This window comes from Microtus pennsylvanicus, chromosome 10 (assembly GCF_037038515.1).
Source record: "Microtus pennsylvanicus isolate mMicPen1 chromosome 10, mMicPen1.hap1, whole genome shotgun sequence".
NCBI lineage: Eukaryota > Metazoa > Chordata > Mammalia > Rodentia > Cricetidae > Microtus > Microtus pennsylvanicus.
The window spans coordinates 113245258-113314513 of NC_134588.1; the positions used below are offsets into that span (position 1 = coordinate 113245258).

The following is a 69256-nucleotide window of genomic DNA, read 5'->3' on the forward strand; positions in this document are numbered from 1 at the left end:
ACTGGCCTCCAACTCACAGAGATCTGCCTGCCTCTGCCTCCTTAATGCTGGGATTAAAGGCATGTGCCACCACCACCTGTAAGAATTAGTTTTCCTTTCTTTTCTTTTTTCCAAGATAGGGTTTCTCTGTACCTTTGGAGCCTGTCCTGGTAATAGCTCTTGTAGACTAGGCTGGCCTCGAACTCACAGAGTAGTTTTCTTAAATAAGCTTATTATTGCAGTGTCATTTCCATTTCTATATCCACAGCCTGGCTTCAGTCCAATCACTAATAAAATTCCATAGAGTAGGCCTCACTGCAGGATGGTTGTGAACCATCTTTAACATCAAACAAGCATTCTCTGTTTTGTTTAAGAATAAATTGCATATATAAAAAGTTACAATTTATTATATTAGTTCACTGATGCTACAACCACTCAGAGATTTACTGATACTCAAATGCTTTCTTTCTTATCAATGTTTAATGCAATTTTAAGCCACAAGACACAGAAGCATAATTTCTATGTAGATAACAATGTGAATAATATAACTCAAGTTTAAATAACATGACTAGAGCATCAACATTCTCTCTATTTGACAACTAAAACCATTAATGAATTATTATATTAGGAAGCACTTTAAGTAATATAATCTGGAACACAACTATATTTTATGCTGATAAATACAAATAAAATAAAAATCAATGTGTATACAACAAATATATAAAAGCTTTTGTTTGGGTACCTTGTTTTGAGTTTGGGATCTCTCTGATACAATGTTCCCTTTCTCCTACTTGCCTTTGCTAAGACTCACCAGGAGCAAGTAATAGTTTCATCTTCAAATGCTACAATAACTTCTCTGTACTTTGCCTATGACATTTATTCTTATTCTATGATATATATGTCTTTTGTCCTAATAAGGTAAGTCCAAGAGGACAGATGGTAAGGTGTCTGTCAAATATACGGGAATCAGTTTAAAGTCACAACTGGCCCTAAATTCTTTTTTAAAAGAATTTGTGCATATGTGTGTGCCTGAGTGTCTATATGTGCACCACATATGTGCAAAAGCTCACAGAAGCATCAGATCTTCTGAAACTGGACTTGCAAATGGTTCTGAGCTACCATGTAAATTCTGGGTATTAAACTTGGGCCCTCTGCAAGAGCAATAAATGCTTTTAACCTCTGAATAATTCATTTTTCCAGACCCTGATTCTAAATTCTTTGGCCAAGAGAATATTTTAGCTTTAGTTTTTTCATGGGGACTATTACTTCAGCTTGGTATCATCTTTCTTTTTTATTTATACAAAAAGTCTTATCAATTACATTAACAAATTAATTGCTAATCCAGTGGTTCATTTTCATTTCTTGTCATTTTTGAGCTATTAATCTTTCAAAATGATTGTGAGGTCTGAGTGAGATATGGTATCAAATACTCAGCAAAACATACCTTCTAATGTCACCAGTTTTTCTGTGACCTTTGGTAGATTATAAATAGTGCTTGTTCTACTTCCAGCTCACTTCAATATTTTATCCTTTCTCTTAATTTCTAACATCTTCAGTCTTATTCTCTTCGAGCCAGTTCACTTCCTAGTCACTGCAAACCATCACACTAAAGGAGAGTGGATGTGCATTTGCCATCACATTGTATGGGAGCATCTTCTTCATCATATTGTATGGGAGCATCTTCTTTGTTTCTGTTGTTATAGTTTCCGTTTTATTTTATTAGTAAGCCTTTATTTCTGAAAAACTTCTCCACTAAAATTCTGGCTCAGAAACCCTTTTTTTTCTGCCTTGCTTTCATTTCTTTTTCTATTAGGTCATCTTGATCATCTTATAGGAACTGTGGGATAGATACATATATTAATTATTGAAAAGTCTTTTTTATATAGCTATTTTTCTATGATTATCTGATCCATTACAGAAGCACTCCTAGATATAGCAATCTACCTATAGTTTATACTTCAATTTCTGTTTTTTTTTTGTTTTCTCTTAAGATTAATCCAACTTCTTTCTCCTTTATATTTACTAAAACTATTTTTGGCAGGTTCACCAACAAATTTTGTGCTGTTAAATCCAATGGTCAATTTTCATTGCTTGTCATTTTTAAGCTGTCAACAGCAACTTCCCTCTTCCCTAAGCTCCCTGTACCTCTGCACACCACACTTGGGGGTGGGTCTCTCTTTTGCAGCCTCTTTTCCTTATTTTACAGCTCCTCACATTAGAAGCCATAAGGTTCGGTTCTTGGACTTTTTCTCTTATGTGGTCTCTTTAAACTCCATGATGATCTGACTCAGTCTCTTTATTTATGTGTGCATTTGTATGTTCACTATTATCTGTGATGCTTGAGATGTGAATTTTTCAACTGCCTTCTTGATACTTATGTTTGATTATTTATGAGATATCTCACATTTAACACCCCCAAAGCAGAACTTTTTTCTCTTCAGTCTGCTCATCACATTCTGAATCATCTTAATAGCAACTTTATCACTCCAGTGGCTTAGGCCCCAAAATCCTGGCATCATGATCAATACCTTTCTTTATCCTTTAAATCCAGACACAAAACATTGTTTAAGTTCCCTTCCTATTATCTTAAAAATGCATGCAGTATATGGCCTCTTCTTGCCAGATTGTTGTTCCTTGCCTGGATTCTTGTATCCGCCTTTTTGTTGATTTCCTTCTTCTACCCTTAACTTTCTATAGCGTCTTCTTAACCCAGTGATTAAGGTGATTATGTAGTTATTATGCTTAAAACTCGGGTGTGCTTCCCATCTCAAAATAAAAACTTATGACAATGACCTAGCCCACCCTATCTAATCATCCAGCTCCTTCAACAGTACCTCTCTGAGTATGTATTTCCTATTTGATTAATTCACTTTTGGCCACACAAACCACCTTGTTATGCCAACACAGCAAGACCTCTTAGTCTTTGAACTTGCTCCTGTTTGTATATTCTTTGCATCCTCTTCTTCTATGTGCTTACTTGGCCGACTCACTGTGTTCTCCAGTCTTTGAACAAACGCCATTTTCTTAGTGAATACTTTCTATGTAATCACTTTCATTTATCTGTCTTCTTTCCCTGTTTAATTCTCTTTAATGATACTTACTTTATTTTTATCCCCCCTTTTGAGACAGCACCTCATCCAGCCAACCCTACCCTCAAATTCACAATGTGACTGAGACCAGGCTTAAATTCCTGATCTTTCTTCTATTTCTCAAGTGCTAGAATCATAAGCATGCACTACCATATCTGACTTTATTTCATTTTTAAGCATTTTAAATTATTCTTAATAATTTTATTAATCACATTTGTTACATATTTACTAAATAGACAGTTTTTAAACTAAGACCTTCAGTTAGCAATATGAAGTAGGTAAGTAAATAATATTGTACATAGCTATTAAAGACTGATACAAATAATAGTTACTTAAGACCATGTTTAAGAAAGACTTGAGAAAATATTAAAACAATCTTGAAATATATATGTACATATACATATGTATATATACATATTAGTAATGTATTTCAGTTTTATTATATACCAACTTGTCATGTTATCAGCTTGCTGGGTTGTATGGATCAACAGAATATACTTCTCGTGTTTCTAAATGAAAAGTTCCTTCTTTAGGCCTTGTCTTTGTAGAATAATTGCTAAAAGAGAAACATAAGAAAAAGCTGTCAAATCTACTAATTAACTGTGATTATGGTGAGGGTTCACTAGCTGTCTGCTTTCTATCATCCAGAAAATTGTATTTTCATGTGTGATTTCATCTCATTTTCTTAAATATTAAAAACCATAGGCCCCAATTTTAAGGGCACATAAAAATAAATAATTTACTAGTTTGGTAATTGTCCAAGTTAGAACCTACAATGTTATCACTAGAGTGAAATGATTTGTGGTATAGAGGGAAGACTTCTCTATAGGAACTTAAAAGATACCCAGTACACATCTTAATTTGCAAAAATCAAATTAAAAAGTCTATAAAATAGCACATAAAAGTTAAATAAACAAACATCCAGTGATAACACTTGAAGATATTTTGAAATATTCTGTTTAATGGTTTACTTGTATTCTTTCCTTTGTTTTGTAAACTATCATATAACCTTTTGTCTAACTTCCTTTAGTTTATATAAAGCTTTTTAATAATTATTGTATTTCTAAAATATAAAAGTAAGTATATTGGTTCTAAAATTAAATGATTTATGTAGGAAATACAGCATTTATTCTTCTATGCTACCATTGATGTCTTTAAAGCCCAATTATTAAAGAATGTCAGTGATTTTCTGAGAATATATCATGTGTTGCTATGTCTAGCATTCATATACATGATTTTATAAAAAGTTTGAGAGTGATGCTAGAGAAATAGGAGGCATATGGAAAGATAATGATCATGTCTGTTCATTTGTAGTATAGTAACTATTGATTGCCTCCTTATATTAGCACCATGGTATACTACCAGGACATAGACTTTGACGTTAAGGAGGTCATAGTCTGGTAAAAGAGGACAAACTTGCAACTCAAGAAGTACCATGATGTTACCATAGTTAATTATATTTGGTGAGGACACAAAGCAGTGATTAATGTCTAATAGTTTTATTTGAATTGTTAAAAAAAAACCAGAGGTAAAAACAAAGAGAGGTGATGGAGGAAGGTCATTGGTTAAATAAAAAGAAACTGCTTGGCCCTCATTGGTTAGAAGATAGGTGGGAGGAGTAAACAGAACAGAATGCTGGGAGGTAGAGGAAGTGAGCTCATACTCCACAGCTCTCCTCTCGGGAGCAGACGCCTCAGAGAGACGCCATGCTCCCAGCTCCCAGGCAGACGCACGCGATGAAGCTCCGACCAAAGATGGACATAGGCTAGAATCTTCCCAGTAAGCGCACCGAGGAGCGCTACACAGATGATTAGAAATGGGCTAAATTAATATGTGAGAATTAGCCTAGAAGAGGCTAGATAGAAATGGGCCAAGCAGTGATTAAATGAATACAGTTTGTGTGTTGTTATTTTGGGCATAAGCTAGCCAGGCAGCCAGGGTGCTGGGGACGCAGCCCCGCCGCCCTTATTACTACAGAGAGGAATATGTTCTAGGTAGAATGAAGTGTCTGCCAATGGACTAGAGCCTTGGCTTTCCACTACGGACTTTGAGAACATCCATATAATTGGGTATGACTGGAAACACTGTATGTGACAGTAACGATGGCATAGGTTTAGATACAGATATGACATAAAAGCCCTCTGACCCTTGAATCTTGTGGAAACTACAGAATATTGGTATATGTAAAGGATATCTTTTATAAAGCATGTACATCAGGTATCTACCTGGGTATGTTTTGTGTATGTAAGTTTTGTGCACCCTAGTATCAGGAAAGATACTCAGAGAAAGATTTGCCAAGTATCAGGTAACTTAGAGCTGGGGAAGCTTAAGTCATGCTAGCCCAAACATTACAACACACACACACATACACACACACCAGTTCATATAAGTTGTGTTTTTAAAATTGGCGAGAAGAACCCAAAAGCTGTAGTAGTTATTGGTCAAACATTCATTTGGACTTACCGTTCTTTATGTCTTAACATCATACAGAAGATGACACCAACCAAAATAATAACTACTGAGCCTGCAGAAACACCTGAAGGGAGAAAATAAACATTTAATGCCAGAAAAAAAATGTCTTATATTGCTAGGAGCTGATTGTAGGGCTTACTCCTAGTGGTACAGAAGTTGTTAATATGATATTTTAGTACATTTTTCTTAACCATAAACTCTAAATTACTGAATAATCATGATTGAGCTTTAAGTTTTTCTAGTTGTATCTAGTCGATGTTTTGTCTGCAGCACATGGACCACAGGACTCCAGTCAACTCTCCATCATGTTTTCTCTATTCTTTTTTAGTTTCATTGGTAAACAATCTTGTCCTTAGAGTGTAATTAGGAACACAGGATAGAATACCAGAGTCCCATGATTTTGCATAGCAACATTTGACTCTTCATTGTGAAGTATACTTTAATGTAGCAGAATAAGATTACTTATTTCAATTGTACCAAATATCAAGAGCAAATGAAAAGAGACTTTCAACTTAAAAACTTTGAAAACACTTTCAACTCTAACTTAAGTGGACATTTTATAATGTATCAAGAATATTAAAATACCTTTAAAACATGAAAGAACATTAGACCCAATGAATTAAAATTAAACATATTAATGTGTAGAATGTAGAACATCTAATTATATATTTATAAAAAATCTTCTCCAAATATTTAAGAGAACTCACCACAAATAAGAGGCATTGTTGACCCTAAAGAGAAATAAAAAAATTATGAAACATCAGTATAGCAGAACAAGTCAATGTCATCTAGGTACCATGACACCTGGCAATGTCCCAGAAGTCGATACTCAGATCCCATTTTGTCTACTTAGGATATAGATATATTTTCACAAGTTATTATTACTCTTCTATTATGTTAAAATTAAATGGATATCATCCGCTTTAATTAGATAAGTTGTGCGAGTTCATCAGTACAGTCAGCTTTATAGTCAGTGATTTTTGAGATCAAATGAAAATAGGAACTGTTATAACAGGCTAGCTGACATGTTTTTGGAAGTCTTCTCAAGTTGGTAAGCACTTAAAAATCAGCAAAGAGAGAAGTCTCACAGAAGTTTCTTTCAAATAGAAGGCTGTGAGTTTGACATGTTTGTTTTTTTTAGAGTATTGATATGATATACCCCATCCTCATCTATACTATTTTTTATATTGACTATTGCCTTTCAGTCAATCTGTTGTCGCATCACTGTTCATTATGTCAAAGCCCTGTGAATTTCCTACACTGATAGATACTCCATTCCCCTCCTTCACAGGCCACATATAAATAGTGGTGAGACACTTGCACTTACGATACTTGCAGATAGCCAGGGGAGGATTCCACTGGTGGTCATCCTGGCACTGGCTCTGAGGACTTCCCTCCAAGGTATATCCATCTTCACATTCCAAAGTCACAGTAGCTCCATACCGATACATTTTCCCAAGCTGGAGTCCCTTCTGGATTCCATTTGTATCCTCAGGAAAGCTACAGTTTACCTCTGCAATTAAAAAAAAAATCTTACTAATACATAGTCATGATTTGTCCTTTACCAAGAAAGTAGAAACTGTCCTTACTAGAAATCAGCTTACTTCATTATCAGTAAGCAAAGTTTCAGTGGATAGCATAAGCCAATACTCTGGGCAGTTATTGCTAAGCATTTTTCAACAGCTACCGAGCAATTTAAGCTATGCTGTTTTTTGTTTGTGTGTCTATGTTAACAGTGTTTAAATAATTCTAATATTTTCTTAAAGAAATACTAAGGGTCTCTTAAAGAATTGGAGGAAAAGACAACCAAAAATTTGGAGGAAACTAATACATCTCTTAAAGAATATCAGGAAATCAGTGTGGCGGTTTCTCAGGAAATTGGAATCAACCTACCTCAAGATTCAGCAATACCACTCTTGGGAATACACCCAAGAGATGCCCAATCATACTACAAAAGCATTTGTTCAACTATGTTCATAGCAGCATTATTTGTAATAGCCAGAACCTGGAAACAACCTAGATGCCTCTCAATGGAAGAATGGATAAAGAAAGTGCGGAACATATACACATTAGAGTACTACTCAGTGGTTAAAAAAACAATGACATCTTGAATTTTGCATGCAGATGGATGGAAATAGAAAACACTATCCTGAGTGAGATAACCCAGACCCCAAAAGATGAATATGGTATGTACTCACTCATTAGTGGACTCTAGCCATAAACAAAGGACATTGAGCCTATAGTTCACAAGCCCAGAGAATCCAAATAATAAGGTGAACCCAAAGAAAAACATATATAGATCCTCTTGGAAATTGGAAGCAGACAAGATTGCCAGGCAAAAGTTGGGAGCATAGGAGTAGGGGTTGTAACGGCGTAAACGAATGCAGACAGATTATATTTATATCTTTAATGGAGAAATAGACTTACAGAACCACCGTTCCTGCGGAGACCAGGAAAGCAGAAGCAGCAGCTGGGAGCACGCTGGCCAAATTTATAGGCAAACATTAGCCCGAGGAGAACAAGCCCCCTTAGGGGCGGGACTTATCCCTACAAGGGGTGAAGTGGGGAAAAGGGGAGATGGGGAGAGAGAAGGAAGAAGGGAAGGATTGGGGAGAGCTTGGGGGAGTTGGAGGGTTGAAATGGAGGAAGGGCAGATATAGGAGCAGGGAAGAATATATCTATATTAAGGGAGCCATTTTAGGGGTGGCAAGAGACTTGGCTCTAGAGGGTATACCAGGTGTCTATGGAAGGGGATGTCCCCAGCTAGGTCCTTGGGAATCAGTGGAGAGGGCGCCTGAACTGGCCTTGTCCTATAGACACTGATGAATATCTCGAATATCACCATAGAACCTTCATCCGGCGATGGATGGAGATAGAGACAGAGACTCACATCAGAGCAATGGACTGAGCTCCTAAGGTCCAGTTGAAGAGTAGAAGGAGGGAGAAGATGAGCAAGGAAGTCAGGACCTCGAGCGGTTGGTCCACCCACTGAGATAGTGCGCCTGATCTAATGGGAGCTCACCAAATTCAGCTGGACTGGGACTGAATGAGCATGTGATCAAACCAGATGCTCTGATTGTGGCTGACAATGGGGCTGACTGAGAAGCCGTTGATAATGGCACTGGGAATTGTTTCTACTGCATGTACTGGCTTTTTGGGACCCTAGTCTGTTTGGATGCACACCTTCCTAGGCCTGGATGGAGAGGGGAGGGCCTTGGACTTCCCACAAGGCAGTGTACCCTGCCCTCTCCTAAGACTGGAGGCGGGAAGAGGAGGGTGAGTGGGGGAGCGGGAGGGAAATGGGAGGAGGAGAAGAAGTAGAAATTTTTAAATGGAAAAATAAATAAAATTAAAAAAAAAGAATGTCAGGAAAACCAAGAAGAAAAACCAAACAGTTGATGGAAACAAATATAACTGTTAAAGACCTTAAAATGAAAATAGAAGCAATAGAGAAAATATAAACTGAGGGAATGCTGGAAAAGAGTAAGTGATGTAAGCAGCACCAAGAGAATACAAGAGATGGAAGAGAAAATCTCAGGCATTGAAGATCTGATCGAGGAGATAGGTTCATTAGTCAAAGAAAATGTTAAATCTAAAAAATGCCTAACACAAAATTTCTAGGAAATCTGTGATACTATGAAAAGACAAAACCTAAGAATAATAGGGATAGAAGAAAGAGAAGAAATTCTGAACAAAGACCCAGAAAATATATTCAACAAAATTATAGAAGAAAAATCTCCCAACCTAAAGAAAGATATACCTATAGAGGTACAAAAAATTTATATAACACCAAATAGACTGGACCTGACAAAACATCCCTTCACAATATGATAATCAAACCACTAAACATACAGAATAAAGAAAGAATATTAAAAGCGGTAAAGGAAAAAGGTCAAGTAACATATACAGGCAAACCTGTCAGAATTATGCCCAACTTCTCAATAGAGACTCTAAAAGCCAAAAGAACATGGATAGAGTTCCTGTAAACTTTAAAAGACATTGGATTCTAGCCCAGACTACTAAACCCAACAAAACTTTCAAAACCATCCACGGAGAAAACAAGATACTTCATTACAAAAGTTAAATTTAATCAATATCTATCCACAAATCTAGTTCTACAGAAGTACTAGAAGGAAAAGTCCAACCCAAAGAAGTTAGCTACACCCACAAATACACAGGCAATAGATAATTCCACATCAACAAAACCCAAAGAAGGGAAACACACCACCACCACCACCACCACCACTACCAAATAAGAGGAACTAGCAAACACTAGTCATTAATTGATGTGGAAAGTCCTTCTGTATATGTGTTGCTTTTATTGGTTAATGAATAAAGAAACTGCTTGGGCCTATGACAGGCAAAATAGAGCTAGGCAGGAAAACTAAACTGAATACTGGGAGAAAGAAGGCAGAGTCAGAGAGATGTCATGTAGCTGCTGAAGGAGAAATATGTAAGATACCAGCCAAAACATTGCCAGTAGGCCACGAGCCTCATGGTAAAACACAAAATAATAGAAATAGTTTAATTTGAGATGTAAAAGTTAATTAATGAAAAGCCTAAGCTAATAGGCCAAGCAGCATCGTAATTAGTATATTTTCTGTGTGATTATTTTTTGTGCCTGGGCATCTGGGAATGAATAAGTAGCCTCTGCCTATTATTAATATCAATGAACTCAATTTGCCAATATAAACACACAGGCTAACAGAATGGATAAAAAAACATCTTCCTGCTGCATACAAGAAACATACCTCAACTTCAAAGACAAACATTACCTTAGAGTAAAGGGTTGGAAAAAGATTTTTCAATTATGCTGACCTAAGAAGCAAGCTGGTGTGGCAATCCTTAAACATTTTTCAACAACTACCTCGCAACTTAAGCTGCATTGGTTTTTGTTTATGTGTCTATGTTAACAGTGTTTAAATAATTCTAACACCTTCTTTAAAAATATTAAGGGGTGAATATTAATTGTTCCAAATCACTGTTCCTTCTTGGTTACTAGCCTAATTCTTCATACATCCATGCACATTCTCATTTCTTCTTTGATATTTTGAGCACATGAGCTATCAGTAGTGTTCAACTTGCAATCGCAGGTGGCCACATTCAGCTGAATAACTATGAATGTGACCTAACACAAAATCTTAAACATATTTAGAATGTTATGATTTTGTGACAATTTTGATAACATTTTTAAAGATTTCTCTGTGTGTGTCTTTGTGTTTATGTGAGTGCATGAGTGTGTAAGAACAGCATATGTGTGCAGGTGCTTTAGAGACCAGAAAATCCTCTTTTTCTGCATTGGATTCTCTGGATCTGGAGTTATAGGTGGCTGTGAGTCACCCTATGTAAGGGGTAGGTATAGAACTTGCGTTCTGTGGAAGAACAGCTTGACTCTTAACCACATCTTTCCCTTGAGCTATCTTTTCCCCCAATTGCATGGTTCTTGAACATGAATTTTGTATATGATTTTATCATTTTACAATATGAAAATTAGAAACATGACTGGTATAAGATCTTTTGCTTGAATCCTCACTGCTAGTTGTATGACTTTGTGTAAGTCACAGATCTCTCTGAGACATTGAAACCTTATCTAGAAAGCAGGAATAACAATGGTACCACTCTTATGGGTTTCATGAACATTAAATGAGATAATAATGGAAGCAATGCACAGCATCTGGCATAAAGTATAATCATCGGCAATATTATATACTGACTTATTATCCCTATTTAATATACATTGCTGATAATATTTTATATGTAAAATTGTTTAAAAAATTGTCTGTATTGTGGGAGAGCTGGCCCCACCTCTCACCTGCCAGTGCAATGGTGGCGGGTACAGGAGAGCTGTCCCAGCACCTTCGGCTGTAGAGTGGGCATTGGAAAACTGGCCCCTCCCTTCTCTGCACAACACACTGCTCTCCTCAGTTGGTGGCTTCTGGTGCAGATGCAGGTGGAGAAAGAGTTATCCTCACTGGGGGGGCTGGTCACTAGGAATTTGGCCATACTCCAGTGAGTATACAAACAACACAAAACTGACTTGTATTTTTCTTTTCTTTGTGGAGGGAGTGGTCACAGTGGAGGGGTGCAGACATAAGGAGATTGGGAGGTGAATGCAATCGGAGTGAATGATGTGAGATTCCCAAATAATCAATAGAAAAACTTAACCATAATCTCACTACCAAATAGGGAAATATAATCAAAAGGAAATTGTGATTTTTATTGATTTTATGTCAAATGCCTTCTTACAAAAACTTTAACAATAGTGTGATTATAATCTTTGCTTAGTTACTTAAATTATAAAAATCACTTCAACTTTCCATATATAAATAATTATTATTTTTCTAAATATTAATTAATTTTTATTAACTAAATAATTAGTCATATAGTTATGCCATTTTCATTTTAAGGTCTGAGATTAATATATTAATTTATTAAATGTACTCAATTAAATCATAGTATTAATCTCTAACAATTTTAAGATAAAATGCTTAACTGAACATATATGTTTGGGACAAATTACTTTGCTAGAAACAACAACAAAGCAGACAAAATACCTTTGCAATAAGGGGCAGGTTGGCTCCAGGTACCCTCATGAGTACAGACAAGCAATGCTTCTCCAGCCAGAAGGTAACCATGGTGACAGCTGTACATGACTGGCATTCCAGGAGAAAATAGAGCTATGTTCTCACCAGTATGATTTCCATTGGCAATTGTGGATGGAGAAGGACAACCTAAGAAAGCTTGGAGATCAACAAGGAAAGACTTAATAGGGCAAAGAATAACACTTAAACAGCACAATCCCTGAGTAATAGCAACACAGAAAAGCAATGTGAAACCTGCAAATTAGTTAATTCTCAAGTTTAGATGAATGTGTGCTTTTCCTCTCTATACCATATACGAGTAGGAGAAAAGTGTAGAACACATGATGCTATGGTGCTATATCTGTAACTGTGGTCTACAAATATAATTTATTACTTTATGCTATTCTATTATATTCCCTCAATTGAGCAAGAGTAATGGTTTTTACAGCTAATTGATCTATTATTTTTCCCTCTATGTTATAAACAGGCTAATTATCTAAGCACCAAACATCCCAATATCAACAAACAGATGCCCAGGAACAGTGAAATCACACTGTTGGGGGCTGTAGACCCCCAGATCCTGAATTTCCTGTTAACAGCTTGTTTCTCCTATGCTTGCAGCTGCTCTGAACAAACAACTTATTTTCCTGTGCTTGCAGCTGCTCTGAGCACGAGACAGGGGAGTGGTTTCTGGGGGCTTTGCAGCTCAAAATCCTGAGAGCTAGGACATGGCCATTGGTCAGGGAAGGCACTATATAAGCTGCCCTGGAACACAATAAAGTTGGCATTCTTGGGGAATTCAAGGATGACCCATGTCTCTGTCTCTTTCCTCCCTCGTTCCCTCCCTCCCTTCCTCCCTCTCTTTCTCCCTCCCTTCCTCTCTCCCTTTCTTCCCCCTCTTCATCTCTCTCTCCCTCCTCCCTCCCCGCCCCTGTGTGTGTGTGTGTGTGTGTTTCAATCTCTAGCCCCTTGCCCAGCTCGCGAACTGTACTGTAATACGTAGTACGAAGAGCAGAGTGTGCGTCACACCACACCTTTGTGGAGCTTAATTTAATGAGGCTGCACCTGACAATCTCTAATGAGGACAGGCACTAGCAGGAACAAGCTGTCAAATAACAGCTAAAATTATGTGACCATATAGTGGGTTTGAAGGTCAGGTTCATTCTTCAGAACTTTTCCTTTTTCCTCGGTGGCACAATAGCCTTAAATATCAAAATTTCAAAATATTTTTCTCAAGTATTTGTCCAAAGTTGTGCACACTTTTCCAACTAAATTCATAAGAATGAATAAATTAGAGATTGATTAATATATAAATTAATCATTATAATGTACAAAGGAAAGAGAAAAGGGAGTCAAGTGAAGAGATAGGAAAAGGCAAATCATCTCATAAAACACTAACTGCTATAGTTTTTAGATGCTTTAGGTAGAATGCATACTCAAAAGCCTTTTTTTATTTTGTAAAATATTTCACTTTTAACCAATAAAAATGGCTTACCTTTTTTGATACAAGTTGGTATACCTGGTATCCATGTGTTATTGGTATGACACCTTATCAAGTTACTGCCATTCATGATGAAGCCATGATTGCAGTCAACATGTAATATGTCATTATGGGAATATGCAGAATGAGTTTTGTTGAGTTTGTATCCATGTTTGACTTCTGGATCAGGACAATGAGTTGGAGGAGAAGATTTTAGGCATTTTGGTGGAGGCCCACTCCAAGATCCATGTCCTTTAGGATCATTTCTGCATTGCAAACTTTTCTCTCCCTGAAGATCAAACCCTTGATCACATTCATAAAAGACTTCATTTCCATATAGGAAGTGCTCTATCATCATTCCTGTATGCTTTCCATTTGCAATTTTTGGTGGAGGTTGACAGAGAATAACTGCAGAAGAGATTTGGAGAATTTGAGTCTCCATCGTAATATAAACACTATACAAGTGCCTTATAATTTATATGAATAGAAAATTATTTAAATTTTGGAAATTAGAACATGAAATTTATGTGCAAATTGATCCCCAAAATTTCAGAAAATAAAATGAAATATAAAGGAAGAAATATAGCTGTGTTCCTATATTCTAGAAATATCCCACATATTTTTCTATTTAGTAAAATTAGAATATATATATATACACACATTCATATTCATACACATATGGTAAATACTCACTCCAACTTGGCAAATTGCTTCTTAATGCCAGCATTGATCAAGACTAAAAGACTTTCCATATCTTATACAAAGAAAAGAGAAGTATAAACTATTAAAGAAGTTGTAAACTTCCTCTCCACTAATTGATTATCCCTTTCTAACTCCCTAATCCATAGTTGGCTTCCCCGTGTCCATATTTTACCTTTACAAACTGCAATCTTTTGGAACCAAGTCCCATTCTCAGCATTTTGACACTTTTCATAAGTATGTTCAGTCAACTGGTACCTAGAAAAAGTTGTTATACTACATTTACTTTCAATATTTTACTTCTGCAACATAGACTGTACAACTACAGAGGTACTTCTAAATGTCAGCTTTAGCACAAAGAAACTTAAACTCTTGGTCCTCCAAAAGAGAAAGCTGTTTACATATAAGAAACTCTTAGCAAAGCTCTCTCCATGTCAAAAAAGCAGGCAGGACCTGTTGCTAGTGCGACCATTGTGGGTCGAAGCATGAGGAATCCCCAAAGGGTTTTACCAAGACACAATTCTTTCTTAGAGAGACAACTTCATACTCACCCATGTTGACAGGCTCTATTCACTAGTTTTATGCGTGAATCATCTGGAAGGTCACGAAGTTCTAGCACAGGCTCACATCCTTCTGAAGAGACAAAGTTGAGATTGCTTTTAGGTTCCTCATAGCATAAAGAAAAATGACTCAGGAACCAAAATTGCCTTTATCTTATGGGCAAGACTCTATAGTCCTGAAGGCAGCAGGTGAATTTGTTTCCCATAACTTGTGGTAAGGGTCACAAGTGTATTGTTCATATTATTCTAGATACAGAGGAGCATATTTCTACATGCATATCAACAATGGTGGTGCCCAAGAGGGTGGTGGCCTGGAGAGTGAACTTGCCATATAAACACCAACAACAGCACTTTATTCCAGAACTGTAAGAACACAACATCTGGTGCCAATCTGAAACTTTGAAGGCATGATTCAGTAAGTGATGGATGGAGATAGAGACAGAGACCCACACTGGGGCAATGAACTGAGATCCCAAGGTCCCAATGAGGAACAGAAGGAGGGAGAACATGAGCAAAGAAGTCAGGACCACGAGGGGTGCACCCACCCACTGAGACAGTGGAGCTGATCTACTGGGAGCTCACCAAGGCCAGCTGGACTGTTACCGAAATAGCATGGGATAAAACTGGACTCTCTGAACATGGCGAACAATGAGGGCTGATGAGACGCCAGGGACAATGGCACGGGGTTTTGATCCTACTTAATGTGCTGGCTTGGTGGGAGCCTAGCCAGTTTGGATGTTCACCTTCCTTGATATGGACAGAGGGGGGAGGACCTAGGACTTACCACTGGGCAGGGAGCCCTGACTGCTCTTTGGACTGGAGAGGGAGGGGGAGAGGAGTGGGGGAGGGGGAGAAGGGTGGGAGGAGGGGGAGAAGAGTGGAGGAGGGGGAGGGAAATGGGAGGCTCGGAGGAGGTGGAATTTTTTTTATTCTCCTTTTATCAATAAAAAATAAAATAAAATAAAAAGTTCTTCTCATTTTATACCCTGTAGTGGGAGCTGTGGGCTGTGTTCCTGCCACCTGGCTCCTGGCCGCCTGGCTAGCTTATGCCCCGAAATAACAACACACAAACTGTATTTATATAAACACTGCTTGGCCCAGTTCTATTAATGTGTGTAGCACCACGAGGTGGTGACTTATTTTGCCTAACCCATATTTAGTAATCTGTGTAGCACCAGTCTTACCGGGAAAGATTCAGCATGTCTGACCTGGTGGCTTGCTTCATCACATCTGCCCCGGAGAGGAGGAGCATGGTGTTTGAGCTCACTTCCTCTTCCTCCCAGCATTCTGTTCTGTTTACTCCACTCACCTATGTTCTAACCTATCAGGCCAAGCAGTTTCTTTATTAATTATCCAATGACCTTCCTTCATCAATACCCTGAACATGTTCCAAATCCAAGGGTACTCTCATGCAAAGACCACAATACAACACATGTATAGCTTTCTATGTAATGGAGGAAATATGAAGGAAATCTATATCCCTTTTGCTTTTTTAAAAAAGACTCTTGTTTTGAGTAGAAAATATTAAATTAAACTATAGTGGCTGGAAATGTAGTTTATACTTGCCTAGTTTGTGTAAGGCCCTATGTTTGATCTCCAGTTCTTCAATTAAAAAAAAAAGAAGCTGGCTGTGGTGGTGGCATATGCCTTTAATCCCAGCATTCAGGAGGCAGAGGCTGGTGGATCTCTGTGACTTCGAGGCCAGCCTGGTCTATAAAGTGTGTTCCAGTACAGCTAGGGCTGTTACACAGAGAAACTCTGTCTTGAGGAAAAAAAATAAAAAAACATAAAAGAAAAATATAAATAAGTATAATGCCATTGAAAATTCCCATTGGGTTTGACTTTTTACCTTTTTCACAAAGTGGTATTTCAGGATCCCAGGTATTATTGGCTTTACAACGAATCTGACTACTTCCATTCAAAATGTATCCATTGTTACACTTGAACGTCACACTATCATTGTAGAAATATGGGGCTTCTTTGCCAGGCAGCTTATATCCATTTGCCACATGGACATCTGAGCACTGAACAGCAGGGAGGGAAAGTTTACAGAGAGGAGCAGGGCCACTCCAGGAACCTCTTCCTCTGCTTCCACTTGTACAGTAGATGGTGCGCTCCCCAATGAGGTTGAATTGCACTCCTTCCTCTGGCCCAGGATAACACGTGTAGGTGACCACAGTTCCATATGGGACATCTTCCGAGGAACTCCCTGTATGTGTCCCATTGTGGATAATAGGAGGTGGTGGACAGGTAATTTCTGGGGACATAAAAAGATACTGTAGACATCTGAACCAGGGTTAGAAGTACAAAGTTATGACCGTGTTTCTATGAAGGGTGTGGATGAATGCTCATGCTATGAGCTATATTAAACATTATTATATATCTAATATTTGATTTTTATGAAAATAAGATTGGTATTGAAAAAGGAACATGCGGTAGTAAGACCCAATATTCACTAATTAAATTAGTAATTATTTTATCACAGTCAATATGAGAATCAAAGGTACAAGTGACAGAATCACACTTTTGGAGGATATTTTGTTACAATAGCTATATGTTTGACTAAGGATAATTATTGCTGGTTGAGCACCTGCTTTACAATAGGAATTTTCATCATCCAGAAAGTAGGTACAGTACCATTTTATTCTAATAACCCAAACCTGTGGTTTAGTGGAACTTTTACTGATGAGACTAGAGTTTCTACAATTCATATATGTTGCCAAAGGTCATACAGGTATTAGACAGTAGGAACAGATCTGAGTTCATATTGGATATCAATCTCCTAATCTCTTCACTAAACCTTGATGTAACCCAAAGTAAGGTAGTGACTCAGATAGTTATCACTCTCTATATTCTGATAATCCTAAACCACAACATAAACTTGGTAACTAAGTACATGGAATTTGACTGATTAAAGTAGAAATCGGTGAGAGAAGAAAGATGGCAAAATAAATAGCCATAAAACTTGACAAAATAGTGTGCTAATTCCAGTAACATAGTCTAAAAATCTTATATCACTTTAAGTCCTCTGCCAATTTTTTACTCACCTTTACAAAGACGAATCTCTAAAAACCAAGGAATTGTACCTTGGCACAGCTGATAAGCACTCTCACTTAACTGGGACCTGGAGACAAAGAGTCGTATCATTTGGCCATGTCGTTACCAATAAGCTAAGCAAGCACTATGGGCTCCAGAGGCAGACACAACAGAAAAAAACAATATAGCCTACTTCAGCACCATCTATCCATTGTGTAATTCCCATGCATGGAAAAGTATTGTGATAAATACCCATGAGCACATGACAAAGGAAGACCTTTAAGGCGAACTCTTACACACAGTTTTCAGTGGGTACTGATAAGACAGACCTCATTCAAGATGAGACATTCTTCACTCACCCCTCCTCACAAGAAGAATTTACAGCTGCCCTAATAAATTGACTCTGAGGCCTCTTAAAGAGATATGGTCCTACTGGTTTACATTCTGCAACTAAGAAAAAAGATAAAAATGAGTAACAACACAAGACAATCTTAGGCTAAATATCTGTAGTTGTAGTGTAATACCTTTGCACTGGGGGGCAATGGGTGTCCACTTTCCCTCAGGAGTACAGTGTATAGTATCCTCTCCCACCAGTAAATAGCCAGGGTCACAGCTATATCTTATGGATGTTCCAGGATCAAAGTTGAGGACGTGCCTATCTTCTTTTTGCCCATTGATGATTTTAGGAGGAGCTGGACATTCTAAAGGAAAAGCAGATACAATGAAACAATTTTAGAGTAAAAACTAGAAACCGAGCCAAAGAAGTCAAAATTAATAGAACCCCATTCTCGTGGCAGCTGTCTGGAACAGAGGGTATTTTTGCTGTCCTTGGGTAATTTGAGGTTATCATTTCTCAATTATATTTTCTTTTCTGTACTCAGGCTGCCACTGATCTGTTTGGCTCCTGCTTGCTATAACGCATTTCCTGTGCCCCAGTCAATCCACTCTTTTTTTCATCCTTTCATTTTTCTTTAAAAAGATAGGATTTTACTATATGCCCCAAGTTGATTTCAAATTCCAACCTTTTTGTATTAGTCTGCCCAGTTGCAGCATTTTTGACATGTGCCATTACACCAGCTTTTCCCTTCTGAAGGAATTATCTTAGAAGACTTTATGGAAGATTTTAATATACCTGCAGGTGAAAGCTTTGGTAACTTCCCTTTTAAAAAATTACTGTTAAAGCCGGGCAGTGGTGGTGCATGCCTTTAATCCCAGCACTCAGGAGGCAGAGGCAGGTTGATTTTTGTGAGTTCGAGGCTAGCCCGGTCTACAAGAACTAGTTCCAGGACAGGCTCCAAAGCTACAAAGAAACCCTGTCTCTAAAAACCAGGGAAAAAAATACTGTTAAGACAAACAAGTATTTTTGCTCCTATATTTCTAAAAGAAATGAACAACTTAGTAAACTTTAGTATATTTCCATAGAGGCGAGGGAGGGCTAAGAAAGACTTCTTTCTTATTTACATTCACTATTGTGCGACTGAATGTATAGGACTACAGAGGGCCCTGTGTAAAGTCCATAGGCCCTTCCTCTAAATTTTTGAAATGATTCATCTTCTGATAGCACTCACCTTTTTCACATACTGGTACTGATGGTTCCCATGTGCTCTGGGCATTGCATCGAATTCTCTTGCTGCCCTTTAAGTTAAAGCCAGATTCACAAGACAATGTCACAGTGTCGTTATAGGAATATTTATCTTTCAAAATAGATAAAATTTGACCTCTATCTATCTGGGGTTTTAGACATTGAACTGCAGAAGTCGAAAGTTCACAACGTGGAGCAGGGCCACTCCAGATCCCACTCTTCTTGCTGTCGCTGGTACAATAGATAGTCTTCTCTCCAATAAGAATGAAGTTCACTCCTTTCTCTGGGCTTGGGTCACAGGTGTAGGTAACTGTGCTTCCATATGATACATTTGCTGAAAAGCTGCCTGTATGTCTTCCATTAAGAACAGGTGGAGGTGGGGGGCAGAGAATTTCTAGAGAAGGTAAAGGACAGTGATTTCTGAATCTGCAATGAGTCATTCAGTCAACTAATGCAATATAATTAAAATGTGATTTTAAAACTTTATTTTTGAGTACGTCTCCTTTGCTAATTTCTTCATTCTAGTTACCAAATACACAATCTTCTTTATGTGCATGGCTCAAATTTCCTCACTAAGAACATGGGTCTTTGAGAGAAAGAAAAGTTGCTTGCTTCATTTGACTTAAGGAAACAGAATAAAAAGTTTATTGAAGGGCATTGTGGTGCAGATCAGACCTTTAAGATTTCTAGTTTTGTTTTGTTTCTCTCTCTCTCTCTCTCTCTCTCTCTCTCTCTCTCTCTCTCTCTCTCTCTCTCTCTCTCATTCTCTCTCTCTCTCTGTTTCCCTCCCTCCCTTTCCTTCCCTCCATCCCTCCCTCCCTTCCTTCCGTCCTTTCTTTCTCTCTTTCACACACACACCCCACACACGCTTATAGCAAAGCCAAGGATGCATTGTGTGTGAACCCCTGTATTTCCTTACCAAACTACCACTGTCTTACCTACCTTTACATACCGGCTTCTTGGTCCAAATGGCTTTCTGTTCAACAATTACACACTGACTAGAAGGTTGTCCTTGTAATTTGTATCTGGAGACAGGTTGAAATTTAGTACTATTAGGCAGTTTGTGTTGAAAAACTAGTAAGCTTGACTTTAAATCTATCGAAGGTCCGTTTAATCTGTATAGTTACCCATTTATTATTCTCTTGCACTACCTTATTCCAGATTATTCCTGAATAACATCTAGGCTCATTAACATTCCTTCTCCTGACTTTATAGTGCTGTGGGACAATTCTGTATTCTGTCAATTATGTTTTAAATAAATGCTGATTGGCCAGTAGCCAGGCAGGAAGTATAGGTGGGACAATCAGACAGGAAGTAGAGGCAGGGCAATAGGAACAGGAGAATTCTGAGAAGAGGAAAGCCTATTTCTCTGGAGTCCTTCTGAGACACAGAAGAAAGAAGTTGTGACTGCATCACTGAAAAAGGTACTGAGCCATGTGGCTAACACAGGTAAGAATAATTGGTTAATATGAGTTATAAGAGTTAATAAGAAGCCTGAGCTAATGGGCCAATCAGTAGATTAATGTAGACCTCTGTGTGATTTTCTTGGCGGGACTTAACGATTACAGGAACTGGACAGCCAAATATACACAGAAACCTCAGACATTATAGTTCACAGCAGGCACATATAATCCAAGGGCATTAAAATTTACAGAGATACTCACCCTTCATTACAGGAAAAGTGCACAGTTTTGCCAACCTGAAGACCTATAGGTTCTTTTATCTGTCCATTGGGAAACTGTCCTGGATGTTCACATTTGGCCTCTAGGAAAGAATGGCAATAATAAGAAGTAAGTCTTGGCAAATATTGTTGAAATAAGGGCGGCAGGGCTGCGTTCCCAGCACCCCAGCCGCCTGCTCGTCTAGCTTATGCCCCGAAATAATTACACGGACACTGTATTCTTTTAATCACTGCTTGCCCCATTTCTATCTAGCCTCTTCTAGGCTAACTCTCGTACCTGGACTAGCCCATTTCTAATATTCTATGTAGCACAGCTAGGTGCGCTTACCGGGAAGATTTTAGCCTACATCCATCCTGGTTCGGAGCTTCATCGCGTGTGTATGCCCAGGAGCCGGGAGCATGGCCTCTCTCTCTGAGGCGTCTGCTCCCGAGAGGAGAGCTGTGGAGTCTGAGCTCACTTCCTCTTCCTCCCAGCGTTCTGTTCTGTTTACTCCTCCCACCTATCTTCTAACCAATGAGGGCCAAGCAGTTTCTTTTTATTTAACCAATGACCTTCCTCCATCAAAATATCAGGTGAGTCCCCAGTAGATAGTAAATTTAAGATACCTTTGCATGTGGGGAAGACACCATCCCAGTCTCCCGAAGATAAGCACTTAATTGTCTTTTGTCCATCAAGCAAATAACCAGAATCACAACTGAATGTCACAGACAACCCTGGAACAAACTTGGCAACATGCTGCTCTGTACGGTATCCATTACGGATCATGGGAAGTGATGGGCACTCTCGGGGGAAATCTTTACACATACACAAAGGAGAAAAGGCCATCAGATAATATATACTTATGAATCTAAATGCCAGCTTAGGACACAGATCTAAATAAATGACATGCAATCTTTGGTGACCAGTCACCACTAGTTTTCAACTCAATCCCAACTGAATATGGCTTGTTTCCTTTTATGCAAAAATAATTGCAATTTTTGGAGGATATGGTCTCACTAAGCAACCCTGGCTGTCCTGGAACTCTCTATGTAAATCAGGCTAACTTTGAACTCACAAAGATCCACCTCCCTCTGCCTCCCAACTGTGGAGATTAAAAGTATGTACCACTACACCCAGCTTTATTGTTCTATTTTCATCTTTAGTTATATTTTTGCCTTGAGAAAAATTTCAGTTGCTAGAAGGCTCATTTTTATTCATCTTTAAGCCTATCATTCAGAGGATTACTCTAATAAACATTACTAATAAAATTTATCATTATCTTATATATAACAAGTATATAAATATGTGCATTATTTATAAAACATACTATTCTAATTTCTTTTTATTACATGATAAAAATATTAGATTTTTTATTTGAATATGTATAGGTTCACTTAAATCTTTAAGGTTTGTTTCATAGACAATCCATTTTGAGGTTACTAGTAATCAACCTATTGATATATAAGTAAGATAAATATAATTTGTGGATTTGGGATTGAACTAGGGAAGCACTCTTCCATTGAGTTACACCCACAATCCCTTTAGTTATGTTTTATTTTGAGACAAAATCTGGTTAAATTGCCCAGGCTGACTTTAAAAACACAGTGTGAGTCAGGTGGTGGTGGTGCACACCTTTAAACCCAGCCCTTGAGAGACAGAGCAGGCTGATCTCTGTGAGTTCGAGGCCAGCCTGGTCTACAAGAGCTAGTTCCAGGACAGGCTACTAAGATACAGAGAAACCCTGTCTCAAAAACAAAAATAAAATTACAGTGTGGCCCAGGCAGGCCATGGACTTGTAATCTCTTACTTCATCCTCCTGTGAAGCTGAGATTGCAGCTGTGCTCCCAAGTCAGAGTGGATCAGATTTATAATAGTGCCTCCTTAGTTCTATAATCTATTTAGAATTTATCAATATTGTTCTTTATTAAAATATTTTGATAGTATAATTTTGTCAAATACTGACAGTTTCTATGCCCACAAATTAAACTTAAGTATTAGATTCATTAACAATATAAACTAGATGAAACAAGAGTAAAACATTCACAGCAATCTCTATTTTTAAAGTTAGTTGACTCGAAATGCTAGAGCCCAGGAGATGGTGTGAGTAGAGAGTAGATCTCTTGTGAACATGTTTGCAGAGGCACCCCAGCATTGGGGATGGGCTCCCACAAGCCAGATCAAGCTCTAGGGACAAGATCTATACAATTCAGCCTTTGGAAGCATGCAACAAAATGATCTGCCCATAAGTGGAAGATCCTTCTCTTCAGTGAGGTTCCACTTCCATACTCAACACTCTCACAGGTTGGCAGGTCTCAGGCCTTGATGAAGCTTCATTTCCACCCTCAACGCTCACAACTGGTAAACCCCAGGCCCTTGACTATGTTTTATTTCTATACTTACCGCTCTCACAGACTGGCAGTGGTGATGGTCCCCACATATTATTTGCTTGGCACCAGACTGTTTTGTTTCCTTTCATGGTGAAGTTGGCTTTACAGGTAAATGTCACCGAATCACCATGTTTGAATGGTGGTGATTTAGATTGTTTACTTTTGAATCCCCCTAGTATGCTGGGCTCTGAACAAGCAGAATACTTATTCCATTTTTCACATACAGGAGGAGCTTTATCCCAAGCGGCCTTCACTTGATCTTTACTTTTACAAAGCATAGTCTTTTCTCCAATGAGGCGGTAGTTAAGTAAACAAGTGTACCGCACAACAGTGTCAAGGGGTATGGGAAGAGAATAGAAGAGTTTCCGAGCATTTTTGACTTCAGGAGGAGGGTCACAAAAAATCTCTGAAAAGTAGAAGAGACCAGATGAGTATATTAATCATTAAAAAAATAAGTAAAAGCTCCAAGTATAGGTCAAATCACTCTTCAAGAAATATTCTTAGAAATTCAATGCTTGGTTATGACTTTACTTATAGTGTTTTCATTTCCAAATGCTTATGTTCTTACTTCTTTCTTGATCTTTGTCAAAGAAATCAGTATGAATCACTCTAACCAGACAACAAAGAAATAGAGAAAATAGAAAAAATCTATCTAATCTGTACTTTCAGGGATTTCTCTATAATATTTTTTACTCTAAATATTTTTAATAAACAAAAGGGCAAACTTAAAATATGTTAATGACATGTTAATTGCTTGTAGGGAGTCAGTGTGGGCTGATTTGGGCTTAATAGCCCTGATTTCAAATCCTCACTGTCATTCAATAGCTGTATGACCTTAGGCAAGTCGTACCCTCCCCTAGCCTCAGTTTCCCAGTCTATAGTTCAGGCTACATAAGGTATGATAAGAATGTAGAGAGACAAAAGCATGTGAAATGGGCAGATACAGTACCCAAAGTACACTAGTTATTCAGTGCCTATTTGAAATACACAGACAGCTTGCGGGCGGCATAGTCACATCAGACACTGTTACTGAAGACACTGCAGCCTCATTACAAGTCATTTGCAATACCTTAATCCTGGATACCTTTGAGAAAACCATTTGAGTGTTGAGCTCATATTCTTTACACATCCTTAAGGGTATTAGTTGTTAACAGCTACTATGACATATATACATCACAGTTGTATATGAATTGTTGCAGAATGAATTTCCACTAATGTCCACTTGACCCTAGATGGAGCTCTTGAGTACAAGAAATGACATATGGAGGCACAACCAGAGTTTTAGTACACTAGAAAGGCCTATGCTTAGTTTTGTTACAGGCAACTTTTCAAAGCCATTGTTACTTTGTTTACAGAATCACAATTTAATATGTTAACATGGGAACAAATTTAATACTTTTTCCCTGCATTTTTAAAAAAGAAAAGTGGCAAATATCTATTTAAAGTACATAGTTGGGTGAGGTGTTTTATTTGATAACTGCATGGGAATATACAATCAAAGACAAGATCCACATTTGATTTGCTTACTCACGTTCACAGACAGGAAACTTATTGTTCCAGACTACTGTCTCTCCTTCTGGGACACACTGACTAGAAGATTTGCCATTTAACTGGAACCTTAAACAATAAGGAGCAGCAAATCATCACTAGAACAACCCACCTTTCAACTGTACAGACTGAATCACTTCTTTCAAGTATTTGTAGGATGGTATGCATTTTAAAATATTATGACTTAAGAAAAAGCACAGTTACTTTTGAATCTGCTCCACCAAACAATAAATCAATAATGGATTAAAACATACTAAAAATGCATCTTTTCTTTAGAATTCTCCCTCTCCTCTTTAGCGTCCACATGTCAAGATTATCTAGATCATTTTGAGGAAAACAGTCTCAATTCCTATAGAGAAAATAGCAAAGACCTTGTTACCCAAGCTAATTTCAATGAGTATCACTAAGTCCAAGGTTTTCATTCATTCTCCATAACAGAAGTCTTAATTTGTGAACCAAAACTTTGAATTTCCAGTTGATGAAATGACATTTTTTACTTTTGCTGGTCAAGCACAAAATATACACACTTGAAGAAAAGAAAAGAAAAAGAAATTGGTTAATGACAGAGTTCTTAGTCAGAAAAGGTCAAGAAAAGGAAGAAATGTAAGACAGTGAAAGCTTAACTAACGTTAGAATTCATATTTTGAACCGTTATGGGAAACCATCAGGGCAGGACCTATCAGTTCACACTCACCCTTTATCACAAACAAAGGAAACCTCTGCCCCAAGTTGGAGGTTAGAAGGAAGAATCACACGGCCATTGAGAAGTTGGCTTGGAAGGGCACCACATGATTTCACTAGGAGAAAAAGAGAGAGCTTGCACATGAAGAGTCAGGAAACTGCTGAGTTTCCTTTGAATAGAGCAGAGTGGCTAGGCACCTTCACATGTTGGGGCTGCATGGCTCCAGGTTCCAAAGGATGTACACTGGACCAGGTTAGTTCCAACGAGATTATAGCCAGGTTCACAGGTATATGACACTTCCTGGCCAACAGAAAAGAATTCCTTATCTTTATCGTTATAATCACCGTGGTGGATATTTTCAGGTGGTAGACATCCTGAGGAAAGAATGGGATCAGAAAGTCCTTATATTTCTGCAATAAGAACTTTATTCTTTATAACTTACAGCTAGCTGTCTTGTGCTTAGTTGGGTGGGATAAAGGTGTTCATAGCAACTCTCCCATACTAAGGCAGAGAAGTAGGGTCATAGAGTGGGCTTAATGTGCCTTTTTCTGCCCAGATGTGAAAAGCCATATGTCTATCTGCTCTCTCTTTCTTGATCCATGCCAGTGAATATTACTGTTACTCATTTTCACTTTATTCTATTAAACCATCTGAGATAGCCTTCCATCAACAGGCTGGAAAAGGAATCAAACTTTTATAACACAAATTTTCCCCACCCAAATCTGCCACATTCCTTTAATTTCAAAAACAAGGCTTTTGAGGCTTCTGAATTTTGTTGCCAGGCTTTGAGAAAGGCAGACAGTTTATATTAGGAGTAGAAGGTGAGAATGGGGACCACAGGCTCAAGATATCTACCAGCTTTCTTCCACAAAACTTATTTTCATTATCAAGATTGATATCTACAATATTTTGAATCAAATTCTTATCTTAGTCAATTCCATCTTTCAATATGGACAATATAATTGAGAATTTATCCTCAATTAAATAAAATATAACTACCTAAAACTCTAATCATGAACTTTTGTACTGGGTTTTAAAATTACTTTTATTCTTCAAAAGATGTAATTGTACATATTTTTGAGAAACCACGTGATGCTCAGATAAGTATATTGTTTAATATGAAAATAAGGGTAAACATCTGTCTTCTAAAACTTATTTCTTTGCAAGTGAAAACTTTCAAAAATCCTTCATTCTAGATTTTAAAATATATATGAAAAGATATAATAAACAGTGGGAATTCTACTGTTTATAGGGACACTGGAACTTATTTTCCCTATCTAATCTGACTTTTGTCTCTATTCTTAACAGCATTTGATATATTGTGCAATGGAGAAGTCTTTATATGCGTAGAAATTGATTCAGGCCCTCAGGCTTGTGTGTGTGTATGTGTATGTATGTGGGAGTATACACTGATACATATGCATATAGAGGAGATTATCTTATTTTATGAGACAAGGGAACTGGCTCACCAGCTAAGCTAGACTGGCTGCTTGTCAGCAAGCCCTAGGGATCTGTCTGTCTCTGCCTCTCAGATTCTGGGACTATAAGCATGTGATACTACACAAGGCTTTTTTAATATATAGATTTTGTTTATTAAGCTCAAGCCTTCACATTTGTACATCAAGCACTTTATACACTGAGCCAACTCTCCAGTCATTATAAAGTGAAGTCATATACAATTGTGGTTTGAATTACGTTTCCTTGATGATTAGTAACGTTAAACATTTTGCAAATATTTGTTGTCCAGATACTCAAAGTTTCAGCCCAACTTACCCCTGAAGCATGTTGGCAGTGGAGGGCTCCATTTGCTGTTTGGCTGGCACCACACTATACTGCTGCCTTTCATAGTAAAGCCAGACTTGCACTTAAACATTACTGTGTCATTTAAGAAGAAGGAATGTTTAAATCCAGACTCCACTTCTCCATTTTCAATTTGTGGCAGTGGGCACTTGACTATAGGAATACACTGAGGGGGCGGACTGTTCCAGATGCCAACTTGATTGTCTTTGCTGGTGCAATGTATTGACTCCTTACCCACCAGGTCAAACAGTTTTTCCCCATTTTTTCCAACATGGCAATGATACTTTACTACCATTCCATAGAAAAAGGTGTCTATACTGCTTCTGTAAAAGTCCCCATTGGCAATGGCTGGAGGTGACTCACAAGGAATAGCTTTAGAAGGGAAGTAGTTAAGAAAAGAGAGAAGGCATTGAAATGTTATATTTTTTTGAAAATTTAGTCTTCATATTCATAAACAAAACTTAAACTTTTCCTATAACTTATTTTTTAATAATGAAATTCTGTATTCTGATCAAATAAAAATAACTCAGAAAGAAAAATACATGGAAATGGCTGATTAAAAGGTCAAAAAGCTATGAGGCCAGACAGAGTACAGACTCTGTAATAGAGACTTCTTGGGGTGATCTAATTTTACTTGGTTGCATTTGTCATGTGTAAACTCATGCATATTTTAGATGTAAGAACCTATTCACCAATAAATAACATCATATAAGAACATTAATGGAATAGCGTGATAGAATTAGAGATCATGGAAGACTATCAGCCAGAGCTGTGTCCATAACAACCCAAACCGAGTGAAATGTCTCAGGCACTCATTTTTATGCACAGATGCCCAGTTTCCCTTTAGAAAGGGATAAGAAAAATTTGGTAGGATGCTGTAAAGAAATCGTTTTACTCACATTCACAAGTAGGCCTGTCAGTATCCCAAATTAGACTATTGTCTGAGACAATACATGTAGCAGATGAGTCACCAATGAGTCGATATCTGGAGGCAAAGAGGTGCTTGATCACATCCAGGTCACACTTAACACTTTAGAAAAGCCTAATTCTTTCCACGTATAGAATGAGAAAAGGGTAGAATAACATGCATGATACGGTGAAATAATGATAAAGTAGTGCTTCTTTACTAGGTTCAACATTATCGCCAAATAAAGTCTGACTTCCTTGTCAATAGCACCTGAGACTTAAAATTGAAGCAAGGTAGCTCCATCTTCTTTCTTTCTAAGGATCCCCTAAACTGAGCAACACTGAAATGTCATTTCTAAAGCAGGCCAAGGAGACCGTGCTTTTGTTTTTAATTCATATTAAAGGGTTTCTGGTTAGAAATATTATTTCTGTATTCATATACCCTGAAGAGGCATCCTGCCTACTCACCCTGTATTACAAGAATATGTAATTGTTGACCCAAACTTGATACCCATACTTATATTCACAGAGCCATGGAGGAGGTCTCCAGGAGTTGTACATGATCTACCTACAAGGGAAACAAAACAGGATTTGGGGCTGGGATAGAGAAGACTTTATGCATTTTCTATTAAATTCCCTGACTGGACTTGCTGATGGGTCTGCGAATGTTTTCTCAAAGCAATTTTTGAAATTTGTAAAATGTGCGCTTTCTCAAAAAGCAGTCAGTTTTGGAACACTGTTCAAACCCTATTGTCTATATTTCTGTGTATGAAAGAAAACTTTATTTGTGGTCAATTCTATATTAAAAACTCAGTTCTCATTATTAAAATCTCAACTAATGGCATCATTTTCCATGTCTCCTGTATTAAAAGCCTACAGACATCATTTCTTCTCTACAACTCATTCTCTAATCCTTCAGTTCAAGTAGTTACAAAATTTGAGGGCCTGGATTCCAGAATATCTCCCAAAACACTTACTTTGGCATTTTTATTGTTTTACTGTATTGCTGAGTGGCAAAATTCACCTTTCTAATGCTGGCCTCCCTTGGTCTAGTACTTCCTCCATAACGTGGCATGAGTTTCTTTCTTTCTTTCTTTCTTTCTTCCTTCCTTCCTTCCTTCCTTCCTTCCTTCCTTCCTTCCTTCCTTCCTTTCTTTTTAAGATTTATTTAATTATTGCGTATACAGTATTCTGCCTGCATGTATGCCAGCAGGCCAGGAGAGGGCACCAGATCTCATACTAGATGTTTGTGAGCTATCATCTGGTTGCTGGGAATTGAACTCAGGACCTTTAGAAGAGCAGGAAGTGCTCTTAACTACTGAGCCATCTCTCTAGCACAAATTTTTTCTTTTATATATAATATAATTAATATACTCTTTATAATAATAAATATAATATAAATAAATATAAATCTATCATACTTCCCACTCAAAAATTTATGATGGATTACCATTATTCACAGGAAAAACGTATACAATCTTGGAGTTTATATGTACTCAAACCATACTGATCTTTTTCCAGTTTTTCCAAAGATATCATTTCTGCTGGGTAATAGTGGTGCACACCTTTAATCCCAGCACATGGGAGGAAGAGGTAGGCAGAGCTCTGTGAGTTTGAGGCCAGTCTGGTCTACAAGAGCTAGTTCCAGGACAGCTAGGACTGTTACACAAAGAAACTCTGTCTCAAAAAACAAACAAGCAAAAAAACTAAAATATCAAAGATATTATTTCCTCCAAATTTCTGTCCAGAAGGCCTCAATCTCCCTAATTCTCTTAGACAGCATTTATTTTCCTATGGTTGAATAGCAGTTTACCTCTACTATTAAACAACTTCATAAAGCCTGGAGATAGAGTGCTTGCCTCGCCTGAACAATGCCTTGTGTTCAATCCTCAGTTATATGTTACATATGTGTAACTTGTGTTGTCCCTTACACAATCCCCTGTCTTCTGCTTCACTCACGTTAGTTAATAAAAATATCTCTTGAATTAAATGTGGTAAGAATAAGATGAAACTAATATTATTTTGTGTACTAACATTTAATCTCTAACACAATGTAAAAATCATAGAATGATGTCAGGAAGATGATGCTCAACCATGGTGATGACTTAAATCCTAGTATTCAGAAAATTTAGGAGTTAAAGGAAACAAAAGAGGCTGGCATCATACTTTGCTTGCCATGACATACTAATTTACTTGTCTTTTGTCTGAAAAATGGCATACTATCCTGTACAGATAAAGTGATGAAGACAAACATGGCTTGTAGGAGTACTCACGATTACAGAGCTGCCGAGCCTCTGACCACTTGGAGTTCTTTAAGCAGGTGATTACGAATGGCTTCCCACTATACCCAGGAAGGCATTTGTATTTCCAAGTTGTGTCAACAGCAAACTCAGACTTATCACTCTCAATAATAGGTTTAGCAAAAGTATACCTTGGCAGCGACTTACACTGACCTAGAAAGGACCACAGAAATATCAAAGCTGAGAAAGGCTAAAGTTTCTCTGCTTCTCTCCTGTCACCAATTATTCTAACAAATTTGATCTATAGAAGTATTATTGTTTGGGGCAATATTATCTATGAAAATAATTGTAGTATGGATAGACACAGCGAAATCCAGAGATTCAAAAGCTTTTAAAGCAGAGCAGAGAAATAATATCTGAAGAAGTTTTTTCATAAAATTCCATCATTTTACAATTTAAAACTGTGAGTGGATTGTTTGTTTTTTTAATGCAGTGAAGTCAGGAAAAATAAGAAAAGCATGTAGAACTTCAATATCAATATATAGAACTTATTATATAACACAAAACTGAGAAAACAATAGAGGAAAATGAAGGAGGAATGTTGCAAGATATCAGCATAGAAAAGCACTTTTAAATAAGGGTCCAGTTGCTTAGGAAATAGTGCCAACAATCGACAAATGAGACTTCATGAAAGTATAAAGCATCTGCACAGCAAAAAAAAAAAAGGTGAAGTGATAGTCTACAAAATGGGAGAAAATCTTTGCTAAACAGATATCTGATTAATATCAAGAAAATAAAAGGAAATACAAGCATAAACACCAAAATCCCTCATTTATAAGTGAACTAATGGTGTGAACATAGGATTCTCAAGTGAAGTATAAAATGTTCAATAAATATGAAAAATGTGTTAAACCTCACTAGTCATCAGAAGATTAAAATAAAAACCACATTAAGGTTCCATCTTTCATTAGCCAGAATGACAGTCATGAAGAAAATAAGTAAACAAATGCTGGAAATATACAAAAAGGAACAACACTTTTACATTGCTGATGAGATTGTAAACTAGTCCAGCCACTGTAAAAATCTGTCTGGAGATTTCTCAACAAAATAATAGTAAATAGTGTTTAATAATAACAAAAATAGATCTACCACATGATCCTGCACTTTTAAATATTTACACAGAAGAGTCCAAGTCAGCATTCCAGATATACTTGCACGTCAGTGCTTATTGTAGTACTATTCACAGCAGCTAAGTTATGGAACCAACCTCAGTGCCCAGCAATAGAATAGATTAAGAAAATGTATATATACACAATGGAACCTTTTCAGCTATCAAGAATGGAGTTATATTGTTTGTAAGAAGATAAATGTAACCAGAGATAATAATATCAAGTGAATTAAGTCAGATTTAGAAAACGGGTATCTCTTTTTTTCTCTCTCATATATATTTGAATGTAGATACAAACTGTCTGGAAGAACAAAATGTACTAATGGGAGGGGAGAAGATTAAGAAGGAGGGGCATCATGGGATATCCTCAAAGTATATTATATACTTGCATGAGACTGGCCTTATATAACCTTATGTAATAAGATAACCTTATGTAATAAAATAGTAATAAAATAATGAGTCTATATACTTTTTGGTGGGGTTGAAGGCAAGTTATGTCAGCTATTTGTAGCAGCTTTTTCTAGTCATTGTGACCAAATACTTGACAGATACAACTTAAGGGAGGGGGGATCAGTTGACTTATAGTCCAGGGGACACCATCCATTATGATGAGGAAGGCACATGACTGGAGCAGCGTGGTCTTTAGGGGAAGAAAACTTCAACAGTTGCTGGTTACATGACACCAGTCAGGAAGCAGAAAGTTTAGCTGGAAGTGGGGAGGAGATAATAACCTCCAAGGTCCACTCTCCAGATAGATCTATGATGATGTGGGAGTGTCATATATCAATCTGTTGATCTCATTGGGTAAGCAATAAAGAAACTGCTTGGCCCTGATAGGTCAAAACATAGGTGGGAGGAGTAAACAGAACAGAATGCTGGGAGGAAGAGGAAGTGAGCTCCGAAAGACGCCATGCTCCCAACTCCCGGGCAGATGTGATAGATTTGCTCTCTGAGGCACACGCATTGAAGCTCTGACCCAGGATGGACATAGGCTAGAATCTTCCTGGTAAGCGCACCTAGCGGTGCTACACAGATGATGAGAAATGGGCTAAATTAATATGTGAGAATTATCCTAGAAGAGGCTAGATAGAAATGGGCCAAGCAGTGTTTAAATGAATAGAGTTTGTGTGTTGTTATTTCGGGCATAAGCTAGCAGGCGGCCGGGGTGCTGGGGACGCAGCCCCACTGCTCATATTACAACACTATGGCCTTTTAAAGGTTCTAAAGGACAGCTCTAGACTGACTGTTCAAATACATGAGCTTATGGGAGACACATTACATTCAAACAATAATGGGTAAAAAAAATTAAAAAAAAATCCTCTGGTTTTATAATTAAAGTACAGAAATATACCAGTAAAATATCTTTAAAAGTGTTTTAAGATTTTATTTTTTGTTTCACATCTCACAGTGTTTTACCTACATGAATGTATGTACACTATATGTGATCAGTGACTGCAAAGTCCTTAAGACAGTTATGTATTCCCTAGAACTGGAGTTACAGGTGATTATGAGGCACCAAGTGGGTGCTGGAAACCAAACCTTGTCCTCTGCAAGATCAGCAAGTGCTCTAACTACTGAGCAATCTCTCCAACCTTACAAGTAAAAATCTTATAAATAAAAGCTTTTAGCATAGGATACTAAATTATCATAGAGATCTTATAAAATCAAATTTACTTTAAATGATTTATATGTGATACCACTTCTACCAGTTACTCTAATTAGGTAATAATGTGTGATTATCAAATGTAAATAAGGACAAAGCTAAATTATCTTCCACAATATGGGAATCCATTTACATTCATGAGATTCAATCAGTGGTAACAATACAGACCAAGAGGAATACAAGATCTGGAAACTACAAAGGAAGAGGGAATTTTATAATGTGACTTCCATGTCAAAAGGAGGCAAGAATTTTTCTTTCTGGGTGAGGCTCAATGGAAGTCTCATCTCTAATAAAGAGACCTTGGACTTTTATTGAAACTACCCACCTCCCAGGCCACAGTACAGAATCTCCAAAGACTGGATTCTCCTCCAATCAGAAAGGTAAAATAGCAGGTGACATGTCTCACTGGCTAAAGACACTGCTGTCAAACCTGACTGACCAATTGAGTTTAGTCCTTGGAGCCACAGGTGGAAGGAGAGAGCTAACTCTTGTAAATATTCCCTGACCTCCAAGCACATGCCATTGATTTCACACCCCCCACTAAACAAACAAATAAATACATGCAATAATTTTTCAAATTGCATGATATGGGTTTTCTTAAAAGTCCCTGTTCCCTCTTTACTTCTTTCTAGCATCAGGAGTGAAGATCAGAGTAGTGACTATAACACAGAAAATGTTTCTGGAGGACAGGGTGCAATTAACTATTTAGATCTAAGGGGCTTTACATGGATGATTTAGAAATACTTTGGAAATAGATGGAGGATTTATGAATAGGATGAATATAAATCTGAAAAGCTGGCCAGAATTCAGGAAAGGGGTGGGAGACTATTATTGAGAATTATCAGCAAATGCCTTAACACTGGGATTCTGAATATCTAAAGGCTGAGTTTTATAAATGAGAGTCATGTATGTTAAGGAAAGTATGGTACTAAGCATAAAACATTCATCAGTGAACATGAAATGAGGTCCAGTCATCCCTAGAATTTGTTTTCCAGTAGAAGTTGTACCAGAACTAATGCAAATACATGACTAGATTCGCCATTAACTGCTAATTGCTACACTTAGTAAGTGTTAACAGTCAAGTACCGTGACCTAATTTCCCCAGCAGCTCATGATTTCTCGCAGCTCTGTGGGATGGTACCACAGCTCATTTCTTACTTAATTGCACATGTGAGAAACTGAGGGTCGGGGCTCTAACCGACTTTCTAACATTTACCCAGCTATTGATATTTGCTTATGGTAAATATCTTATAACCTATGAATATATTTACTACGAGAATAAATTATATTACGACTTGCCAAAATTCACCCAGCTATTGAGGTTGTCTTATAACCTATGTCTTCACTACCAGAACAAACTGTACTACTTTAAAAGCCAGCCAATCTGTGAAACAAAAACAATATAAAACCAAAAACTGTTACAAAGAACATTGAAGAAGAACCTATGTAGGTATACACTGTTACAGAAGTCACAGTCTTAAATATCCTATCAAAGTCAAACAAAATCTGAGACCCATATTGGAGAATCAGGTACTATTCTTAAAGAAAAGCAGGGACTCAACAACCCATGCATGGCTAGAGAGGATTTCTGCATGCACAGAAGCGCAGCACTTGGCTGAATTCTCAAGAGGCTGGGAGCCTGAGAGAGAGAACCACCAAACAGCAGCATCAGTCATTCAAAAGCGCCCACGCGTGGCTCGGGTTTCAGTGGTGGGGGTCCAGTTCCCAGAAGAGGTGGGGCCATTCTGCTTCAGAGACTGACTGAGTCTCCAAAGTTGTCAGGGACAGACAAGTATCCAGAAGGGCCCCCATATCCCTGGTTTGATCTCTAACCTTTGTGTAGGCGCAGAAATTTTTCTAGCCCTGAAGGAGTTCCCTTCCCTTATCTGCACTCCCGTGCCCAGCTCACCAAGAACTCCTGGCGCGATGAGAGTGAAGAAAACCCAGAGCGAACCCAAGGCTCCCATGCCACCGCAGCGGCCCATCAGAAGGTTGCTTTCTGAGTGTTCTGAGTCTCCAGCAAGGATAGGGGAATTGGCTAGGTGCCGGCTGCGTCTGGCTGTTAGCTGTGGGGAAGGACCCTTAAATAGCATCTGCTCCGCGCTGGGTACTGAAGACTTGTGGAGCACATCTGCAGGTGGCCAGGAGCGGAAGAGGCAGGGAGGGCGGACCCAGACAAATCTGCTTTTGGCTTAAACTGAGTCCTGCTCAGCGCCTGGCTTCCCTACTTTTTGTTGACTGTGCAACCACGTGCATTAACCTTTTCTCTGCCTACATCTGAAACATTTCACAAAATAATACTCATTTCTGCTAATCTACAATATTCGTATGCTGTGTCAATTTACAGTATTGTATTCATTAAACCTGTTTTGCATTTTGTTCCAGTAAATTCATTTCCAAACTCAATTAATATAGTAAACTCTCAGTTTGAGAAAACAATCTAAAGTGGTTTACTTAAAGTGGAAATTCAGGAATTACACTGCTGGTATTGCAGTCTTTTTACTCTAGTGTAAGTAGTGAAAATTTTAATTTCTGTATATCTATAAAGGGGTTTCCTAAAGGGTAATATTTTAGAAATTTTGTCTCTCTGTCGGTAAAAGGTATATAAAAGTATATATCTTTGACTATGTAATTTTCTTACATAATTGCTACATTTGATATTTTAAATAAATTATAGGCACTTATCTCCATTTTAATGTGTATTTCTTAAAAAATAAGGGCATGTTTCTACAATTGTAGTACAATGATCAATTGCAAGACACCAATATTGGTACATTCCTATTTTATAATTTTTACTGTATTCAAATTTTGATGATTGCATCAATAGTCTGTAATGGCAAAATAAGAACAACAAAACTATCCACCTTCAGGATCATATATTTGATTCTTGGGTCTCTTTTTCTTTAATTTTAAAAAAATCTCCCAGAGTATTGTGTGTGTGTGTGGTGTTATATGTGATTGTACGTGTTCACGTGTTTGCACATGTAAAGACGTATGTGAGACTAGAGGCTAATGTCAGTGTTTTTTTTATCTGCTTTCCACTCTCTTATTTGAGGCAAGGTCTCTCTCTGAACCCCAAACTGACAGATTATGCTAGGCTGGCTGCTTAGCAGATTCCATTTGTCTGTTTCTGCCTCCCTTGTGCTAGGATTAGAGGTATACTAGGTGTAGCTTTTTACCTAGATTCTGGAAATTTGAACTCAAACCCTGGTGCTGGTATGACAAGCATTTTACTGACTGAGCCCTCCCCAATTCCTGGATCTGGAACTTTGTTGTTCTTTCATTGTTTTTCTTTGATATCTTTGAAGTAATTATTTTTCTAGAATGGCACTCAAAGTATTTGTCTATTATTCAGCATGATAACAAATTACCCTATGATTAGTAGTGGCTTAAAGTGAGACTTAATGGTACCTTTTAGTTTCTGAGTCATAATTTGGAGGAATTTAGCTGGACTGGACATCTTCTCCAATACTGTGGTCAAAATGATAGCCGGAACTGCAGCTATCTGGTTGAACGGGACAGGAAAAGCACACAGAAGTTGCACAGTCAGTGGCTGTTGCCTGGATTCCTCATTTCTTCCTCATGTGTATGTGGAAAATGGACTGTTGGGTTATAGGGGTTGAAACTTCTCCCATTATGAGAGATAGCTAACTTATTTCAGATCGAGAAGGACAAAAGCCAGAATATCTTTCATGTTTCTCAGAAGTCATAACATTTTCAGAACAAAGATCAGTCTTCTCAGTGCCAGACACTATGCATGGATGGGGATACTGGGAGTCAAAGATGAAGAGGGACCGTCCTGGAGACTGGTTGCCAGCATCACTCAATTTGGTTTTATATAATGTTTCTTCACAATTAGATGGAAATTTTGCATTTTTTGGCAGAGATATATGAGAATGGATGCTCTCGCTTGTCTGTATGTACACCTTACCTGATGGTCCTTTTATTGGTAGTGGTCACTTTTATCATATAAACAGGTTTTTGTAGTTAAGTAATTATTATCCCCTTATTATTGACATGTGTTTTGGGGGAGGAATCTTTCAAAACTATATAAATACTTCATTTAAAAATCAAAATTTTACCTGCTTATTTTTGCTCATTAATGATTTTTTATCTTACTCAATTACTACTTTATGACTCCATGATAGTAAGTCATTACATTTATATTCATTAATTGATATTCCACTGAAAAAACTTTCTCATCTATTCATTTATTCATTAATTTTTCTATATATAATCACCATGGAACCAATGTATATATCAATATATAATTACTTATTTAGTTGCCACGGACCGGCTCACAGTAGCCACTCAGACCATAGGAGAAGCAGAGTCCTGGTAACAGGAAGGCACAAATGCGGAGAAAGACAGACAGACACAACACACAAGAGAGTGGTAGAAATCTGCTGCGATTTTACTGAATTCATGTTTTCATTATATAGTATTTAAACAAAGAAGAAATAAGAAGGTCATGTATCATTGGTTGGCACAGTATGAAAGCTTCTTTTACTCACATCAGCAATATTTAAGAAAAGTATATTATCAGGAACAGGTGTTAGACATAAAGCATCCTTAGAAGAGGAAATCTTTTCCTTGGGATTGTAAACCTCAGACAAGTGGTTTCATCTTATGAATAGAAGGTTTCTGTCTCGTTATCGCTATCATGGCCCTTCTTCTTCCTAACTCTTTATTTCATCTAGTGACCAAATATACCTAATCAGTTCTCTGCACCTGTTGAAATATACTTTTTAGTACCTTCTTATGCAGCAGACACTATGGGGGTTGGGATCTAGCAAGCCTATCCATAAAGTTCAAAGTATAACATAACAGTCTTTGTCCATCAACATTAACACATCTATTCCCTTGCTCATCATATACCCTTTGTATGACAAGGGTTCTGCTGTAGTCTTTTACATTCCCATACTGTGCTTCCCTATATCAGAGCTGTTCCTGAAGAGAATTATCCTTGTCTTGTAGATATATAGAATATCATTATTATAAAATAATTGAGAAATCCATTTATGCCTCAGCGGTGGCCAATACTGGGCTGTCTGCCATTGACCTCCAGGAACCCTAGTCCCATAGGGCACGTAAATCCCATCCGCATAATGACATATATCATGTCACACAGACGACACTGGAGTTGGTGTGGGATTTAGTGAGCCATCATTTTTATTGAAGTTATTTAATTCATAAATTGTACCTGACTTGCCCTGTAAGAGATCTCAAAATAGTCCCTGTTTCTCTTTTGTCCAATTCTTATAAATTTTTGAGTACTTCAGTTTGTGATTTTCTAGATCCACCACTGGAATTTCATCTTTCTCTAAGGAATATTGTTCTTCTTTTTTTAAAAAATCAGTGTACACGTTTTTATTTTGCCTTTATTGTCATGGTTAGACTCTAAACTCTGAACACTGCATTCATTGTTAGTGTAGTACCACTGCTTCTTTACCTTCTCTGCAGACAAAATGAAAGTGGGCATGAAGCTGGAGTCTAGTCTTATGTCTCTATGAACTTTTTCCTCCTTTACATCTGCCATTAATCTCTAATACGTCTTCTAATTTCAGTCTCTGACTATAGATTTCCCCATCTTTCCTTCTATCTTATTTGTAACTTTGTCCTCCAAAGGCAAATTACTTAGTTCCACAATATACTTAATTATTTGTTCTACAGACTTAGTTCCACAATATACTTAATTATTTGTTCTACAGAAAAATAAGTTTAAGAGTTGCTAAATTTATCATGTTAAATGAAACCTGGAGAATTTTAAAGATTTATTTTGTTTGTGCCCTGAAAGCATAGAAACCACTGATCTCCAACTCACAGTATTCTCTTCCATTCCGAAACATAGATGAACCCTAAATTGCTTAGGTTAAGTAGTCTTCTCCAGTGCGATTATGTTAATCATTTAGATTGGCTTATTTTCCTTTGTACTACATTTTAGTTTGTATCTCATCATTTTTACTTAGAAAACACATAGTTTTAAATATTAAAACTGTTCAAAATGTATGATCAGAGAAATACCTATTCTTTTTATTGTATTGTCACCTACTAGCCATAGGTAATATAGTTAAGTATTTTCTTGTTTATCTATTTTATTTTTTCCCCAATGAGCAAACACATAATTGTTTTCTTATTTCTCTTTCACATATAAAAGAAAGTATGCTATTGCTTAGGGTTATAACCCTAACCTTCCTTTATTTTTTTTCACTCAACAAATACATTAAACTTCACTCCTTATACAGTAAGAGATATTCCTTACTCTCTTTATTGCTGCATGGTACTTCACTGAATGGATGTACTATGACTTATTTAACCATTTTTATAGGAATACATTAGACTATTCAATAAAAATTCTCAACATTGACAGTTTCCATTCTGCACAGAGTAACAGATTAGATTAGAAAACAGGATCCATCTTTTTATTTTTATGTTTCTGTTGTAGAATGTATACCTTCAATTAAAAACTCTACGAATGAAATTGCTTGATCAAATGGAAAACATGCATATAGTTTTATTAGCTAATGAAAAATTCCCTTTAAAAAGTTGTTTCAACTACAGATAATTGGAAGCAAGGGGTGGGAGTAGGGGAGAGGGTGGAAGGGGAGAAGGGAGGAAGGAAAGTGAGTGGGAAAAATATATAGCTCAATAAAAATGTTTTAAAAATTTGTGTCTATATTCATTCTATTGTAGAACTCTGACCTTCAGACACGACATGACTGCTGCTTTTAAAAAAATCATAACATCTGTAATTATAAATAGGAATCTCATAAACATGCAAAGTCCCACTCCTCTGTGAGAATATGCAAGTGGTAAACATTTGCTAATGAGGTAGAGTTTCTTTGTTCAATTGTGTCTCCAGTGAAAGTTACCTGTGCTCCTGTCAGGAACAACATTTAAACTCATTTGTTCACCAAGTTAGACTTATTTGGAATCTTCCATGGATCACAGCATTGATACCCTATACAGGATGAAAAGTATTTGTTCATGTCTTCCTAAGAAAAGTCAACACAACAAGTAGCATATCAATTGGTTTTGTAAGGTGCTAAAGCACTCAGGTGGGGATAAAGAAAGGGAAGGCAGATGATGAAGTCTATCTTGGTCCCTGCAAAACAAAAGTGAAAGAATATGTCAAGAAAGAGTCTCTAGGGGAACAAAATTTGACGGGAAGCTGAATCTAATGGTCATGAACCTTCAGAAGGCTTTAAAGTTTGAATAACAGTTCAATAAAGGTGTAGAAAGGGTGTGAGTGTTTCATATATGCCCTATGTTAAGATGAGGATGAGAGCCTTTCCAGCCATTCTGCTAAAGGAGTAGCCAAGTTTCTGACAACTGAGGGCTAGACAAGGCACCTTGATGTCCTCTGTGAAAGTGTAAAATACTTGTACATTAGCAGATGTGGAAACTGAGTGTACGTTGATTATGACAAGTCCTAAAGCGCTGGAACAATGAACAGTAGTGGATTGGCACACAGATAAAACAGGCAAAATAAAAAGGGCATTGTTTGCCCCAAGGGAGGTGATTATCTCCCTTAGATCATACTGTGAACATTTTTCTCTTGCCAGAAAATATACTGGAGATGGATATACTGATAAGACACCTTCTACATACCATGGTTGGAGAGTTTCTCCTGGGGATAAGAATTTTAAATTAGTCATGTGTGGTTGGGTGAATTGAGTGTCTGGAGGGAGGTAAATAACAATCCAGGTGTCATGAGTAATATGAAGTTACAGAAATCACCAAACAATTAGAAAAGGTAGAGATTATTTGTCCTGCTTGAATCATTTTACAAACCTTATGGGGCCAGTTAATAAACTAGGTGACTCATGAAAAATGGCCATGGATTATAGACAGCTAAATGAAGTTGTGCCTCTCATCCATTCTAGTACTCAACATTGCTCTTTTGACAAAAACAAATGCAGGTAATGGGACACTTCCGTGTTGCATTGGACAGTGTTAGCATTTTTCTTTGTATTCCTTTCACATCTCCAAGCTTGGAATAGATAGCAGCTCACTTTCCTCAAGTTCATCTTCAGGGTCCTACTGTTTGTCATGGGCATTGTTTTGTTATCCTGCAAGTCCTGTAAACGGCTTCATTATATAGCTTATACTTGTTAATATAATGGCATCCTTTCAGGGTCTTCAAGATTTAGAAAAGTACCTTGAAGATACACAAATGTACCTACAGAAGTGAGAATAAGAAGTCAGTCTATACAAGGTGTGAGGGTCAGGCACAATTGTGAAATTTTTTGGAGTATGATGATGAGGTAAGTTGTGTCTAAAACCTGACAAGTTTGTTGAAACAAATTTACATCAGCCTGTGCAGTGGCTGTAAATGCAAAACAGCTGCAGATATTTTGGGGGATTTCTAGAGGAACTTCTTCATTGTCACAGCCATCTTGTTTTAAATGCTCATCCTTTATATGATTTGATGAGGAGTCCCACGTGGGATACAGACAGTATATATCAAGAGGCTTTGGAGAAAGCTAGAATCCTTGGAGAACAGGCTAATTTGTATGACTCAATACTTTTGATGATAAATTTATGATGTAACTTAACAGAAGCTCAAAGGATTAAATCTAGAACCTAGCTAGAAAAACTAAGTAAACAACTTCTATAGAATGTTGATCCTAGTCATGGAAAGAGATAGACGCTCAGATATCACAATAGGACAACAATTATTAGCACTATACAAGGCATTTCAATAGACAGAATCCATTGTAGATTCAATTTCAGTGATGTTTAAAAGAGCATATCCAATTTTGGGCCAGACTTAATTCTGTGATAGCATAGAATCAAACTCTGCAAAAATGGCATGCATATTTATAGTAATGTGGTTTGGTGTCTGCGAGTGCTACAACCAATGCCATACAGGCTGTGCTGTGATCAGTGTCCTTTCAAATTGCTGAGCCTCCTAGAATTAATGAAACCAAAACCCAAGCCACACAAAGTACTGTATGTAATTCCGGCCATGTCTGTTATTTCCTGGTGCACTGATGGTACCATGAAGGGCACCAGACAAGAAGGAATGGTGACAATAATAAAAATGAATCCAGATATTGTATAGTTTACCTTCTAGCTGTTCTAAATGACATACTGATTTAATACCCTTTGCTGTTTGCTGTTTTCCTTCTTCCCTAACAGAGGTAGGCAGATAGACAGGGAGTTTTGGAGAACACTTGGAATAAACATACTGGAATCTGGGAAAAGGGAGCTCTTCGCAGGCCCAGAGTTTGCTTTCAGCCAAGCACACACAACACATGATAATTTATAAATATACTTCATACCATATTCTTCACAGTATAGCTCCCTTTAAATTTCCCATGCTCCTGTTACTTGCTGCAAGTGTGCCCAATTAAGCACATTGCTCACGAAGCTACACTTGATGGCCTCATTTCTTTGGTCTGCTCTTCCCCCATCTGGGTGCTCCAGGAAAAAACAATCATGTAACACATTCCTATGAAGAATAAATAAGAGCACCTGTGTCCACTGAGTCTTGTGTTATTTTCTTATAAAATAGTATTTTACTAATTCATTGAGATTTTCATACAACATAGTTTGATCATATTTATCCCTTCCTCCAGCTCATCCAGATTCATCCTCACATCCCTACCAACCAATTTCATTTTCCAAAAGGAAGCCCAGTTTTTACAAGCCAAATATTCTTGGGTGGCTAGCCACTCCCTGGAGTGTGGTCAAACCCTTAAAGAAAACGGATGCTCCTTTTTTCAAGGGCTTGAATGGCCTATGTATCACCAAGAACACAGATATAGAGTGAGCATACTGCTTGGCCAACAGCCCACAGATTGCTTTAATATAAATTAACCAGTTTCTTCAATACTTAGTTTTTCCTAGTCAAGTATTTTAAAAGTTAGTTGGGAGTTCCTATCATTACATGAATATGGGATATCTACAATGCTTTACTATCTAAGCCCATGACTTGCACTGTGGGTATGCTGCACACAACATAAAAGTTATATGTACACAATTACAATAAACTTATAAAGACTTCTTGTAAAAACATTTTTGTCAGTTGCTTAAAGAGTGAAGAGGAACTGCTTATTTTAGGGGATTTCCATGCTGTCATGTGGGGTACAGAATGTTGATCCCATAAGAGTGAAAGAAGTTCATTCATATCATTAAAAAAAAGGTTCTTTCCTTTTTGGAAATTAGAATTAATGTGGCATTAAATGCGAAGAATCAGAGTCTAGAGCATGGTTATGATTTTTCTTTTCCCCTCTCCCTACCCATCCGTTAGTGGATGGGTATTTAAATAAATACCTTCTAAAAGTACCACAGGATAACTAAATTTCTTCAATTTTGATTTTTATTTATGTGTGTGCATGTAAATTTATGCCGTGTGTGTGTGGTTTTGTGTGCGTGTGTGTGCGCGCACACCCATGTGTCCACAAATGCAAGAAAGGGGAACTGGATTCTCGAACTTTAGTGAAAGGAAGTTTTAAGTCAGGCAATGTGGAAAGCAAACTTGCGCACTCTGGGAAAGCAGCAAGTGTTCTTGGCTATGAAACCATCTCTCCAGCCCTACCTCAGGATACTTCTATCTGAACTGTATATGAAAATGCTCGAACATATATTGCAGCCTTAAAACAAAATGCTGCTGGTGGTGGTGATAATGGGATGTGGTGATCTGGAGAATATCGGGCAAGGAAATTTATATGGGCTTTCTGGTACTTAGCACTGCAGGCATTTCATAATCATTTCTGGTTTTATTCCTATGAGATCAAGATAAAGGATATTTTTCTGTCATTTGGAGCCACTTTCCTGCAAAACTCATGGATTTTTATAACCTGTTTGACCATATTTAATCTGTTTCAGATGTTTTATTTTTGGAGTGCTAAAGCAAAGTATTGGCCATTCATAGTTTCTAGATATGCAGAACACCCAAGCAAACTACTCTTGGGTCCTCAGGAATGGTGATTGGTACCATCATGACATCCTATGTCTGCCTCCTGACCATGATCCAGAAGAACAGTGAAAGCCAGGAAGTAACACGCGAGGATGTCCCCATGCTCTAGACATCAACACTCATTCTTAGTTGTCTCTGTTTCTCCTACTTAATATTTATCTAACTTTTTGTCTAAACAGAGAGCATTGACCTCTAGAAGATGCGGGTTAGTCTCATCATTCTCCTCACACTTATAAAAATCCTCCATTTTTCTTCTCAACCTAGAACTCTCTTTAAATAGAACTGCAATAATCTAAATTGTGAGTGACAGTCAAATTCCAAACAATTTTTTAGAACTCTCTAATTCAAATCAGAAGTCAAAATGTAATCAGGGATCATTTTTAATAAAAAGTTTTCACTGAATTTAAATATTAAATAGGCACATTATACTTATTATTGATAGATAATTGAAATATCCATCTGTCTTTTTTAGTATTTCTCTTGCTGTAACAAAACACGATGTCCAAAAAGAAGTTGGAGAGGAAAGGGCTAATTCAGTTTACACTTCCACATTGTTGTTCACACCAAAGGAAGTCAGGATAGGGACTCAAGCAGGGCAGAAAACTGAAGTCAGGAGCTGATGCAGAGGCCATGAAAGATGCTGTTTACTGGCTTGCTCCCCTGGTCTGCTCAGCCTGCTTGAGAACCCAGGACCACCCCACCCATAATGGACAGGGCTCTTCCCCATCAATCACTAATTAAGAAAATGCCTTACAGCTGACTCTAATGGAGGAATTTTCTCAATTGAAGTTTTCTCCTTACAGACAATTTTAGTTTGTGTCCAGTAGACACAAGTCTGTCTGTCCGTCTGCCTATCTATCTATCTATCTATCTATCTATCTATCTATCTATCTATCTATCTACCTACCTATCATCTATCACTTATCTATCTAGTATTACAAAATCAAATGAAGTGGGGATTTTAAAAGGCACTTTGCTTCGAATTGAAAGCAAAAATGTTTTTGCAAGTTGGAGTTCAGTTTGTTTACAATCTTATGAAAAATTAGAGAAGGGTTGGAGAGATGGCTAAGTAGGTAAGAGCACTTGCTACTTCTGCAGAGGAACTGGGTTTGGTTCCTAGAACCCATATGGTGGCTCACCTTGTTAATACCTCCAGTTCCACAGAATCTGATATTCTCTTCTGGCCTCCATGGGTACCAGGCAGGCACGTGATTGTACATACATATATGCAAATACTCATACACATAAAACAAAAATAAATAAATTTTTAAAATAAAAATAAAAAGAGAAGCTAGATTGTTTCTCAATATTATATATGAAACAAGTGAAATAGTTTTGAATTTGATATTAAAAAGCTGTTAAAGACTATAGGTAGTGTTTTCATTACTGCCAAGCCTACTACTCCTTTCAGTGACCTCTATAAATCTGATTTTTTCTTATTTTAAAAGTTATAAACTATGAACTGGTAAAAACCAACATAATTAGCAGTTAAAACAAGTTTTTCCATTATAGGAATGATCACATCTATTAAAATTGTTAAACTCATTAAAGGAATTTTAATATACCTGTAAGAGCAACAAGTCAGAATGTTTATTTGGGTTTATAGAAATTAAATATCAAAATAATTACTTTTGTGTAAATACAAAAGCAGTAAGACACAGCAACCATAAACTGTTTTTTAAATTCCATATAATATATATATTGCTTTTTTAAATTAATTATAAAAACCAATCTTTTCTCATTTTACATACCAAATCCATTTCCCACTCCCTCCCTTTCTCCTGCTCTCTCTACCTTCTCCCTTCCCCCTCCCATCCCAACCACCATCCGCTCTTCAGAGCAGGAAAGGCTTCCCATGGGGAATGAACAAAATCTAGCACATTGCTTTGAGGTAGGACTAAGGCCCTTGACGCTATATCTAGGCTGAGCAAAGTATCCCTCCAAAGAGATACCTCGGGTTCCAAAAATCCAGAAAAAGCAGTAGGGATAAATCCTGGTCTCACTGCCAGTGGCCCTGCAGTCTGTCCCAGCGATACAATTATCACCCACATTCTGAGGGCCTATGATGGTTCCCTCGCTGTCAAGCTGGAGTTGGAAGGCTTCCATTAGCTCAGGTAAGTTGTTTCAGTGGGTATCCCCATCATGGTCTTGACCTCTTTGCTTGTATTGTCATTTCTTCCTCATTTGACTCAACTTTGGGAGCTCAGTCCAAATGCTCCACTGTGAATCTCTGCATCTGCTTCCATCAGTTGCTGGATGTAGGTTCTATGGTAACATTTAAGATAGTCATCTATCTAACTAGAGGGCAAGGTCAGTTCAGACACCCCCTCCACTATTGCTTAGGTCAGCCTTGTGGAATCTTTGGAAATTTCTCTAGTGCCAGGTTTCTTGCTAGCCCCATAATGGCTCCCTCAATCAAGATATCTTTCCTTGTTTTCTGTCTCTGTCCTTCCCCTATCTCGACCATCCTGTTCCCTCTAATTCTCCCCCATTTTTCACCTCCTCCTCCCCTTCTTCTTCCCTTCTCCCCTCCACCCCCATGCTCCCAATTTTCTTGGGAGGTCTCTATTTCCCTTTCCCCTGGGGATCTACGTATGTTTCTCTTAGGGTTCTCCTTGTTACTTAGCTTCTCTGGGGTTGTGAACTACAGGCTCCTTATTCTTTACTTTCTAGCTAGTATTCACCTAGGAGTGGGTACATATCATGCTCATCTTTTGCAACAATAAACTTAACAAAATATTTTATAAATAATTTCAAGGCCTACTTAAAATTTTCCTAAATTTTTGAGCAATACAATACTTTTTGAGATTATAATATTTTCATATACATTTGTGACATGTGTGTGTATGTATGGTATAGATTAATAACATCTAAATTTCACCAAAACCGGTATAGATAAAAAAATCAAAGTTCCTTAAGGATATATAACAACACCACAAAGAGGCCAACCTAGTCTACAGAATGAATTCTAGGACATGCTCCAAAGCCACACAGAGAAACCCTGTCTAGATCTCCTCCCCCCAAAGCATATAAGGAGCAAAATGTGTAATTGCTCAAGTGATTAGAAATGCAGTTTTTCCTAAATATCATTTCTTGTATTCACCAGTGCCACTCGGACTGGTGAGTTTGAAAGCTTAGCAGAAGTCATGAAGATTGGTTGATGAACATTTTGCCTTGTCCCGAGCTGCTGCCTGAGACCATGTCTGGGACTGTGGTTCAGCTGCAGCTGGTGTCTGTTCCAAAGTCTGTGGCCGAGGTTGCCACTAGGGCCAATACAGAGGCCAGAATCTGTGCTGGAGTCTTCGGCTTGGTTGGAATCTGTGGCCCACACCACAGCAGGGGCCATATAGATAGGGGTGGCTTGTGCTATATCACTCGGAGCCATGGTGTCATATAGGCCCAGGCTGCTGCTGAGGGCCATGTCTGGGTTCTTGAATCTATAGCAGCCGAGTGACATGAGAATGCCCAGGGTCAGTTCAAACACATGAGTCCAGGTTGGTGTCTGAGGGCCAGGATGTATCCAGATCTGAGTGGCCTGCACTGTTACTCAATGTCAAAGTGTTATGCAGGCCAGAACTGCACCTGAGGGCCATGTCAGCATCTGTGGCCCTACTACAGCCAGTGTCTGTGCTGAGCACCTGTGACCATTGAAGGCCCTATAGACACTTGAGATCAAGGGCCATATTGGTGTCTTAGGGCCACACTGCCTTAGGAGCATTGGTGACATCCAGACCCAGGTGTTGCCAAGGACCACTTTGGGGTCAATGGTGCTACCACGGTTGGTATTTGTGCTGAAGTCTGGATCCTGCATTGACACCAAAGGTCACATTGAGGCCTAGAGTTAGGGCCACAACCTGAGGCCTTGGTGATGTCAGGCAGCCATACAGTAGCTAGAACCATTCCCACTTGAGGGGCTATTCCTTCCACCCAGAGCCAGAATGTCATCCGGGCCCAAGCTACTGCCAAGGGCCATGTCTTGGTCCATGGTCCAGCTACAGCTGAGGTCTGTGTGTATGTCTGTGGCCTGTGCCACCTCAGGAGGTCTTAGAACACATACGAGATGAAATCAGAAGGCCATGCTGAGGCAGTCCTGCCTTTACTGGCCCTGGGAAAGCTGGCCTTGCCTCTTGTTGTACACTACAAGAGAGCTGGCCCCTGAATGCTGCAGAGATGGTCCGCACCCCTCATCATAGGGCAGTGTGAATTGACCCCGAGGGCATGCATGTAGAAGAGCTGTCTCCATCCCCTTGTCAGAGGCAGGTGGCCACAGGGGCTGAGACTGAATAGCTTGGCTACCCCCCAGGCCCACAGCCCGGCCTTGGGTTGACCAACCCTAGCACCCACCCATCTAGGACCTGCTGGAGCTGGTGAAGGGACTGCTTTTGTGGAATGATACCTGCAAAATCTCCAAGACTTGTGGCAGCCTTAGGATATCCCAGAAGATTTCCAGTGGGGATTCTGGGGTGGTGGTGATGAGAAACCAGAGTCCTTAAACCAGACCAGTGACTCATTTCAATGAATGTTTGTCATTAAAACTGATGGGACAAAGAGGTATACTATATGGCACACTGAAGCCCCCAGTGTCATCAGGCCAAATAAAGAGGTGTTGGAGAGACAGGAAAGGAGAAGCAGAGATTTTCCTGCTGTATTTATTTTGTTTGGGTTTGGATATTTTTGTTTTTGTGTTTTTTTTGGTTTGGGTTTTTTTTGTTTGCTTGCTTGTTTTGATTTGTTTCCTTTTGTAGGGGGAGCAGCAGGGATGAGGGGAGGAAATGGGTCACTGGGAGATGAGCAGAATAGGGGTACATGATGTGAAACTCCCAGACAGTTAATAAAAAAGTTAAATAAGAAATAGAAAGTCTTCCAAAAAGACTCTTTATATTATACTCATTCTTGAGTTTTTGAGAGTCAAAAGGACTTTCTGGAGTTAAAATGCTGACAAATCAAGAGAGCTGGTATACCGTCCCATCATTTGCTACCCACTTCTGTTGTGGTTTTAACTGATGTTTCCCATAGGTTCTGGCTCTGACAGGATTTATATTTTGAAAACTCACAGGCAAGAAGTGTAGTAATAGCTTTACATTTATATTAATTTGTTTTCTTGCCTATTCAATAAATATATTGAACACATGATATGGCTCAGGGATTATTCTCATAGCTGAATGGAATAAGTAAGTCTCCTTTTAGTTGATTATGTGATACTAAACATTAATAGAAGGCTTCAGCCTCTAAAGGATTCCATATATACTCCAGCTTCCTGCAGATTTCAGCATTATGAAAACCCCATTCTTTCTGGAAAGCACCTTTTAGAATGGCGGGGGATGGTGCAAGTAATCTCTGTCATACCCAATCCATTTCAAGAGACATATTTTATCTGGTTGACAGGATGGGAAATTCAGAGAAGCAATGAAAGTTCATACTGCTTTGCTGTTGAGATAGAATAACTCTCTTGATTAATTCCCACTATTTTATCCTAATCTCTTTCTTTCCTAAAGTATTCATTTGCATTATTTCTTTCCTTTATTCTCTTAGGTAATAAATATTTTAAGATGGTAGACATGATCAACATAACATATATTTTATGCATGGACCTGTTACAACAAAACTCATTAACAAATTGACATATTAATGACTGTAACAGTCAAAAATTTATTTATGTGTTAACTCAACTATATCAACAACAATGTCACCTCTAGATATGTATTTAGAAGAAATTTTGGTATGAAATCTATATTTATGTAAATTTTTAAAATTTACATATCAGTGAGAGTGAGTAGATTAAAGCAACATGCACCTATATAGATAATTCTTTAAAACATACTGGAGCAGATATGGCAAATTATAGGGTACATGGATGACATGATTTGTATATAAATAGGCAAAACAACACTCCTTTTGCATCCATTTTTGGTAAAAATACAAAACATGCAAACAAAGTGTTAAATACATTTTAGAGAAAATGCATACATAAAACCAGCGAAATTACATTAAACAAGTCTATCCATTATTTTGAAAATAAAATGAACTTTAAAACAAATAAAATGGCAAAATATTACTGAATTTGGGTGTCAATTGCTCTTTATTGTATTTTTTTATACTTGCAACACTTTATAATGACAAAGAAAATACATTTCAGACAGGAGTCTTTAGCCTCTTACTCCCCTCCACAATATTGACTGCTTGCCAGTTTCTGAGATTTCTTTACTGTTGCAGTTTGAGTTCGAAATGCTTCCTAAAATATATGTGTTGAAGACTTAGTTTCTAATACAAAGGTGTTCTTGGGATGGGCTTTGGAGAAAGTCATTGGATCTTGAGAGCTCTGGCATTAATTAATAGGTTACTGATGGGTTCATGACTTAATAAGCTTTCTGAAAATGGTGGAAGTAAGGTCTTTGGGGACTAGATATCATGCCCAGCTACATTACCTCTCTTTCTTTCCATTTATTTATTATTAATTATTCCATTAATTGCTACCATGAAGTCTCTCCTTCTGCTGCCTGCAGATCAAGGTGTAGACCTCTCAGCTCCTTCTCCAACACCATGTCTGCCTGCATGCCACAAGACCTTGCCATTGTGACAATGAACTAAACCTCTGAAACTATATGCCAGCCCCAATTAAATGCTTTTCTTTATAAGAGTTGCTGTGGTGTCTCTTCACAGCAATATAAACCCAAACTAAGAGAACAGATTTCTTTCCTTCTCTCATTTCCTTATTCCTCTAATAATATTTCCTGGCATTGCCTAACCTAAAGATGACTTCCACTCATATCTGGCTAAAAATAAAATACCGTAGAGTTTGTTGATGAAAGAAACATATAGAAAGGATTAATAAATTTAGAACATCAAATATCTGTGATTAAGAGATGCACTTAACAAAAGAGAATGTCTTCAGTCATGTCCAAACTGCAGGTGTGTCAAAGCAGCCCCATAGTTATGCCTCAGTACCTGTTTTAGACAACACCTCCTGAGGATGAAATGACCTAAATATACAATTCTCAGAACAAGTGCAACAGTTACTAAACATAAGAAAAGAACTGGAACATCCTTAATCATCAAGGAAATTCAAATCAAAAGTACACAGTTTCTGTCTTATCTCAGTCAGAATGGCTACTTTCAAGAATACAAACAAGCACAAATGCTAGCAAGTATCTAAAGACAAAGAAACTCTTAACATTGCTAATGGGAATAGGAGCTGATGTAGACATAGGATTGGTATTGGGGTTCCTAAAAAAATCTAAAACTAGAACAAACATCTAACCCCATTATACTACTCATGCACATACTCCTAATGTCAACATATCACAGTATTGGTACATCCTGCAGCACAATTCACAAGAGATGGAACCAACATAAAGGCCCATTGATGGATAAACAGATAAAGAAAAATGTGGTATACATACAATAGAGTTTTTGTCATTACTGTTAATGTTTTATTTCTGCATTCCCTTTATTTCTCCAATACCTCCACTGTGCCCCACTCTCAATCCACTCTTGAAATTATGACCTCTTTTTCTTTATTGTCACACACACACACACACACACACACACACACACACACACACACACAGCCTCAATATATAAATACAATGTGCTCTTACAATCTTTCCACCCTGTCTTCTATCACCCTCTTGAGCCAAAGGTGCAGGAGTTATATTGTAGATGTATCAATTGTATCAAGCACAATCTCTCATTCTCTACATTTTTACCAGTTGTTTTCTGTAATGGTCTCCTTTGTTGCTAAGAAAGGTTTTTTTTTGATGAGGGATAAGAGCTGCATTTTGACCAAAAATTTGAAAGGGTGTTTCTTATGACTGTTATTGGGAATTTTGTTAGATAGTCTTGGGAGGAGAATTGTCATTCCACATGAGGTTTAAACTGTATTTTTATGTATATGTATATTATATGCAATTTTAGATAGAAAATGTTAATATGATTTCTTATGACTTCTTCAAACATCTTTAGTATTATTTTACCTCCTATATTGCTCTTCTGTACCTATCCTCAATTAAAGCCTTCTCCATTTCACCCGTCTCCCTTCAAATAATGCACATCATGCTATTACTCTCTCTAGATCTCTCCCTAACTATGGTCCTTTTACTATTTTCTTGCTTTCTGCACTACTTTGGGTTATACATTCACATGTGAGCTTTATTCATTCATAAGGGATTTTTTTGTCGTTTTCAGGAAAACAGATGTAACTGGACATCATTTTATTACAGGAAATAAGTCAGATTCAAAAAACAAATATTGCATTTTGAATTTAGATTAAAATGTATACATAGGACTTGAAAGACAGAAGAACTATTGGAGGGGAGGAAGTGGGTCAGAATTGGGGGGAAAGGAAACAAGAGAGGGCAATAGGATGAAAATATTTATCATTGTACATTGATATATATTGATATATATATATGTGTGTGTGTGTGTATGAAGCTCATAATGAATCATTATTTTTAATCAATGGATAATGAAAATTACAGTTCTTAAATAAAAATCAATGACATCTAGTTAAATTTTAGATTTATGGAACTTTTGTAAAGTCTTATTTTGTACTTGATTTTTTAAAAAATTTCATCAGTGGATTAAAATCCTAATTTTCTTTCTATATGTGCTGTAATAAGTCTTTTGTGGACTTTTTCAAAATTTTTAGCTTTAAATTATCTTAGTGTTGGTGGTATGGATTCACTTGTCATAGTGGAGGAGAAACCAGTGCTGTCTATCCAGGTTCATCTTAACAGCACATAGATTCTACACATCTACATTTCACTCTTTGCAGTATTGTCATTTTGTGTGCATTGAGTTTCTGGCTCTGTCTTCTTATGATTTGTTTGTAATGTTAATATCACTCAATAAATACTAGTCAAGTCATACCTTCTATATTCCCACCATAATGACCTTGCTTTAGCATCCAGCTCTTTTCTTTAGTTCTTCAATTACCAGTCATTGATCTACATCAGTGCCATCCTATGTACATGGAGAGCATATCACCACCCTGCTAGAACTTGTCAGCACAAACTGTATTGACTGTTAGATACATCTTCCTTTACATCACTCACATCCATCTAAATGAGGAAAGTTGTGTCTAAAGCTGATGTTCCTAGATTTTCTTCTGTGCCTAATATTGTTTGAAACCAAAAAGTCCCCTACAGGTTCATGCGTTGAATCTTGTTCTCTAGCAGTGGGAGGCTGTGGACTTTTAGAAAGAGGTTTAACTGGAGCAAAGTAATTATTTGTGAGGCCTCCATTTCAGGCCTATTTTCCACTTCTTCATGTACTGTGTCCATTGACATGAATTAAGATGTTCACCATGCATTCCCTAATAAGATGGGTTGAAACATTCTGAAACTATGAACCGCAATGGATCTTTCCTGACTTGGATAACTTCTGCTATGCATTTTAGTCGCAATGACAAGAAGTACTAATATGGTGTCTGAGAACAGAGGTTCAAATTGCAGTGCAAACTTTATTACAATGTTAGTATCTAAAGAGTTTCTGAACTTTCACTGTATCATTTGTAAAAGGAGATTCTGATTCTACAGATCTCAACTATTTATGGACTTGTATTTTGTGAATTTCAAGACTTCAATACTTTCAAGACTGATATATTGAAAATGAACCAACAACTTCATCTGTAAAATAAAATATGTCCTTCTGTTTTTTCAATTGAGTAATCCTTGCTCTAAGGAACAGATTATTCTTCAAGGTCCTCCTGATGCCACATGTGAGAGTGTACATGGGGAAGTAGAATCCAGAGGTTGGTAACAGAGCAAACAATGACAGTTCTTGAGTGCTCCTGGTTTATGTTCATGCTTACTGCTTACTAAAGGACATTTGTGCTTTGTGAAACTTTTAATAATCAGCAACTTTCTTTCTAATGTTTTCAATGAATTCCCATTGGGATCATTGAACAAAAGGCCCTTTTCTCCTTTTTGGAAAATCCCTATACAAGACCAAGAAACATTGGTGCTTTCTGCAAGATGGTTAAAGAGTACTATACTCAATCCTGGGATTTCTTTAGCAACTGATAAATATCCATGGTTTCAGCTAAGTTACTTGAATAATGAAATAATAAGCAAAATAGCATTTGTTTTAACTTGTTTCTTTTTATCTTTTCTTTCTTTTTCCAGATATGGGCTCATATTATAGGCTAGCCTAGAACTCTCTATGTAGCTCAGGCTGGCATCAGACTTGCAGTATTTTGCCTCAGACTTCCAAGTGCTGCAATTATAGGCATATGCTACTCTGTTTAGTTTTTCTTTCATTTTTTTAACACTTCAAAATTTATTTTGAGATTAATTTTAGGATGTTTTACAAATTACGTAATAAAAATTAAAAGCTATACTAAAACTATAACCTCATTTAATATTTTGTTAGTTCATTTGTTCAACAGCATGATTTTATACATGTGTGTAAATATTTGGGTATGTTTATATGTTATCATATGTATGAGTACATACATCTGTACATGTATGTGTGTGGAGACCTCACAACAACGTTGGGTGTTGTTTCTGTTTGTTTGTTTATTTAATCACAAGTTCTCTCATTATCCTGGCTCTCACTGATTTGGCTAAACTGACTGGCCCATTAACCCCAGAGATCTTTCTTTCTCCGCCTTCATGGCACTAGAATTGTTAGCACCTTTTCACTTGGGTTCTTAAGATCAAACTGGGGTTCTTATGCTTGCGTGACAACACTGCTACCAACTTGGCCATCTCCCAGCCCCTGTAACATCATCTTTATAATGGCCTGTGATTATAGATTTGGAATACAGTTTTAAAAACAATGTGAAGGATTTCCAAACATGGTTGACAACTCAATCAGCTGTGGGTACCTTAGAGATGCATATTCCTGTATGTGTCTGTGCCAAATAAACTTCTGTGCCCCCACACAATAGACTTTTCTGTCTAAGCCTAAGAGATTTCTAATCTGCACCTAATGTGTCCTTGTACCTGAACTTGGTCTGAATAACTCAGAAGCCCCAGGTGAATTTGCATTTCTAATTACCTTCTAAATAATTATTTTTATGTAGTCAGATTAGCATCAGTATCTGAAAGACTTCTGGGGATCTTATGCAAGACATTCTACTTTTCCATTCATCCACAAAGAGATTGACTAGTTCTCTCTAGTCTTGACATTCCTTAAGTTATTGATATAAAGGCAAAATTTTCTCTACTCTTTTTCCTTTTCTCCATATTAGTTTTCTTTCCTGACCCCTTTAGTGTTAGTTTTTACCCTAATCTCTTCCTCTCCTGCATTGCCTTCCTTTCCTTCTATCTATTCCTGTGATGTAGGATTTCCTTCTGTATCCTGTGATTATCATTAATGAATAAAGAAACTACCTTGGCCTGTTGATAGGGCAGAACTTTGGTAGGCAGGGAGGACTGGACTGAGCTGGGAGGAAGAAAGGCAGAGTCAGGGAGATGCCATAGATCTTTGGCCAGAGGCAGATGTGCTGAAACTTTGCTGGTAGCCACGACCTTGTGGTGATATACAGATTGATAGAAATGGGTTTAATTAAGATGTAGGAGTTATCCAATAAGAAGCTAGAGCTAATGGGCCAAACAGTGTTTTAATTAATACAGCTTCTGTGTGGTTATTTTGGTTTTGGGCAGCCAGGACAAACAAGCAGCTCCATTCAACATTCCTGCCTTGTTTTACTTAACCCTCTACTTTCTAACAGTTTGTATCCTTCTTTTCCATTCTCTAGTGATCCTCTTCCCCCTCCCTCTCTTTTTCTCTATTTCTTTCCTTCTTTATTGGTTCTGGGGACTAAACTAGGCCCTCTTGTGTACTAAGAACACTTGTGCCTACCCACCTGTTCTTTCCAGTTAGTAGCCTTACTAAGAATGGCCATTTGGAAGTACACAGAGTAAGTGGAGCTTTTCATCACATATTTGACACAAGATATACTCTCCCATTCTATAAATCAGCAGTTTTACTTCTTAAATTAATTATGTCATAGATAAAATTATTGTAGGATAAAACGATTTTGTTCTTGCTCCTAAAACGTAGTAGTCAAAGCTAATCTAAACATTGTGTAGTGTCTTTAACAAAGAAAAAAAAACTGTAATTATCACCACAACACCAGAACAATGTACTTGAGCAGTAGATGTGTCCTAAGGTAACAGGTGTAAATTAGACAACATTACTGGCTCATGTATAGACAATGTCATTGTGAAGTTTCTTTTCGTATACTTCTCTTAGGCCTTCTAGTTGGCATAGTGAACTCAGGCCTTTTAACACTTGAAAACAAAATGTTTAATGAATTATCCATATTTGTAATAATATTTATAATATTTATTCAAGCTAGTTTTGCCCTAAAAGTTTTCCAAGGTCAATGTTACTTTGCAGTGTCATGTTCTAACCTGCTTTGGCCATTTGTTCTTACTTAATATCCATCACAATTTCATATATTTGCCACAAAATTTCTTCCAAGTTTCTGAGAAGACAAAGTTTGTTCTATGTTTGGACTATTAGTTACTATGAATATTTCTTTGCAAGAAATAAAGTGAATATAAACTAACATATAGTGATACACAACTGTGATTCCAAAACAATGGAAGTTGAGGCAGGAGGGCTGTGAGTTCAATGCCATCCTATATTGTGTAGTGAAACCTTGTTTCAAATATATATAAATATACAAACAAATAAACAAAACAAATGAAGCCAACAAACAAGGAAGAAACAAATGCAACCAGTTTAACTAGGGACAAACTCATAAATCATACATGTATTTTAAAATAAAATGTTTAGTTAAATTACATTTCTAAATATGTGAACTTTAAAGGGGTTAATTTTACTCTACCAGGAGTTATTAAGTCTTTGTACTATTTTAATCAAGCATTCTCTGGCTGACATGACTTACATAATTAAATTCACTTCCTTCCTTCTCCCAAGGGCTTCATCTTAAACTCTCATAAGAGCTCCCATAGGAAATAGGATACAAGGTCCATTGCACTTGCTTTTCAATTCTTCTTTTTCTGGTGACTTCCCAGGTGAGCAAATGTGACAATAGCAAATTTGAAATTTGGTTTTAAGTTTCTGCTTTTTGGTTGAAAAATAGAGAATGTTGTTACATTAATCACATAATTATAATCACATAATTTTAAATAAGACTAGATATTCTAAGAAAGTTGAGGGAGGCCTGAACCAAGCCAAGAAGGGAGAAGGTGCTCAGAACTAGGGCAAGAAGGGGGAAGGACCCAAGAACCAGGGCAAGAAGGGAAAAGCAACTCAAAACCAGGGCAAAAAATGAAAGGAGCTCAAAACCAAGGCAAAAAGACAGAAGGGGCCCAAAGTCAGGGCAAGAAATGGGAGGGGACCCAAAATCAGGCAAAAAGGGGGATGGAAACCCCAACTAAGGCAAGAAGAGGGAAAGAGGCTCCAAACCAGAGTAGAAAGACTGATGCAGTTGCTAATCAGGGCACAAAGACAGAAGGTGTCTCAAACCAAGGGAAAAAGGCTGAGGGGCCCTCCAATGAAGGCAAAAAAGTAGACGTATCTCCCAATCAGGGCAAAAAGGTAGGGTAAAAAGTCAGAGTAGGCTCCTGCCCAGGGTAAAAATGCAGGAATGGTCTAGAGCCAGGAGGCACCAAAGCAAGAGGCGCCTGCAAAGAAAAAGTCTGGTTCAGAGAGAAAAGGTGAGCCTAAAGCCCAAGATTGCAACAACCCTTTTCCTGCCCTACAAGATGCTGGTCTCCACAGTTCGAAGGATAGCGTTCAATTAGGGTGAGGCCCAAAGGCTTATTGAGATCCTCTCTGAGAAGAGTGGAGTTACTCAGGACACCTGACATAAGGCCACTCAAAAGGGTAACCCTGTAGCAATTCTGAAACGCCAGCTAGAATAGAAAGAAAAGCTGCTAGCCACAGAGCAAGATGATGCTGCTGTTGCCAAGAGCAAGCTAAGGAAACTCGACAAAGAACTGGCTTCAGGGAAGGCCAAAGCTGCAGCTAGGGAGGCCAAGGTAAAAAAGCAGCTGGTGGCTGGGGAGCAGGAGATTGCAGCTGTGCAGGCACGAATGCAGGCCAGCTACCAGGGCCATAGAAAAGAGGGCAGCAGCTGCAGGGCAAGATCCGGATTCTTCAGGAGCAGCTGAAAAATGGCCCCAGCACCCAACTTGCCTGCCTATAGCAGGAAACCTCCATCTTGAGGGATGCTTTGAACCAGGCCCCCAGCCAGGTGGAAAGCAAGCAGAACACAGAACAGGCAAAAGCTCAGATAGGAGCTTAGCAAGGTCAACACTGAGCTAGGGAGGAAAAGTCATGGATCCTCCGTCTGAGATGGATGCAGGTTAGAATCTTGCCGGTAAACCACAGACACGTGGCAATACACAGATTACTAAAAATGGGTTAAACTAAGATGTAAGAGTTAACAAATACAAAGTTAAAATGAATGGCCAAGCAGTGTTTTAATTAATATAGTTTCTGTGTGGTTATTTTGAGTGTAAGCTAGCCAGGCGGCCGGGACAAACAAGCAGGCCCTCCTGTAACAATCTACTATTTGTATGCCTCAGATCTAACCTAGGGCTTCATGAAACCTAGTCAATGGCTTTACAACTGGGCTTTGTCCAAACCATGGAGTTTGTGGTACTTAAAGAAAAAGATACTTCAGTAGAAAGTCTGTGAAACTCTGTATAAATACAAATTTCATCAATCATTCAAATTTGTTTTTTCTTTAGATTCTTTTCACAGTATTAAGTTTCATCATCTTCATGTCTAACCTAGGTTTTTACAGTAGTTTGACAAATCATCTTTTTTCCATTTTCAAAATTCAGACATAAAGAGACTGTAAGAAAATAAGAAAACATTGAAATTAATGTTGCAAGTAATTATATATTTTATAGTAGCCTAGCATGCAATTATAATATTGTTTTAATAAAATTATTTTTGGATATTACTCTTATAAATTATTTTCAAAAGAACTAATGATTAAAATTCTCAAAACTCAAGTATCTCCATAAAATATAAATTTAGGCTTTAGTTAATTAGTGTAGTGGCTTAAATGAACTCGGACAAAGATTGTAATAATATATACAGCTTTAATTGGGAAATAGACTTACAGAACCAAAAGTTCCAGAGGAGAACAGGAAAACAGAAGGGAAGGCAGAGAGCACACCCACAATCTTTATAAGTAAAAAATATCCTCGGGGGACCCCACCCCCTGCAAGCAAGATGATTGGCTGAGTCTTTCCTACAAATTAGACTTGTAGTCTGGTCACTTCTTCCAGCTTTTAAGTGGGTTCCTTTGAAGTGTCCTACAGAAGTTTATGTTGAAGAATTGAGAAGACACAGGCAGATCAAATGAGAAATGCTTCCTCATTTCTTGGAGAAATAATTGTCATTATTGACTGATTTTCAGACTTTCTTTGAAGAAGAATGCTTAAAAGAAATCCTACACTAGCTCAGAATTGAGTATAATAGAGGGTTATTTGTTTAGGGGGTGACTCACAGACCATAGTCCTCTGCTCGAATGGGGACCAGCTGGAAAAGCGGCCAGATGCATGCTAAATAATCTAGGAGGCCACACCCAAGTGGGCAGGTAATTTAAAGGCTACTGGTGGTAGGGATTCCTACAGCACCTCTCCCTTTTGTTTAAATAAGAGAGCTCTAAGCCTAATACAAAATTATATACAATAAGAACAAATATATCAAGCAAAAAACATGTAATAAATGTTTCAATGATTATCCTATCCTAATGAGTTTAAGTCTTGTATAATAAATAACTTGGCCAAGCCATGAGAGGAAAATAACAACTATCTCATCTTCAACCCCATCGAAGATCCAAGAAGGGGACTAATATTACTTGATTAAGCAGGAAGTGTAATCTAGCAACTTCCAAAATGTGCAACAAATGACAGAGACAACTGGCTACCTGGGCAGTCTCATTTGGAACGTTGAAGCAACCAACTTTGGCCAAGGCCAAGAGTAACTGACAGACCATTCTCAGAGGCAAGAAATTTTCAAAACCATCTTACTCAATCCTGATAAGATTTGATAGTCTTTTTTTCTTGTAACCTGTTTGTCCTGTCCTGACATCTTGCATTTTGTCAGTGGTCAATGCATGGACAGTTCCTTGCCCAAAGGCCAATTTTGCCAAGAATAAAACAAACTCCAAATGGAGTGTCTTTGGTGCTCAACATTCTCTTGGGAATAGATCAGTTCTGTCAGGAGCAATTGTTTCTCATTTCAACAGAACCCTAAGTTATTTAAATGCCATATTCTACAGTTCTTTGAAGTGGTTGAAGATTACCTATCTATGCAATATTCAATCTCTGTGTATCTAAAGAACCTGATTAGTCTAACTATAAGTATGACAAACATAGATGACTATTGAGCTATAAATCTTAGTACCTATATAACTTAAAGAGTAAGACTTCATATTAGAATATACAAAAAACAACTGTGCAACAAATTAGGACAATTATCTCAAAATGTAAACAATGTATAAGTATCTTGATCAAAGGTAGAAAGATACATTGCAATATGATAAAAAATGTCCTAAAATTGCATCAATATATAAAAATGTTTTAGGCAGAGGTAGAAGAGATAAAATATGACAAAATAACTTTGCTTGGATATATAAATATTATAGATGGAAATAGGAACATATTCAATATAATTTAAGCTTGTATCAATATACAAGAATCGATACCAATGTAAATTGCCTATAAATAATAGCTCACAAGTAGTCACTCTAATACTATTATTAGTGTAAGTAAGCTCACACTAATCTATTATCACATCCAATTTCCCCTTTTTTCATAGATCCCTGATCCTACATAATTTTACCCCCAACCCTATACCAATTATAATCAGCCCTAAATGATGTCCCTAACCCCGAGGACAAATTTTGGGAGAGGGAACATTTGATGGAGGAAGGTCATTGGTTAATTAATAAATAAACTCCTTGGCCCTCATAGGTTACAACATAGGTGGGTGTAATAAACAGAACAGAATGCTGGGAGGAAGAGGAAGTGAGCTCAGACTCGATAGCTCCCCTCTCCCAGACAGACATGATGAAGCTCCGACCCAGGATGGATGTAGGTTAAGATCTTCCCTGGTAAGCCACCTCGTGGGCTACACAGATTATTAGAAATGGGCTAGTCCAGGTGCGAGAGTTAGCCGAGAAGAGGCTAGATATAATGGGCCAAGCAGTGTTTAAAAGAATACAATTTGTGTGTTGTTATTTCGGGGCTTAAGCTAGCCAGACGACCAGGAGCTGGGGCGGCAGGAACACAGCCCGCAGCTCCTTCAACAGACATTGTCTTCTAGAATTACTTCCAGCTGTCATGGGGCGATGTTCTTTCTATGGGATCCTGTGAAAGTAATATGATGGCTAAGTTTCAAGATAACTATCTGGTATAATTGCAAATAGCCTCTGAGTATTCGGCGGGGTTTTTCTGAGGTTCACATTTGAAGTTCTGGCCAGAACATTATAAAAAAAAAAGTGCACAATTCCAGCTAACCAATTTGGAACAATTTTGAGCAGCTGGTACACAAAGCAGGTCTTATAGTAGCACTATCAACATCATGATGTCATATCAACCAGGTGAAGTTGTTGTGGGGCCCCATCATTTTCCTGGAAACTTCAAAGATTAATGCAGGAAAATTCATTGTTCATTGTGGAAAACTTAAACATTATTTATACAGACATATATACTCAATGAAGGTATGACAGGGATGAAAATAGGTATTAAGAAACTAAATTTTTCCTAAATTCTTTCTTCTTTTTGTCCCATACCAGATGGCTCTTGACATGAGACAGAAACTCTGAATTTGTCTTTTAACAACCTGCTTGGATTTAGAGAAGGACAGAGCCATTGTCCATCTCCAAATACAGATTATATATAATATTTATATTAATATATTAATTAATGTAATATATCAACATATATTTTACATACAATATAATATTTCTAATATTATATATGTATATGTTTTGATCACCTGTCCTTCCAAGTCATATTCCTTTTTCTTGATGATCCTTATTGGATAGTTATTTTTTTTTTCTGTCAGCATCCAAACATCCAGGATCTCTTGAATTTTTGAAGATGTGTATTTTCCTGTAAAGACAAGAGCTGAACCCTGCCCCCAACCCTTATGAGGTTTTCTTACCACCTGTATGAATGTCACCCCTGTGGATGAGCTGTCATTTCTCTTTCTCAAGAGGCTTCTCTTTTTCAAAGTGGATCTTTATTAATTTTGATGGTATCCATAATTTTTCTTCTTTTGTGGAAACAAGAGCAAAACTCCTTCTCCAATATAGCCATCTCCTGACTTCCATTGTGAGGTCAACACATCCTTGAAATACATTGACTGATTTAATTCAGAAGACTTTTCTATTATCCAATGTCTCTCTGCTGCTGTTGTCCCTTTTCTTCAGTAACTTCTTCAACTAGTCTAGAAACTATAAATCACAAGTTCAAGAAGATTCCTTTCAAACCGGGCAGTAGTGGCGCACGCCTTTAATCCCAGAACTCGGGAGGCAGAGGCAGGCGGATCTCTGAGAGTTCGAGACCAGCCTGGTCTACAAGAGCTAGTGCCAGGACAGGCTCCAAAGCTACAGAGAAACCCTGTCTTGAGAAAAAAAAAGAAGATTCCTTTCAGCAGAAGGTCCTTTGCCTCTCTATTGACTTATCACCAGTGTTCTGAAAACCCCAAATCAGAGTTCAACCATGTTTTCTGGAGTACTCTCATTGAAAGTCATATAGCAAAGATGATGAGCTAGCATAATTCTTTAATTCTAGCACTCATAGACTTAGGGAGTTGGGGCAGAAGGATCTTGTGCTTCTTAAGTTCCAAATGAGCTGGGCTACATAACAAGATTTGTCATAAACTAAGCCAAATTAAATAAAACAAAACAAAAGCAAAAACTAAATTTAAAAATTTAAATTAAAAAAGGAAACTAAAAAAGAAAGAAAACAACAAAAGGGTTTCCATCTGTGGGTAAATTCAAGGCAACGCATATCAAATAGGTTTTCAAACTGACAGCAACTATAAAGTTGTTTTCCTCCATTAATTCATTTGCTTGAATATTATTTTGTGCTTTAACTATTTGCTCTTTCTATACTTTTATGCTTCTAAACTTCACTGGGAAACCTCAGAGATATATTCCTCCCAATTTCCTGCTATGAATCCTAGGAGTCTCTTGCTTTTTCCTTACCCTTTATCCTTCCTACATTTCTATTTAAATATGATCCTGTTACCAGGTGGTGGTGGTGCATGCCTTTGCTCCCAACACTAGAGAGCAGAGGCAGGTGGATTTCTGTGAGTTTGAGGCCCGCCTTTTCTACAAGTGAGTTTCAGGATAGCCAGGACTGTTAAACAGAGAAACCCTGTCTTGAAAAGAAACAAAACAAAACAAATCTGAGCCCTGTCACATGAGGCCTTGGGTTATACTCTTCCCAGACTCAAAAACATTTTACTCTTACTGTGTGAATATAGTTTAAAATGTAGGATCAGTCCCATGACATTTGATAGGGCCAAAAAAATTTTAAAGCATTTTACCTAACGCCTGCCCAGATCCTGTTTTAGCTAGCACCCATTCTTCTCACGATTAGAGACCATCTTCGTATGTAGTGTCTTGAGCTACAGATGACCTATTCTTCCCAACATCTTTCATCTTTCATCAGTGTTCCATCTGGTTCAAAGTGGTCTCTCTTACCAATCACTTTAATATTGCCAAACTCAAGGAATGCTTTCTGCGTTTTCTCTCTTTAAAAAAATGTTCTGTAGGTTTCCAAGGATTCTATATTAGTTCCCTACCTTGCTCTATAGTCACTTTATATAATTCATATAGTTCATATGCATCATTTTCACTTATGTTGTTATTAAATGTTAGAATTTCTGAAGGTTTAAAGTTTTACCTCCCTTTTTTACATTCTATTTTTATCACAACAACTAAATAATCCAGTTATATAACATAGATCTCAGAAAGATCGATGGCATATATCTACTTTTTCACAGTTCCACATATAATTCATTTTGAGATTTACGAGTTTCTAGCCTTTTTAAATTTTGTGTTTATGTAAATGTCTGTGTGCATATGTGCATCATATGTATATGGGTGCCCGTGGAGGCCAGAAGAGGTTGCTGTAGCAATTCCTACTGCCATAACCTTTAAGTTACTCACCCACTTGGGCGTGGCCTCTTATACTATATATGCTGATGAAAAGCATGCATCCGGCTTCTTTCCTGGCTGCTGGATTTGGTTGCTGTTCCCTGTTTTAGCAGAGGATTGTGATCTATGAGTCTACCCCTAAATAAATAACCCTCTATTATACTCAGTTCTGAGCTAGTGTGGGATTTCTTTTAAGTGTCCTTCTTCAAGAGGACATCAGATCCTCTGGATCCAGAGTTACAGTATTAGTCAGCTTCCTAGTGTAGGAGCTGGGAACTGAACTCAGGTCCTCTGGGAGAGCAAGAAGTACTCTTAACCAGAGAGCTGTTTTTCTAGCCTTTACCTGTTTTAATTTTATTAATTCTATCTACTAACATTTTCTTTATCTTTTACCACCAAATTCCATGCTACCATCATCTTTAGTCTAATATAATATACTGGTTTTAAAATTAATTTTTTTCTTTTGTATGTGTGCTTCCCATTTTAATCCACCACACCAGCAATTATGTGTTTTTTAAAATGTTATTTATTCATTTAATGAGGAGGGGTTATAGAGAAGAGTGGGGGAGGAAGAGAGAGAGCACAAGAGAAGAAAAAAAGATAGGATGAATATAGGTACGCATATTACCAATGCGTATGTTAAGGTCAAAGGACACCTCTTGGAAGGTATTGTTCTCTATTGCTATCTTGTGGAATACAAGAATAAAACTCAGATCAACATGCCTAAACATATATGCCTCTACCACTATGACATTTTATTAGTTAAAGAAAATTTTTATTTTGTTCTTTTGGGCTATAATAAATTCCTCATCATTTTAAAAAAAATAGTATCCAGTTGAAAACCAAATAGAGAAATGCTGGAGTTAAATAAGTCAGAAATCAAATGATCCTAATACACATCTACAGAACACTTCAGTAAAACAGTAAAGACTAAATCTAAACAAAACTAAAATCAAGAACAAGGCATGAATTCCTGCTTTCTCTTTATCTATTTAATATACTTCTCAAAGTCTTAGCTAGAGCAATAAAACAAATGAAGGAGAACAAGGGAACAAATAAGAAAGGATGAAGTAATGTATCTTTATTTTCAAATTACACGATTTTATGCATTATAGATTCCATCAAGAAACTTCTGCACCTGCTAAACACTTTCAGCAAAGTAGCAGGATAAAATATTTACATGCAAAAATCAGTAACATTTATATTCACAAATGACAAATATACTGAGAACAAATCAAGAAAATAGAAGCTTTCACAATAATCTCAAAAATATTTTTGTTTAATTTTAACTAAATGAGTGAAAGACTTGTATAAAAAACACTTTAAGAAGATTGGAATTATTACCATCTCAGATTTCAAAGTTGTATTACAGAGCTATTGTAATAAAAACAGCATGGTATTTGTATAAACAAATGTGTTGATCAATGGAATAGAACTGAAGTCCTAGATATAATTTCACACACCTACAGACACCCTACTTTTGACCAAGAGTCCAAAAATACACACTGGAGAAAAAATGGCTTCTTCAACAAATGGTGCTGATCAAACTGGATGACTGCATGTAGAGGAATGAAAACTGATCCCTACCTATCATCCTACATAAAACTCAGCTGCAAATGAACTAAGGACTTCAACATAAGACCAGAAACACTGAGACTCATATAAGAAAAAGTGGGAAATTGCTTCTACTCATTGGTACAGAAGGATCTTCTGAACACGACATCAAATGCACAAACACTAAGATCAGCAATTAATTAATGATAACTCATAGTACTGCAACACCTCTGTATGACAAAGAACACCATCATTCTTGTAAAGTGCCAGCCTATTGAATGGGAAAAGATCTTTCTAAATATACATTTGATAGTTGATTAATATTTAGAATATACAAGCAGCTAAAATACTTAACATCAAGAAAAGAAGCCAGTTAAAAATGGGATATAGAACTAAACGGAGAGTTCTCAAAAGATGAAGTGCAAATGGTTCACCAACATTTAAAAAATATCTAACATTCTTAGTCATCATGGAAGTTCAAATTATTTTGCGATTTCATATTACCCCAGTCAGAATGGCCATGAGAAATAAAACAAACAGCAACACATTACGGCAAGGATGTAGGGAAAGGAAAACCCTCTTTTGTTTTGGTACGAATACAAATTGGTCCAGCCTCGATGGAAATCTAAGTGGATATTCCTCAAAAAGCTGGAAAATCAACCTATACAAGATCCAGCTATCCCACTCTTGGGTATATACACAAAGGACTCTACATCTTGCTGCAGAGATACTTGATCATTCATATTCCTTGCTGGTCTATTTATAATAGCCAGAAATTGGAAGCTGATGTGGGATTCCCCTCTGTATGCTGTGAATATGTGTTATTACCACTGGCTAATAAAGAAACTGCTTTGGTCCATGGCAGGGCAGAATAAAGTCAGGTGGAAATAATAAAGAGAGAGTAGGTGGAGCCAAGGAGATGCCATGTAGCTGCCAAAGGAGAAGGACGCCCAGAACCTTACTGGTAGGTCACAGCCTCATGGCAATACACAGATTAATAGAGATGGGCTAATTTAAGATGTAAGGATTAGTTAATAAGAATCTTGAGCTAATGGGCCAAACAATGTTGCAATTAATATAGTTTCTGTGTGATTATTTGGGTCTGGCCGGTAGAATCCAGGACTAACAGCCTAGAAATGGCACCACTCACAATTTGTGTATTCTTTAAATTTTTATTTGTTTTATAACTTGGTCAGTTTCCCCTCCCTCCCCCCTCTCCTCTACCTCACCACCCAAATCTGCCCCTTTGTTTCTGTTCAGAAAGGGACAGGCCTCCTATGAGTAACTATAAAGCATGGCATATCAGGTTGGGGTAGGACTAAGCTTCTCACCTTATATCAAGGCTGAACAAGGCAACCAAGTATGAGGAGTATGTTTCCAAAAGCCAGCCAATGCATGAGGGACAGCCCCTGCTTCCACTGTTAGTCATCCCACAAATCGGCCAAACTATACAACTGTCACATATATGTAGAGCAGGCAAGATCCCTGGCTGTTGGTTCAGACTCTATGAGCTCCAATGACACTAAGTAAATTGTTTCTATGGGTTGTCTTGAGAGGCTCTTGACTCTCTGGCTCGTACAATCCTTCCTCCCTCTTTTCAGCAGGATTATCAGAGCTCTGCATAGTGTTTGACTGTGGGTCTCTGCATCTGTTTCCATCAGCTACTGGATAAAGGCTCTCTGATGACAATTGGTTTTAGTCACCAATCTATGAGTATATCAGAATATAATTAGGCATCTTTCTTCAATTGTGTTTGATTCTATCTTAGGTCTCTGGGCCATTCAGTCTCTGGGTCCTGGAATTCCAGGTAGTGTCAGAGATGGGCTTACTTTGTGACATGAGTCTAAGGCTGGACCAATCCTTGGTTGACCACTCCTACAAGCTCTGGACCATTCTTACCCTATCCTCTCCCCCCATGGCATATTCTGTAGGCAGAACAGGGCAGGGCAGGGCAGGGCAGACTGTAGGTTTTAGGTTGTGTGGCTGGGTTGTTGTCCCAATCCCTCCACTGGAAGTCTTCCCTGTCATAGGCGATGGCCAGTTCAGGCTACATATTCACTATTGCTAGGAGTCTTCTTTTGGTTGATATTGTTGTTTTTGTTTTTCGAGACAGAGTTTCTCTGTGTAGCTTTGGAGCCTGTCCTGGAACTAGCTCTGTAGACCAGGCTGGTCTCAAACTCATAGAGATCCACCTTCCTCTGCCTCCTGAGTGCTGGAATTAAAGGCGTGTGCCACCACCACCCGGCAACTACTAGGAGTCTTAGCTGGGGCCATCCTTGCAGATTTCTTGGAGGTTCCCCTGCACAAGGTTTCTATCTGACCCTAAAATTCCCCCCTTTTCCAGTCATCTCTTTGAGTACTCTTCCCCCTCCATCCACCTCCCAACCGGTTCCCTCATGTTCTCATTCTCACCTACCTCTAGTTCACTCACAAGAACTGGGTCTACTGGGCTCTCATTGTCACCTTGCCTCTCTGAGGGACTGTAGCACGGCCATCCATCACTTTACAGTGTAGCCCAGTCTTATGGAGGCATTTTCTTAATTGATGTTCCTACCTCTCAGATGACTTTAACTCTTGTCAAATTGACATAATACTATCTAGCAACTTACTCTGTCTGTTTTCTTATACATTCAAGGACCACATGCTGAGGAGTGGCACTGCCCACATGGGCGCGGTCCTCCCACATCAGTCACTAATTAAAAAAAGTAACATATTCTTACTTACAGGCCAATCTGGTGAGATTATTTTCTTAATTGAAGTTCTCTGTCCCCAAATGACTCTAGTTCATGCCAAGTTGACATAAATACCTATAACTAGCATATAGGTCAATGTCATTTTCATTGCCAGTTTTCTTCTTCATTGGAGAAATAAGCAAACATGTTGTAGAAATCATGAACTCTGAATGCTTTGGGTCTTGATATTTTTGCTAATCACAACAGTTTTTTTCCCAAGAGTCAGTGTTGCCCTTAGCTTATTCTTTTGGTAAGTAAAGGCCGTTCAAGGGGATTATTTTTACTTGGTCTGTACTGTCAAACATCAGTGCATTTAAGAAGAGCCAGCCAAGATAGTGATTAATAAACCAATATTTAGATTCTGCAAGTTTTCCAGTATTTATACTCCAACTTT

General features: G+C 37.7%; 1 protein-coding gene across 3 annotated transcripts; it reads right to left on the reverse strand.

The window, feature by feature from the left end:
* Nucleotides 1-440: 440 nt before the first annotated feature.
* On the reverse strand, nucleotides 441-35700 carry Cr2 (complement C3d receptor 2). Of its 3 annotated transcripts, XM_075989540.1 has the most exons (26): nucleotides 35443-35700; nucleotides 30736-30915; nucleotides 28931-29030; nucleotides 28456-28541; nucleotides 27530-27928; nucleotides 25954-26130; nucleotides 25769-25871; nucleotides 25058-25143; nucleotides 23540-23932; nucleotides 21766-21954; nucleotides 21143-21242; nucleotides 20421-20503; nucleotides 19465-19872; nucleotides 18421-18597; nucleotides 18256-18346; nucleotides 17908-17984; nucleotides 16710-17117; nucleotides 14852-14933; nucleotides 14476-14558; nucleotides 13617-14009; nucleotides 12095-12280; nucleotides 6868-7053; nucleotides 6248-6271; nucleotides 5532-5604; nucleotides 3520-3624; nucleotides 441-1816 (listed from the first exon to the last, which is right to left on the reverse strand). In XM_075989540.1, exons 1-25 carry the CDS (start codon nucleotides 35624-35626, stop codon nucleotides 3531-3533), a joined length of 4362 nt encoding a protein of 1453 aa, XP_075845655.1. In that variant the 5' UTR covers nucleotides 35627-35700; the 3' UTR covers nucleotides 441-1816; nucleotides 3520-3530. The 3 variants fall into 3 exon arrangements, with proteins under 3 accessions (XP_075845655.1, XP_075845654.1, XP_075845656.1); XM_075989539.1 differs by having other exon boundaries at nucleotides 441-3624; XM_075989541.1 differs by lacking the exons at nucleotides 25058-25143; nucleotides 25769-25871; nucleotides 25954-26130; ... (2 more) ...; nucleotides 28931-29030; nucleotides 30736-30915 and having other exon boundaries at nucleotides 441-3624; nucleotides 35443-35695.
* Nucleotides 35701-69256: the final 33556 nt, after the last annotated feature.

Bases quoted from the DNA above. Each gene is read 5' to 3' on its own strand.
- Cr2 (XM_075989540.1), bottom strand. From the start codon at position 35,626: ATGCTATTTAAGGGTCCTTCCCCACAGCTAACAGCCAGACGCAGCCGG. The intron at 21,955-23,539 runs GTAAGTATAGAA...GTATGTGTAAAG, and splicing joins ACTGCCAGTCTGTGAGAGCG to ATTTCCCCCGAGAGTGCCCA. The intron at 18,598-19,464 runs GTGAGTGCTATC...CTTTTCCTTTAG, and splicing joins AGTACCAGTATGTGAAAAAG to AATGTCCAGCTCCTCCTAAA.